This window comes from Trichosurus vulpecula, chromosome X (assembly GCF_011100635.1).
Source record: "Trichosurus vulpecula isolate mTriVul1 chromosome X, mTriVul1.pri, whole genome shotgun sequence".
Lineage (NCBI taxonomy): Eukaryota > Metazoa > Chordata > Mammalia > Diprotodontia > Phalangeridae > Trichosurus > Trichosurus vulpecula.
In genome coordinates, this window is record NC_050582.1 from 59,769,533 (window position 1) to 59,841,621 (window position 72,089).

Below are 72,089 nucleotides of genomic sequence, written 5' to 3' on the forward strand. Positions count from 1 at the left end.
CTGAAGGTAGCTGAGATCGCTGGAACAGCCAAGAAAAGCTACCCATGGGGGGAACATGGGCTACAGGAAAAACAGAGAATCTGGGCTAAGAGAAATAGTCACAACTCTGTGACCTGAACCTCTTTCAGTCTAGGTTTCCTTGTAATATAAAATGGGAGTAATGCTGGCATTCTCTACCTTACAGAGGTCTGTTGTGGGGAAAGCCCTTCATCCACCTCAGAGCGTTACAGAAATACAAGTTGTTCTATCATTATTACTGTCATCCCAAAGGATCTCCATCCTGGAAATAGGAAAGAAAGGAGAGGGAGGCAACTAAGAGGAAGCCTGTTTAAGGATCAGGAATGGCTGAAAAGTAAGTACCCCAAGTACAGCAAATACCAGGGAACACTAGGTATGAGGGGAGACTAAGCCCTGGGAAAGACGGCTTTCCAGTGAGATGACAAAGGAAGCCTGGTGTCCGGGCCAGCAGGAAAGGGGCAGGGGCAGGTGGGAATGGGAGCAGGAGAGGCGAGGAAGCATTTTGCATACCTCTCCTAGGAGGGTAGCCAGAGAGCAAGTATGTGGAGAAAAAAGCCTGCCCCAACCACATACGGGAGACCCTGATGCTGCCTCAAGGCCCCTGGGGACACAGAGCCTGCAGACATTAAACAAATGATGTCTTTCTAGGGAGAAAAAGGCAGAAAAGAGATCTGGCAAATAGGAGATCCTGAAGATGTTACAGAAAAGGCCCCATGGGTAGCAGAAAGCCCTCCTGGGAAAAATCTCTGGGGCTTGGCACCAGGTCCTTGAAAGGTACTAGTGCATTTGCTATTGAAAGAGATGTTGCCAACTTTCTGGGAGAGAAGAATAAAGAAATGAAATGCCCCTCCCACCAACCCCATACAATTAGTGCCAAAGCAGACAGTTCATAGGAGCCTCAAATCTCAGACCTAGAAAGGTTAGAAAGTCCTCCTCTCATTTCTCACCTGAAACACAATGAATTTATTTCCTCCTAGCTTTAGTCTTGTTCACATACAATGCTCATCATTCACATTTATGAGGTTAAGATGTAAATTGCAGGTGGAACCCAATACAATATCTCTGTTTGGGCTCACTTCCTACAGGAAATGGGCCCAAATTCCCCTTAGTGCTATAAGCTCCTTCCACCTCCCATTACCTTCCATTTTCTTGATATTTTCCATATGCTCTTTATGAAGATACACGTTCAGTTGACTCATTGGATATAAGTTCCTATAGAGAAGAAAGAGAGAGAAGACATTTATTGTTGCTTATTTGGTATAAGGCCATTTCCAGATTGCTTAGGACATCACTGCAATGGAGCAAGGAAAACTCGGCCCTCATGCTTTCTCAGTGACACAGGAGATGAGAGCCTTTCCCAGTAGAATCATTTGCTTCCTTTGATTTCCTCCTAGTCTTGCTCCAGTTCACGGACAAAATGAAGAGTTGACATAGTACAGATGTACGTTGTAGGTGGAAAACATCACAATTAGAGCTTCATCCTGTTGACAGATGATTTTTGTTAGGAGTAAGAGTTTAATAGGTCATAAGAAGGAGCAGTATTTAGTCTGAATTCCTGTTTTCATTGAGGAATTGATTGTTGCTTCCTTCCCAAAATTCCAGATTTCATTTAGCAGAACTGAGTTCTCAGATGTACTAAAATCTAGTGGCATGAGATGGAGTGCAATCTTAGGGGCAGGACAGGAAATGTCCAATGAACACTATTGTATTTAAATTGGTCATGATCGTCCCTAATGCTTTCCTTTCTGACTTATATGTCAGCATGGTGTAATGATATCCATTTTGGTCACAGGATGTCAAGGAAAACCATGAAAGGTGGAGAAGAAGTTCATACTAACTCCAGGGGGAATCAGGGCCTTCCTTCCTCATGTGGGTGGTAGCAATTAAGCTTAGCTTTGTAGGAAGGTCAGGGTTCTAAGAGGCACAGGAGAGAATGAAATGAATTCCTGGCATGGGATGAGAGGGGGTACCAGCTTTACCAAGGCAGAGCAATCAACTGTCATGAGGGAAGATCAGGTAGAAGGAACATTTACTTGAGCCTTAGAGTAAGTTCAGAGAAACCATGAATACAAGAGATATTGTACAGTTAGAAATGCCCAAGGAGGGAATTGTGGGAAGATAGCATTATAAGTCAGGAAATTACCTGCCTCTCCCAAATTCTCCCCTCAAATAAGTAGTTGTTTGTCCTCTGTTCTCAAAAAGGACCATGATACCAGGGAGGTGACACCATGACATGCAAGTGAATTGGATTTAAGTAAGGGAGGGGTGAGCCAAGTCACCAGCTTTACTTTCTCCTCTGGAGCCATCTGGATCCAGTGGCCAGATATAGATCAGGATAACTAGAGATGGCCCTGGATGCGGTGGGAGGCCTTGGCATTTTTAAGCTTAGGTCTTTGACAAGTCTCAGTTTGATTGAGGCAATGCCCATTCAGTGATTAAAGCGTAATAAAAAAATGAGGCAGAGAATGGCCTCTTTTACCCAGTCAAAAAAAATCAATCCGGGAGCAGAAGACTCTGAGAGTTTCTGGCCAAAACAGAAACAATTACTATGTACATTCACTCTGAGCCAATCAGGGCCCAAAGAATGATGAAATGGGGCTTGGCCTGGGGCCTATTGTTGGCCAGTCAATGAGAACCAGAGTAATTTGGGTTTAAGGGATGGTCCTTAAGTTAAAAAGAAAAATCTAGCCCGTAAACCTCAAGATTTCTTTCAAGGTTTCAGCAATGAAAATTTACATTCCTTTGGGCAGAGCACCTGTTAAAATGGCACCTCAAACTGAATTTTACAGCAGTAGAAATAATTAAGTTGAGGTAAAGTAGTCATCCAGCCTAAGAAAACTCAAGACATCCTTAGGAAAGAGGTGATGCCCAAGGGTGGTAGTCTGGCCTGAGCAAAGTACAAATATAACCAACAGATACCCTGGGGGCAGTTGTGTTGGAAACTTTTGCCCCACTGATGATGTGAAGGTTGTGTAGCTGATCAAGGCGAGATTTTTTGGGAAGAGTGTATATTCATAGTTTCAGCCCACTGAATATTTGTATAGGACAGTAAATGCTGCATTTCAAAGGCAGTGTTTGAAATAAAAATGACCTTACAGTAGTCATTTCTTTATCCAGCTAAGGCATACTAAGCAATGCTAACTGATTTCAGAACATCATTAAATATTGGTCCAGGTGAAAAATAAAGACTGAAAGGTTTGGGGCCTTTATTTTCTTTTAGCCTAAACTGATGCCTTCATTGGTATAGGGCAGGCCAGGTAAGTAAGCAGTAATAAATCATCAACTGGTCTGCAACCTCAGGGTCCCAGAGTGACCAGGGGGCACTGAGAGGTTTAAGGGCCTAGCCTAGGGTCACAGAGCCAGAATGGTCTGAGCAGGGTCTTGAACCCAAGTCTTCCTGGATTAAGGATGGAGCTGTGTCTCACTGCCTTCCTTGTGTCATATCAACTTTCAAATACTCAGGGTGAAAATGTGATTGATAAACTGTGGCTTTTGCTTTAGAATGGCTCCTGAATTCAGGAAGAGGAAGGTATAATTAATTCATTTTAATGTCCCTGTTAACAGGCAACTGAAAGGCAGCATGGAGTAGTGGAGAGAGAGCCAGCCTTGAAAGCATGAAGGTCTGATTCAGTCCTGCCCCTGCCCCATACTGGCTGTGTGAGCCCCTGCTCTGGGGGAAAGGGGCAGAGAAGGTGCCCACCTGTATTGGTAAAAGGGGTTTCCTGTGGCAATGGATTCCCTAGTTCACACCCCATTCACTAACATATAGTGACATCATCTAATACAACAAAATCACACTGAAATCATGCCTTTTGAAGATTCCCATGAATGGGAATAACCATGGTAACCAAGGATCTCTGAGGCTTTCCAAATTCTTTTGGGCTAGTTAGGTGATTCTAAAAAACACATTTTCACCTTCAGTTGTTCTAATTATAAGCTTTATTGAATGACATACAAACCACAATACAGAGGTGCTCCCAGGAAGTCCACTTTGTCCAGACGAGGCTGAGCCACCAGATGGCCCACAGGCATCAGTGGGAGTGGAGGTTTATACTGGGGTAGACAAAGGGAGCTGGAGCCTCTTACAACCAATATAAAATAAGAGGACCTCAGGTACCTTGGAATACTCCAATCATGAGGAGATGAGAGAAAGCTGAGGAAAGGCTGGGTGGAGGGAGCTCCTTTGGAGTGCCTGGCCCTCTGAGTGCTTCATAAGGGCTTTCTGAAACGAATGCAGAGTCACAGGCTGCAGGACAGGATAGTCAAACATCACTTTGGCTGCTTCTGTCTAAACATCCCCCTTCTTTTTCAAAGTGAGCAGGACCAATGGAGCCAGAGAGCAATGAATATACCTCAGAGAACAATAAAATACTTCAGAGATAAGATACTGAGGCTTTGGAAAGTTACACATTGGAGAAGATGACTATCTATCTATTCTCCCTTAAGAAGATATGAAAATGTTATAGATTTTAAAGATGACAAAGTTACTAGAGTTTGGGGAAGAGTTTTCCCCCCATTTATTTGCCAGTGGTGAAAATACTGTACTCAGTAGCTTTCACATGTAGCAGAGGCTGAGTTCTGGAGGTGTCCAAGAAGATAATGAGCACATGTGTTGCTGCATCTTTTACTTTGAAAAACCAGCTCAAGACCCTTCCCACACCCATTGGGCCAGGTGCCTAGCAGACCCCACAATCCTTTAGTGTTGTCTTTCCCTTTAGAGGTTTGAACAACCTGCATAATAATTTTCCAACTGTCTTTTAAGAGATGATGAGTGCTAGGAGATTGCCAGTACCAGATGGGGTTTATCGTAAATGCCCTCTGTTAAAAGCCACATTTGTAGCCAGAGAAGAAATGATCAGGGCACAGAAAAAACTATTTTTTTTCCAGCATAAGGAATCTACATAGACAGTAAACTTTTCTAAATGCTTCTCTCTGAGAACTGGCTGAGAGAAAATCACATAGCAGGATCTGCTAGTTCCACAAAACTCTTTTTCTTTAGGTTTTTCCGAAGCCATTTTACATATATAAAGCATATCCACAAAATAGCTACAAATGATATGCAGGTGTTACACAAAGAAGTAAACTATGAGCTGTGAGAACAAGGCAGTTTCATTCATTAATCAGTTTCTCTTTTTAGCTTTCTTATTTACTGAAAAAGGACCCCTTGCAACATAACTCCCAGGGCTCTCAGGGCCCCTAGTTCAGGAAATCCTGCCTTAGAGATAACCTAGTTCAATCTCTGTTTTTCCTCTACCTTTACACAGAAGCTTTACTGATGTCTTGAGATTGTACAGCAGTCGTTTCTGCATATAACCTCCTCATCCTCCACTGACAGATGAGCCCTCCCTTGAAACAAAGGATAATAGCAACACAAAACCAACTGACAAGGTGACCACAACATTCTATGTCATATTCTGCACCCTTAGGCCCAGCCCTCTGCCAAGAAGGAAGGGTGCTGAGGAGCTCATCTCTTTCCTAGGGCCAAGACTGGCTGTGACACAGGAATGCAGATTTAGAGTGGTAAAGGACTTAGAGGCTAACAAGTTCATTCCCTTAGTTTTACAGGTGAGGAAATGGGCACAAACAGTCAACAACTTGCTAAGTGTCACGTGGCCAGAATCTAAGGCAAACTTTGAACCCTGGTCTCCTTGACTTAACTTAAAAGTCTTCTTAAACAGAAGCAGAAGCTAATACTAGCAAGATTATACCAATATATCATAAAGACTATACACTATGACCAGATGGGATTTATACCAGGAATCTTGGGTCTAGCTCAATATAAAGAAAACTATTAACATAATTGATTATATCAATAATAAAAGTAACAAAAAATAATATGATTATGTTAATAGGTACAGAAAAAAACTTTTGACAAAATATACCATTCATTGTTACTAAACATAAGTATAAATAGATTTTTCCTTAAAATGATAAGAAGCATTTACCTAAAACCATCAGCAAGCATTATTTGTTACAGAGATGGGCTAGAAGCCTTTCCAATAACACCAAGAGTGAAACATTATCATTATCACCAGATATTATTCAATATTCTACTGGAAATATTAGTAATAGCAGTAAGCAAAGAAAAAGAAACCAAAGGAATCAGAATGGGCAATGAGGTAATAAAATTCTCTTCTTGCAGATGATATGATGGTATACCTGGAAAATCCTAGAGATTCAAGTAAAAAGCTAGATGAAACAATCATTTTAGCAAAGTAGCAGGATATTAAATAAACATAATAAATCTTCAGCATTTCTATATATCACCAATAAAGCTCTGCAAGAAGAGATAGTAAGAGATATTTCATTTAAAATAACTATAGAGAAAATAAAATACATAGGCATATATACCTGCCAAGACAAACCTAGGAACTATAGGAACATAATTATAAAACACTTTTTATACAAATAAATTCAGATTTAGAAATTGGAGAAATATTAATTGTTCATAGGTTAGCACAGCCAATATAAGAAAAAATGCCAAGTCTACCTAAACTAACCTATTTATTCAGTGCCATCCCAATTAAATTACCTGAAAAGTATTTTATTAAGCTAGAAAAAATAATAATAAGATTCCTCTGGAAGAACATAAGGTCAAGTATATCAAAGGAATTAGTGAAAAAAATGTAAAGGAAGAAGGTTTAGCAGTACCACATCTCAAACTGTATTGTAAGGTAGTAATTATCAAAACTATCTGGTAGTGGCTAAGAAATATAATGGTGGATAAGTGAAATAGAATAGATACAATGCACAGCAGGAATTCACCATAATAGCCTTGTGTTTGATAAATTTAAAGATTTAAGCTTTTGGAATAAGAATTCACTATTTGGTAAAAATTGTTGGGAAAACTGGAAAGCAGTCTGGGAGAAACTAGGTATAGGTTAATATCTTATATCATTTACCAAGATAAGGTCAATATGGATATATCATCTAGACATAAAAGGAGATATAAGTAAATCAGAAGAACATGGAACATATTACCTATTAGATTTATGAATAGAAGAACTCACGAGTAAACAAGAGAGTACTGAGATATAAAATGGATAATTTCAATTACATTAAATTAAAAAGGTTTTGTACAAATAAAACAAAAGTAGCCAAGATTAGAAGGAAAGCAGAAAATTGGGGGGGGGGAATTATAGTTTCTTAAATAAAGGCCTCATATCTCAAATATATAAAGAACTAAGTCAAATTTATAAGATGAAGAATCATTCTCCAATTGATAAATGGTCAAAAGATATGGACAGGCAGTTTTTGGAGGAAGACATCAAAGCTATATATACTTTATATATATACATATATATGTATGTGTGTATGTTTTATACTATATATATGAAAAAGTATTCTAAATCGTTATTGATTAGAGAAATGCAAATTAAGCCAACTTTGAGGTACTATCTCACATCTATTAGATTGACTAGAATTATGGAAGGGGGAAATGACAAATGTTGGAGGGGCTGTGGAAAAATTGGGATGCTAATACACTGCTGGGGTACTGTGAACTGATCCAACCATTTTGGAAAACAATCTGGAATTATGCCTAAAGACCTATAAAACTGTGTTTTTTCACCCAGAAATACCACTATTAGGTCTGTTTCCCAAGGTGATCAGGGAAAAAGGAAAATAACCTATATGTTCTAAAATATTTATAGCAGCTCTCTTTGTGGTGGCAAAGAACTGGAAATTGAGGGGATGCCCATCAATTGGGGAATGGCTAAACAAGTTGTGGCATATGATTGTGAGGGAATACTACTGTGCTGTAAGAAATGATGAGCAGGTTGATTTTAGAAAAACATGGGAAGACTTGCACAAAATAACAGAGTGAAAAGAGCAGACCCAAAAGACTGTTGTATAAAGTAACAGCAACATTGTTTGAAGAATAAATGTGAATGATTAAGCTATTATGAGTACTAGGAATATTCAAATCAACATCAAAGGACCTATAAAGGAAAATGCTATTCACCTCAGAGAAAGAACTAATATATGGAAGTATGTATTGTATGGTTTCAGACACACACACACACACACACACACATACATATATGTCAAATGTCGGCCTTCTCTAGTGTTGGGTTGGGAGGGAAGGAAATAGCTTGGAATTCAAAATCTAACCAAAAAAAGAAAAAAATGCCCAATCTGGGCAATTCACAGATTCAAGGACTCTTCCTTCTCATTTGAAGTTTTAAAAGAATTCCATGACAATTACATTTACCAGAAATGAGCTTTCAGGAAACCTAAAATGCCATCCAAGTAAAGTTTGGATTGAATAGCAGTGTAATCTTAATTGTGTGTGTATGTGAGGGGGTCGGGGGAGGCAGAAGAATTAGAAAACTGTGATACATCTAAGTTCATGTTAAAATGTGTTCTGGATTCTTTCCTTTTGAACTGAAATTTCATCATGGTGCAATATCCAATTTGGTCACAAGATGTCAGCTAAAGAACATGTTATCTTATTAGCCTTGCCAAAAAAATAAAGAACATATAATGTTCCTCCATGTGAAATAAATGGTCAACTGATGAGATGAAGGGATAAGTAGTATCTACCTTAAACCAAGAGCAAGCTTTATCTGTGATGGGAATAAGACAGAAGCTTTTCCAATAAAATCAAGGGACAATAATAGTTAACCTGGGGAATATTTTACAGGTGACCAAGAAGCAAATTCTTCCTGCACTGCCATTAAGTCTTCTTCAGGAATGGATAACTCTGGGCCAGAAGAAGAGTTGAAAAAGACATTTTAATGGGGCTCATTTCAAATGAATTCCCGGGTTATAGCCCTTCTCATTTGCAGGTTTAAATGCATTCTATTTGACTTATATTTATAATAAATGATGTTTCAGATAGCCTAAAAGGCAATCAAACTAGAATTTGATAGACTGAGAGTATAATTCTAGATGTGCATGAGTGTGGGAGATATGAGATGTCCAAGGAAGAGTATGTGATATTTCAGTTATGTTTAAAATGAATTCTGAAGACTTCTGGGTCATGTGAGCTACCAAAATGGAGGACTAAACATCTGATTCCCATGACCCCTCAGACCTCTCCAAAACAGAAATTATGTGATAAAGATCTCAAAGCAACTTCATGGTCTAGGACATCCAGATTCCAAACGAAAGTTTAAAAACAAAACGCACAACCTAATGCTTAATGACCCAGGATTCACTGTTACCCCATGCTACTGAAAGGGAGGCCAGAGTAGCAGACCCAAAGACATGAATTAGGCTTACAACAAAACCCATACAGCGGTCCCTGAGCCTTTCTCGAGTACCATAGAAAGCCTAGCTCCAGGCTATATGAGTTTGCTTGGGCCTCAACAGACAGCTTTGTTGAGAGAGAGAGAGAGAGAGAGAGAGAGAGAGAAAGAGAAAGAGAAAGAACTGGGGCCAGTTCTTACCACAGAAAAGTCACTTGGGGCACAGACCTAGGCTGGTGAACCATGAATTGCTCTGCATGGCAGGAGGCTGAGATGCTTTGACATCCAGGCTGCAAGGAAACCACAATCACAGGGGAGGTAATCAGAAAGTGGGTGTGAGGAAAATAAAAGGGAAAGAGAATGAGGGAGAAAGAATGAAATTACCAAAGATTTAAGGAAGAAAAAACTCAAGGACCTTGAATATAAGCAGATAAATCAATAGGAAAAAATGGTAAAAACAGAATTTATCAATCCATCAAACAATAAACATTTATTGTTAGGAATGGAGGATACAAAAAAGAGGCAAAAAACAGTCCCTGCCCTCAAGGAACTTACAATCTAATGATGCAAACCACAAACAAACATAGACAAAGTAAACTATATACAGGATAATTAGGAAATAATTAGCAGAGGGAAGGCACTAGGATTAAGGGGCAAGCTTCCTTTAGAACAGACCTGCACGACTTGTAAACTTCTTTGGGCCAAAGATAGGTTAGACTAGAGACAGACTAGAGCTGAACAATGTTCATGGGACAACCAGGAGGTCAGTGTTGCTAGATCAAAGGGTACCTGTTAGAGCACAAGGTGTAAGAAGACTGGAAAGGTAAGAGAGTTCTAGGTTTTGGAGGGCTTTGAATGCCCAACAGAATATTTTGTATTTGTTTCTAAAGTCAATAGGAAGGCACTGGAGTTTGTTGAATGGGGCAGGGTGAGACATGATCAGAACTGCATTTTAGGAAAATCACTTTGGTGGCTGAATGGAAAATGGATTGCAGTGGGGAGAGACTTGAGGCAGGCGGACCTGTTTTTGTGACATTTTGCAAAGTTGAAACTGACAAGAATCAATAACAGCTTGGATATGAAGTGTAAGAGATAGTGGGGAATCTAAGATGAAGCCTAGGGTGCAAGCCTGAGGGACTGAGTATGGTGTTACCCTCTACAGTAACAGGGAAGGGAGAGTTTAGGGGAAAAGAAAATGAGTTATGTTTAGGATATAATGAGTTTAAGATGTTTATTGGACATCCAGTTCAGAAGTCTGAAAGGCAGTTAGAGATTTCAGATTGGAGGTCAGCAGAAGAGATTGGGGCAGGAAAGATGGATTTGAGAAGCTTCAGCAAAGAGATGGTAATTAAATCCTTGGGAGCTTATGAGATCACCAAGAGAAGTAGTACAGAGGGAGAAGAGAAGAAGGCCCAGGACAGAACCCTGAGGGAGGACTATGGTTAGAGGACATGATCTGAAAGACACCCAACAAAAGAGACTGTCATATAGGTAAGAAAAGAATAAGGAGAGAGAGGTGTCCTTAAAACCTAGAGAGAAGAGAGTACCAAGGAGGAGAGGGTGGCCAGTGGTGTCAAAGACTGCAGAGGTCAGGGAGAATGAGGAATGAGAAAAGACATTTGGTGATTAAGAGATTATTAGTAACTTTGAAAAGAGCAGTTTTAGTGGAAGGTTGGAACCCGGACTGGAGGGAGTTAAGGAGAGTGAGAGAGAAAGTGGAAGCACTTCTTGTAGACAGCCTACTCAAGGAGGAGTTTAACTACAAAAGGCAGAAGAGATATGGGAAGATAGCAGGAGTGAAAGAATCAACTGAGGGTTTTTTTCAGGATAGGGCATTCTTGGAGGCAATAGGAAATGAGCCAGTTAAGAAGGAGAATAAGTGGAAATAAGTGAAAGAGTGGGAATGACAGAGAGAGGCGGCAACATGTTGGAGGAGAGGGGATGGAATGGAATTGCCTGAACAAGTAGAGAGGTTAGCCTTCGTAAGGATTAAGGACACCTCCTCATGTGACACAGGAGTACAGGAGAGATCAGCAGAAGGCATATGAGTGATAGGAGATGAGAAAGAAAAGAGAAGTGGGAATCCAATGTGAATGGTCTCAATTTTTTTGAGCCAAGAGAGTGGTGAACCATGAGAGGTTTGAGGGGGGTGAAAAAGTTTAGAAGAGTTATGGGGGAAAATGTGATAGTGAGTGGATAAGGGACGTATAGTAGATTGCCTAGCTGTAATGAGGGCCCAGTTGAGGTTATGTAACATGAATTTGAAGTGGACCCAGTCAGAACATTCAGCACCGTCTAGAAAATAGAAGAAAATGGCATGTGTGTGAAAGAATACAGGATACAGCCCAATGTGACCTATCTTGCAAATTCAAGCTCAACTATAAAGAAAAAATGATAAATTTTAATAACAAATAAGAGCTTAAGACTTTTTTTAGAAAGATCAACACCTGAAGAGATTATTTGTTTTTCAAACATCTCAAACAACAGAAATACAGGAAGAGTGAATAAATGCAGCAGGCAAGATCAGCAACAGCAACAGGGTGACAGCAGAGAGACCAGTAAAAAAATTTCTTTGAAAATTTACAGAAGGAGGCAGGAGTGAAGGCAGAAATCTAATGGAGGTAACAGTGAAGAGGTGGATAGGAGGCAGTATGGATAGAACCTGGTGACACTTGCCTATAGGTGAATCAATGCTTTTTTGGTAGGACTGCATTACAATATGAGAAGGTGCATAAAAGTAGAGGAGGAGAAGCAGGAAGATAGAGTGTGTGATGTGCCTGAGTCAAATCAAGGGCTAGTAATGAGGTAAAGATGACCTTTGTGGTCTCAGAAAGAGAAGAGGCTATGTGTGAGAAGGAGGAGGGGGTTAAGATTGAAAAAGGAGGGGAAAAGGAAAGAGGCATTACTTAGGGTTTTTGTTTGTTTTGTTTTTTAGCTAACTTTTTTGGTAAATTTTTTTATTCATTTTAAACTTAAATACAAAACAAGATCCAAAAAGAAGAAAAAAAACATTTTCATGTACACAGAAGAACACAATATATTCATTAAACATTCAATGCAAAACGATAAATTTCCATTTCAAGAAAACCTATATAATAAACATTACACATTATTTTCAAAGCAACCCAGCTTTTCTTTGCTTCTTTCTAGGTTTTCTTTTTTTCTGCTGTGCAATTTTTACTTTATTACCTTATTTTTTATTTCTTCCTCCCTCCCCCTGTGCCCTAAAGAAGGCTACAACTAAACTCATGTGTGTGTTTGTATGTGTGTGTGTATATATATATATATATATGTGTGTGTGTGCGCGTGTGTGTGTATGTATGTGTGTATGTATATATGTGTGTGTATGTGTGTATGTATATGTATACACACCAAGATATCTATAAATATACACATATGCAGTCATACACATATATATAAGACCATACTATGCATATTTCCACTTTTCATCTCTTTCTCTGGAGGTGGATAGCATCTTCCTTCATTGGTCCAAGTCTTTCCATGTTTTTCTAAATCATCCATCTCATCATTTCCTACACCACAGCAGCATTCCAACACGACCACATCCTATCTGAGAGATTACCTATTAAAGTTCCTCCCCCTGCCAATTTTCTGGATTCCTTCTCTATTCTTGGCTACATTGGTTTTATTTATACAAGAAAATTTTACTTTAAAATAATTGAAATTATACATTTTACACTTCAACAATGCTCTTGTCTTATAGTATAAGGTCTGATGCTGCTGAATCTTCTTTCTTTAAATATCTTTCCCTAGTTTCTGTATAATTCCTTACCTTTTGTTCTTCCAAATGGACTTTGGTATTATTTTTTCTAACTCAGTAAAATAAAATTTAGTAATTTAATTGGGATGGCATTGAATAAATAGATTAGTTAGGTAAAATTCTCATTCTCAAACAAGTATGCTTCAATCTGTATTCAGACACCATCAGTTCTTTCTCTGGGAATAGCTAACATTTTTTTTCATCATAAGTCCTTCAGAGTTGTCTTGCTGAGGATAGCTAAGTCATTCACAGCTGATTATCTTGCAATATTGCTGTTACTTTATACACAGTCCTTTTCACTTTACATCAGCTCATGTAAGTCTTTCCAGGTTTTCCTGAGAGCATCCTGCTCATCATTTCTTATAGTATAATAGTATTCCATAATAATTACATACTGCAATTTGTTCAGCTATTCCCCAATTGATGGGCATCCCTCAGTCTCTAATTCTTTGCCCCCAGAAAAGAGCTGCTATAAATATTTTTGTACATATAGGTTCTTTTTCTTTTTTTTTAAATCTCTTTTGGGATATAGACCTAGTAGTGGTATTGCTAGGTCCAAAGGTATGCATGGTTTTCTAGCCCTTTGGGCATAGTTCCAAATTACTCTACAGAATGGTTGAATCAATTCACAACTCCACCAACAATGCATTAATGTCTCATTTTTCCTACATCCTCTCCAACATTAGTCATTTACCTTTTCTGTCTTATTATCCAATCTAATAGGTGTGGGGTAATACCTCAGAATTGTTTTAATTTGCATTTCTGCAATTCTGAGTTAGAATATTTTTTGATATGCTATAGATAGCTTTGATTATTTTATCTGAAAACATCGTATCTTTTGATCATTTATCAATTGGGGAATGGCTGTTATTTTTATAAATTTGACTCAGTTCTCTATATGTTTGGGAAATGAGACATTTATCAGAGAAACTTGCTTCAAAATTTTTTTCACAGTTCAAATTGCTAACTGTATTTCGCTCCATCCTACTCCCCCACCCCATTAATTCTATCCTCTTTCTTTCCTCAAAAGTGTTTTGCTTCTGACTACCCCCTCTGCCAATCTGCCCTCCCTTCTATCACCCCTCCCCCCCTCTCTTATCCCCTTCCCCTCCCACTTTCCTGTAGGGTAAGATAGATTTCTATAGCCAATTGAGTGTTTTTATTCCCTCTTTGAGCCAATTCTGATGACAGTAAGGGTACACTCACTCCCCCTCAACTCCTCCCTCTTCCCCTCTACTGGAAAACCTTGTTCTTGCCTCTTTTATGTAAGACAATTTATCCTATTCTACCTCTCCCTTTCTCTTTCTTCCAGTACATTCTTCTCTCACCCCATAATTTTATTTTTTAGATATCATCCCTTCCTATTCAACTCACACCTGTGCCCTCTATCATCTATCTATCTATCCATCTATCCATCTATCTATCTATCTATCTATCTACTTCCAACTACCCTAATAATGAGAAAGGTCTTATGAGTTATAAATATCATCTTCTCATGTAGGAATGTAAACAGTTTAACCTTATTAAGTCCCTTATGATTTCCCTTTCCTGCTTACCTTTTTATGCTTCTCTTGAGTCTAGTATTTAAAAGTCAAATCTTCTATTCAGCTTCCATCTTTTCAATAGGAATGCTTGAAAGTCCTCTATCTCACAGAATATCCATTTTTTCCCTTGAAGGATTATACTCAGTTTTGAAAATCAAATAAGAGAAGTAGAGGAAAAGAAATGAGAGTGATGCAAGCTAATAATGAAAAAAGAGTCAATAGTTTGGGAAAGGAGGCACAAAAAATACTGAAGAGAATAATACTTTAAAAACTGAACAGGCCAAATTGTAAAAGAGGAACAGAAATCCACAGAAGGGAAGAACTCTTTAAAAAGCAGATTGACAAAATTGAAAAAGATGTACACAAATTCACTGAAGAGAAGAGCTCCTTAAAAGTACAATTGGCCACATGGAAAAGAAGGTACAACAGCTGACTGAAGAAAATAATTTTTTAAAAATTAGAATTGGACAAGTGGAAGCTATTAATTCCACAAGACATTAAGAAACAGTAAAACAAAATAAAAAGGAATGAAAAAATAGAGGGAAAATGTGAAATATTTCATTGGAAAAACAACTGACGCGGAAAATAGAGGAGAGAGAATTTTAAAATTATTGGCCTACCTGAAAGCCATGATAAAAAGAAAGAGCCTAGACATCATTTTTCAAGAATTCATCAAGGAAAACTGTCCTGCCATTCTAGAACCAGAGGGTAAAAAAAGATATTGAAAGAATCCCCCAATCGTCTTCCAAAAGAGATCTTAAAATGAAAACTCTGAGGAATATGGTAGCTAATTTAGCTCCCAAGTCAAGGAGAAAATATTACAAGCAGCCAGAAAGAAACAGTGAAAAAATCATGGAGGTACACTCAAGATCACACAAAATTTAGCAAATTCCATGTTAAAGGAGTGGAGGAATTGGAATGTGATATTCCAGAGGAAAAGGAGCTAGGATTAAAATCAAGAATCACCTACCCAGAAAAATTCACTATAATCCTTGAGGGGGGGAATAGAAATTTAACAAAACAGGGGACTTTTAAAAGAGTTCCTGATTAAAAGATCAAAGGTGAATAGAAAATCGGACTTTCAAATACGAGACTCAAGAGAAGCATAAAAAGGTAAACAGGAAACAGAAATCATAAGGGATTCAATAAGGTTAAATTGTTTACATTCCTATAGGGGGAGATGATACTTGTAACTCCTAAGAACTTCATCATTAAATGGCCATCAGAAGGAATATATATAGATAGATAGATAGATAGATAGATAGATAGATAGACAGACAGATAGAGGGCATCAGTATGAATAGATTTTGATGAGATAATATCCCAAAAAATAAAATTAAGGGGTGAGAAAGAGGGATGCACTGGGTGAAAGGGGAATAGAGAAGTAGAATGGGGCAAATTATCTCACATAAAAGAGGAACAAAAGAGCTTTTATAGTGGAAGGGGAAATGGTGTGGAGAGGGGTGGCAGGCAATGTTTGAATCTTATTTTCCTTGGAATTGGCTCAAAGACAGAATAACATACACACACAGTTGAGAAATCTATCTTACCATGCAGTAAAGTAGGAGGGGAGGAGGAGAAGAAAATACAAAGGTAGGGTGGTGGTAGAAGGGAGGGCAGATTGGGGGAAGCAATGGTTGGAAGCAAAACACTTCTGAGGAAGAACAGGGTGAAAGGAGAAAGAAAGAGAAGGATAAACAGGGGGAAATAGGATGGAGAGAAATGCAGAGTTAGTAATCATAACTGTGAATGTGTCTGGGGCGAACTCACCAATAAAATAGAAGCAGATAGCAGAGCAGATTAAAAACCAGACTCTACAATGTATTGTTCACAAGAAACACACTTGAAAAAAAAAGACACACACAGAAGAAAAGTAAAGGGCTGGAACAGAATTTATTTTATGCTTCAGCTGAAGTTAAAAAAAATGTAGGGGCAGAAATCATGATCTCAGACAAAGCAAAAGGAAAAATGGATCTAATTAAAAGAAATAAGCCAGGAAACTACATTTTGCTAAAAGGTACCATACACAATGAAGTAATATCAATACTAAACATATATGTACCAAATGGTATAGCACACAAATTCTTAAAGAAAAGTTAAATGAGTTGCAGGAGGAAATAGACAGTAAAACTATACTGGTGGGCAATGTCAACTTTACCCTCTCAGAACTAGATAAATCTAACCAAAAAATAAACAGGAAAGAAATAAAGGAGATGAATAGAATTTTAGACCTTTAGAGAAAATTGAATGGGAAGAGAAAGGAATATAACTTTTTCTCAGCAACACATGGCACCTACACAAAAACTGATCACGTATTAAGGCACAAAAACCTCACAACCAAATCCCGAAAAGCAGAAATACTAAATTAATCCTTTTTCATATCATAAAACATTAAAAATTATATTCAATAAAGGGCCATGGACATATAGATAAATAATTAATTGGAAATGAAATAATCTAATCCTAAATAATGAGTGGGTCAAAGAACATATAGAAATGATAAATAATTTCTTAAAATTATGACAATAATGTGACAACATACCATCATTTATGGGATGCACACAAAGCAGTACTCAGAAAAAATTTATATCTCCAGACACATCAATAAAATGGAGAAAGAGCATATTAGTGAATTGGGCATGCATTTAAAAAATAAAATAGAAATAAGACAAATTAAAAATCCCCAATGAAACACTAATGTGGAAATCCTGAAAATCAAAGGAGAGATTCATAAAACTGAAAGTAAGAAAACCATTGAACAAATAAAACTAAAAGCTGGTTTTATAAAAAAAACCAACAATAAAAATAAATAGATCATTGGCTAAATTTGATTTAAAAAAGAAAATAACAAAATAAACAAACTGAAAATAAGCACAAAACATATAGGGTAGTGAAAAAAGATGTACCTTTCCTCCACTACAATTGGACATACTTTTGGAAATGATTATAATAGCAATAAAACAAGAAAAAGAAATTATAAGAATAAAGATAGGCAAAGAAGAAATGAAATGATCCCTGTATGCTAATGATATGGTTTACTTTTAAAATCCCAGAGAATTGGTAAAGATTCTAATTGAGACAATTTTTTTCAGCAAGGTTGCAGGCTATGATATAAATCCTCAGAAATTACCAGAATTTCTATATAATAATAACAAAATATAAGAAGCAATAACAGAAAAGGAAATTCTATTTGAAATAACTACAAAATGCATGAAATATTTGAGGATCAATCTTCCAAAACATAGAAAAGTTTCTATAGATTCAATTACAAAGTGTTCCTTAAAGAAATCAAGAACTTAAAGAACTGGAAGAATATACAGTGCTTATCACTAAACTATGCCAACATAATAAAAATGATAATACTACAAAAATTAATTCATATTCTTAATGCTATACTAATCAAACTATCAAGGTGGTACTTTACAGAACTTCATAAAACAATAACAAAATTCATTTGGAAAAACAAAAGATCTAGAATATCACAGAAAATGATGAAAAGAATTAAGGACAAATGAGGAACAGAACTTCTAGACCTTAAACTATATTACAAAGTATTTGTCATCAAAACCACTTGGTACTAGTTAAAGAATAGATAGATCAATGGAACACACTTATACAAGTAAGATTCAGAAACAACAGAATTCAATTTCCCAGTGTTTGATAAAGTGAAAAACCAAATTATCTAGGTAAAACTCCCTATTTAATAAAAGTTTCTGGGAAAACTGGAAAGTAGTCAGGAGGAAATTGGGCTTAGACCAATTTTTCATAATACATGCTAAATGGATATGTGATCTTAGTATTAAAGATCTAAAAAGATTCTATAAAAAAGATCTATAAAAGATTCTAAAAAATTAGAGGAGAAATACATCATATACTTTTCATAGCTATGGCTAGGAGATATATTCTTAACCAAAAGAGATAGAGGCAATTACAAAATATAAAATTGATAATTTTGATTACCTGAAACTAAAAAGCTTCTATAATGGAAAACATTAATTAATGCATCTAGGATAAGAAGGGAAGTCGTTGAAGGGGGGGATTCTTTGTACTAAATTTCTCAGTTAAGTGTTTGGTATCTGAGATTTATAACAATTACTATATATTTATAAGAATAAAAGCCATTTTCCAAGAGATAAATGTTCAAAAGATATGAACAAACAGTTCTCAAAAGAACTGAGAACAATTTATAATGACATTAAAAATTTTTCCAAATCACTAATAAGAGAATAAAAAGTGAAATGCCCCAATCAGTAAAAATAACAAAAATGCCAACAGTTAATGTTGGAGGGGTTCTGCAAAGATAAGCACACTAATACATTGTTGATGGAACAGTGAAATGGTACAACCATTTTGGAAAGCAATTTTGAATTATGTGAATAAAGTGACTAAAATGCCTTTACCTTTTGAAAGAGACTCCATTACTAAACTTCTACTCGAAAGAAGCCAGTGATAAGAAAAAAATCTCCATATGCACTAAAACATTTATAGCAGCACTATTTGTGATAGTTAAGAATTGGAAACCAAGTAGCTGCCCATCAATTGGGGAATAGCTAAACAAATTGTGGTACCTTAATTTAATGGAATAATACAGTGCTGTAAGAAATTATGTGTGTGATAAATGCAAAGCAGTTTGGAAAGATCTATTATATGAACTGAAGTCAGCAGAGCCAAGAAAAAAAAATATACTTAGTAACTTCAACAATGTGAGTGGAAAGAATGACAGACCAAAAAATCAAAAGTAAATGTAACAGAAGTATCAAAGCACAAACAGGACTCAGAACGAAGAGAAATAAGAGGATACCCCCAACCGAAGCTTTCAAGGAGGTGGAAGGTACACAGGTGTTACATATTGCATGTGTAATCAGTATTTTTCAATATTATTGACCAGTTGTTTCTTTTTTTCCTCTCTTAAGAAAAAATGCTATTTGTAATATGGAATGGCTCTCTCAGAGGGGAGGGAAAGAGACAGGGGGAGATACATGGAATACTAGGGTGAAGAAACAGAAAATGTCAATAAAAGGGTATTTTTTCCAATGAGTTCTGGATTCTTTCCTTTTGAATTCAAATTTCAGTATGGTCTAATAATCATTTTGGTCAGAAGATGTCAGCAAATGAACACAGTATGTTCCTCTTTATGAAATAAATATTCGATCTCCATTGATTGAGGATCTGTCCATTTCTACCTTGTCCTAGCTGCTGGGGATGCCTCCCTTCACCAAAATAAAACAGCTCCTGCCCTGGGGGAAAGAATTACCTCCATCAACTTGTGCAAACTATCAAGAGAATGCCAAGTAATTTCAGGAATGAGGTAAAGTAGTGGCAGGGTGAGGGTCACTGGAGAGGGAGTTGACACTATCACCAGAGGGATTAAGAACCTTCCTCATGTAGGACAACTTTGCAGAACAGTCAGGTTTCTAAGAGGCACAGGTGAAATGGAACATATTCATGGCATGGGGAAGAGGAGCCCAGAGATCTGCAAAGGCAGAGAAATGAAACAAGGTAAGGGAAAATCAGGTAGAAGGCCAATTTGCTTGAGCCTTAGCATAAGTGTGGGGAAATCATGGATGTTCCACAAATATATGTATATCAAATATGGGGCTGGGAGGGAGGGAAACACTCAAAACTCTAAATGTAACAAAAATAAATACAATAAATATATATTTTTTAAAAATAGAAGAAAAAAAAATCATGGATACAAGGAACGCAATATTGTAGACTTAAAATGTCTCAACCTGGTAATTGATAATGTTTGGAGTTCTCTCTTCTCATTAAGATGGATTTCATGTCAATCATATTGACCAAAAATGAACATCTGGATACCCTAAAATGCAATCAAAGCAGAGTCTGGATTGAGTGGGAACATGATCCTAAACTTGGAGGTGGGAGATGAAGGTCACATAAGATATGAAGTGATGTTAAAATGGATTCTGGATTTATTCCTTTTGAACTCAGCTTCAGCATGGTGCAATATCCAATTTGGTCACTAGACAGGAAAGGACCATGTTATATTCCTTTGTGTGAAATAAGTGTTCAAGCTCCATTCAATAATGATCTGCATGTCCTGGGGGATATGAAAACAAAAATTAATTAGGTGCTTATCTTGACTGGGTGGCAAATATCCCTTCATACCTCAAGGTTTACAAAATATGAAAAACATGCCAGATAACTGGGGGAATGTGGCATGGGAAGAGGTATGGAGGGAGAGAGAATAGACATTAACACTGGGGAGAATCAGGACCTGCCTCATGTAGGAGGTGGCATCTAAGCTGAGATTTGCAGGATACTCAGGGTTCTAACAGGTACAAGTGAGAATGGAATGTATTCTTCAAATGGAGTGGAGGTATTCATATATTTGCAAAGGCAGAGAAAGGAAGTGTCACAAGAGAAGACCTGGCAGAAGGCCGATTTAGTTGAGCCTTAAGGATACATGCAGGGAAATCATGGGTGCAAGAGATAATGTGGAATTAGTGCCATCCAACCAATTGGATATTCCAATCCAGTATACACAATTTGGGGGTTCTTCCTTCTCATGTGTGAATTAAAATGAATCCCAAGCATATGGTGCTTACACAAAACAAGTTTTCAGATAACCTAAAATCCAATCAAACTAGAATTTGGACTGAGTGGGAGTGTAAACATAGATTAGGAAGGAAGGAATATGAAATGTCCTAGGAAAAGTGAGTGATATATCTGAGTCTATTTTAATGAGTTCTATATTATTTTCCTTTTGACCCGAAATTTCAGCATGGGGCAATATCCATTTTGATCACAAGATGTAAGCAAAAGAACATGCTATGTTGCTTCATGCAAAATAAATGTTTGAGCCCAATTCTTTAAAGACCTCAGCATTCTTCCTAATACCCTAGGTGCTGGGGATATCAGAAAAAAAAGAAACTTGAAGCTTGTTTCATATGGGTGGAGAATACTTCTCCACACTGCAACATGTGCAAAATATCAAGAATACATCAAGTAATTAAGGTGTCTGGAGAGAGGGCAAAGAGTCTAGAGCAAGTTCACAATAACATCAAGGGGAATTGAAGTTTTGATCTTGTGGGATGTAGGATTTGAGCTTAGATTTGCAGGACACTTTGGGATTCTAGGAGGCAAAGGTTAGAATGGAATGTATTCATGGCATGGGTTAGAGGAGTCCATAGATTTATAAAGGCAAAGAAATGAAGTATGGTGGGGGAAGATCAGGCCAATTTCCTTGAGCCTTAGATTAAGTGTGTGGAAATCATGGATGCAAAAGATACTGTGGACTTAGAAATGTACAAATCTGCCAATTGATAAGAGTTGGGGACTCTCTTCTCTGCATGTTAAAATGTATTTCATGCTGATCACTTTTACCAGAAATTAATATTCAGCTTTTTAAAATGCTATCAATCTGAAGTTTGGCTTGAGTGGGAATATAATCCTAGAAGTAGAGGTAGGGGTGGAGAATACATGAGATGTCAGAGGAAAACTGTGATATATCTCAGTCTCTGTTGAAATAAGTTCTGAATTCTTTCCTTCTGACCCCAAATTTCAGTATGGCACAATAACCATTTTGGTCACAATGTTATGTTCCTCCATACGAAATATTCAATCCCCATTGATTAAGGAAGATCAGATAAGAAAGCCAATTTGTTTGAGCCTTCAATTAAGTGCAGAGAAATCATGGATGAAAGAGATAATGTGGAGTTAGAAATATCCAAACTTGCGAAGTGCTATGTTATCCCGTCCCAAGGCCCACTGGTATGAGACCCTCTCCTCACTGGTGGAGAGGAATGCTCTGTCCCAGAGCAGAGTTGCCTAGAGTGGGAGAGCTCCAGCCTCCTTCAAGCTTTGAGTCATTTTGGGTCCTGTTGCCCTCCAGCCCTGGAAAGGAAAATGGATGAGGCCAAAGCCACTTCAGGTTACTGAAGGCAAAGACTCTAAGGAGACACAGACATGAGAAGAACTGGCTTTCTCCATCATGTCCATATGCCCAGGTTGTTACCCTGGAGGCTTTCAGGAGTTTCCTCTTGGGGGAGATTTAGGAATCTCTTTCTTGGTTGAGCACTCCCAATGGGAGATACAAGTGTATATTTCTGTTTTGCCATGATTTGGATAAATGTGTTCTATTTTTTGTGCCTTTTCATTATGGAACTGGTATTTGGTGGGAAGGGAGTCAAATCTTGGATATAAGCTTCGGGTCTTCCTTCCCAATGATGACACAACGATCAGAAGTAAGATTGAACCTTAAAACTTCATTCCCTAGGCTATTTAATGGAGCTGCCTTTCTCTCTGAGTGTGGTAGTCTCCTGTGTCAACCTCCTGCTTCAACTCCCAGGAGGAATGAGTCTCCCTTGGAGAAGGGTGGGGGGAGAAGGGGCTAGAGATGTTCTTCTACCTCCTGTCGAGCAGTACAATGACACCCCAACGTTGAAGGTGAGAAGCACCACATGTGGGAACTCTCCTTTTAGAAATAGAATCTCTCAATGTTTATTTTGCTACAATTTTATGGGCTACTCTTCTAAAGCTGGGACAATTTTCCTTCTGTCCTCTGGTTTTTTAGTATTTTTTTTTCTCAAGAAAATGGGCCTACCTGACTACATTGCCCAAATCACCTCAAGCTTTTATTGAATGGCCAATAAAAGCCCCAGACAAACCCAATGGCCTTTCCTCAATGCTTATTCTTCTTGACCTCTCTGCAGACTTTCCTGTGCTTAAGCAAAATAAAACCTAGACTTTTACTCCTATAATTTCTGCTTAGTGGCAGATTTTGGAACAGTAACCTGACACAAGACCTCAAAAAGAAGGTATTTCTCCCATAACAAACTTGGTCATCCAGAAAGGTACAGGACCTTGGAAAGACTGGGGCATCCACTTCAGAAACTCTATTATGCACACACATTCATACTTACTTCGAAGATTCTGAAGACGAAAACCCAACTGACAACAGACTGATTTCCCTAATCCCAGAAAGGAAGGCAAGTCTTCTTTGTGTCTTATATACTAAAAAACCTGTCATTGCATTGTTTGAACCCAGCCCTGTGTGGCTGAGGAACCAAACCTATTGCTTAAGAGACCAAATTTGTTTAATGCCTATAAACTCACATCTTAGGTTATGCTGACCTTAAATCTAGTCAAAACCCAGGACTGATATAAGGAACGTGAGGTGCTTCCTCCCATTATACATCTCTAGCAACCCATGTTTTATTTAAAATGCCTCTGCACTGTCCAATGAGAGACTGTTTCATTGTTCCTTTACTGGAATCTTCCAGAATGTGTTACTTACAGACACCTGGAGAGTGAGCCACTGTTTTTTTCCCACTCTCACTCCCCTCCTCTGTAGGGCAACTTAAGAAATTGTTTTCTAAAATATTTCAAATCTGGGCCATGTCAGTACTTCTACATATTGTTCTGTATTTTTCTTTTATTTCTTGTATTTGAATAATCTGTCTGTTGAAATTATCTATGCCCATAAGTTTGTGAACACCTGTTGGAGAAAATATTCTATCAAGTTACATAAAACCTTCATCAAATACAAAGCGGAGAAATAAATTTGGATCATAAAATTATTTGATTTGAACATACTAAAAATTGTCCTTGAAGGACCATTAGAGGGTTGTGTTCCAGTCTTTTATTATCCTTATGTTTATAATTTCCAAATTTTAGGAGACACTCATGAGCCCCCAAAAAGGAAGATGAGAATGGAAGGCTGTCAGCATAAATCTTTGGAAGTAAAGGTAACTGAAATCAGCAGGTCTCATAATTTCAAGTGCTAGAAGTAAATAGGCCTTGGAAAAATTGAGAATTGAAATGATACCATTTGCAATTGTTAACCCAGAGTTGAGTTTGACCTAAAACAAAATTATAACATGCTCTCACTTAAAGTGAAACATGTTCTATTTAAGATAACTGTGATGTTTGGCCTATCACTGGATCAGATCTTCATGCAAAAAAGCATTTGATATTTGAAATTTAAGTGATGTTCTTACAAGCAAGAATTAAGTGTTAATTGCTTCAAAATTACTCCATACTGGTTTTTGAATGCACTTAGTATAGAAGGCCAAATAGATGAAGCAATTCTCTGTGCAAGATTATTTGAGAAATGAATTCAATTGTATTGATGTCATTCATCTGGCAATGTCTTGTTTTATTTTTTTAAATCTATAATGCTTTTAGGCTTCTAATTATTCCTGAATAGCAATTTTTGAAACATCATTGTATAAGAATTTTTGTGAATTTGAAAAACTGATAGAAAGTGATGTAACTGTATCCTTAGAAAATTAACTTCTCTTTTAATCTGGATGCTGTTAGATTATGAATTGAGCAGTTAAAAGAAAGTGGTCACAATGTCTTAAAACTGTCAAGTATTTAATTGGGCCAATTTTCCTTTAAAATGAGTAATAGCAATAACTTACTCTTTGAAAAAAATACAACAGACCTCTGTCCTTAACTGTGAAGTTCCCTGAGCACTTACCAGGTTCTTTGGGTCCTTCTGTTTGGGCAAGATCAACAAATCTTAGTAGACTTCCTAAAAGCATGATGTGAAATTCTAGAGTAATAAAACAGTTTAATGAGAAACTAGGACTTCTCACAACTGAAGGGGGCTTATTACAAGTTTGTCTTATTCTGATGTCTCTACTTTTTCTTTAATAGCAAATTTTGGTAACCAGGGCAGGTGAAACGTAAATTTGTTGTTTTCATATGAATCCATTTTCCATTCTGAATCTGTGCTCTCTACTTGTTTCGACTTCCAAATCTAAGCAACTAGGTAAATAAATTCTAAGGCTTGTAATCCACTCCCTTGGTTAATGATTATCCATTTCTGCATCACTGGGTTGCTATACTACTCCCTCTCTTCTAGATATTATTAAATGTGTATAAATACATACACATATAAATCTTCAAAAAGGGGATAGAAGATGTGATGTGATAAAGATGTAAAAGTTTTAAATTTTAATGAAAAAACTTCACTTTAAAAAATACAAGACTATATATATGTAATATATATATATACAAACACATACATATATGCACATATACATATATGATTGGTTTGATGTAAAAAGGATAAGTAAACATATGTTCCTGGATGATTTTTAAATATTTTCTTTCTGATTTTGAAAGTTAACACTGATGAAAAAACAAAACAAAGTACTATAGACCCTTCAGGTTCAACTGAATATATGTAGATGAATGCTTTTGTAAATAAAAAAAAAATCTTTTTTTCTCCCTGGAATATGCAGGCTTTGATTATGTTTCAGTAATAAATTCTCCAAATTGAATTAGACTTCACAAATGAAATTGCATTAAAAATTGCAAAGATAATTATGCTTTGTTTTTCCCTGTTTTGAAGTCTGATAATTTTAAGAGACAGTATGGCTTAATCTACAAATCAGGCCCTCATGGTCCCTTTGAATATTCTTCTTTCAGTCTCTAGATAGCATCTATATGAGGTACAGGGCTGAGGTAAAGATGGAAAGGGTAAGTAGTATGTGAAAACTGAAATTCTCTGCACTTTCAGGTGAATTAAGGCTTCCTAATTGTTAATAAGGTTACCTCCACAAGATCTGAACTGGTTTTCACCATATTAACTTGTTACTGGAAGACTAAATTTGAAAGGTTGTCTTAGGCCAGGAGTAGGGAACCTACGGCCTCAAGGCCACATGTGGCCCTCTAGGTCCTCAAGTGCCACCCTTTTACTGAATCCAAACTTCACAGAACAAATCCCCTTAATAAAAGGATTTGTTCTATTAAAATTTGGACTCAAGTCAAAAGGCCGCATCGAAGGATCTAGAAGACCACATGTGGCCTCAAGGCTGCAGGTACCTGTCTTAGGCCTTACTAAATCGCATTAAGTCTCAGCACTAGCAGATTTTAGCAGCCTAACCTAGGGAACCTCTGCAACTGAACTAGAACAAAGGAAGCAGATGTCCTAGTAGCAAGACCTCTCCAGAACTGCCCTGGAAATGATACCTATTCCAGAACCTCCAAGGGAAAATGTTTCCTAGGATCAGACATTTACAAGGGACAGGTAAGATCTGAGATGAAATAAGCTGATTAAATGAACATTGGGAATGGGTTATCAGGAACAAGCTGGATCAAAGAGAACTCATTGATGATCATTAATGTATTATTCTTGCTTTAATATTTCTTGATGCTTATGTTTGCCTACAGAGGTGCATGTCCAAATTTTAATATAGGAATGCCGATTTTTAAATGAGTTATCAAAAAGGGCCACTACAGACCTACTACCAAAATGGAGGACTGTGAACATTTTTTGTCTTTGATTTAATTTGATTAATTTTTATTATCGGAGTCAGGGCCATTTCTCCTACTTAGGACACTACTGGGCTTACTCAAACCTTTCCTGTCAGAGGTGAAAATTTATGTCAGGTCTCAAACACTCCTAAGAAGCCAAAAAAAGGAATGAAGTCTTTCCAAGTAATTTGACATGAGGAAGGCTTCATCTGATGCCAACTTTGTTGGTATGCAAGTCTCCCCTCTCAATCAGCCCATTGTGAACACTCTAAATGTAGTTTAAGCTGTGACCTGACTTAGTTTACCTAAAGAGTCTGTTTAAGTACTTTTTTCCCCTTATGGGATATATGAGATGATGACAATCCTTAACTAAGTTTGTTTGATAATTATGACATTGAAAGAAACAAGGCACTATGTCTTTTTAAACTTCCATAGACTCAACAAATTTACAAGATTGCGATATGCAACAGAATTTATTTCTCTTATAATTTTCTCTATAAAAGCATCCTACAAATTCTTTTGAGAAATTCAGGATTATTTTTCTATCTCCTGAACCTGTGCTCAAGCATAATTAAACCAAGGCTAATTTTGTGTAGAGATCGATGAAGGGTAAGAGACCTGGGCCTTCACAGGAGGCAAGTCTTTGGTAAATCTGAGGGCCATATGGTTGCCTCCTAACAAGCCTTCCCTTTTTCAAGCTAAACATCCCTGGTTATTTTAATAGAAGCTCCATACAGTCCTCTGGACACTCTCAAGATCTTTTGGAAGATAATACCTCAGGTGAGTTCTGACTAGGGAAGAGCACTGGCTGCTATCACCTTTGTATTCCTGGAAACCATGATTCTCAAGGAAGAACATAATCACAACAGGGTTTTTGTTTGCCACTAGGTGCTGCTGCTTCATAGGGAGATTGCAACCCACTCAGACCCCCAGATGTATTTCAGATCTTTTTCATTCCTCTGAATGGAATGAAGTACAGGGGAAGAAGGGGTCCAGGAGATGTGGGTAGTCATTAGGCTTAAGGCTGTTCTTTAGAAACACAAAAGCTAATGCTGTCTGATTTGTTTTGAAAAAGAGAAACAGCTGATGGAAGCTTCATTAGTTCTTACAAAAACAAGGATAAGAATGCCTGCCCTACTGACCCCCTGATGGGGATACTGTATTGGGAATTCCTATTTTCTGTAACAATCAGTGGCTTCCAGGTCCTTTCCCACTGGGAGATCTCAGCTTTTATAATTACTAGCTGTGTGACCATGGGCAAGTTACTTCAATCCATCAATCACAATCCACAAATATTCATTAAGCATTGACTATATGCTGAACACTGCACTGATAAATCAGCAGAAAAAAAGAAACTGATGATGACCTCAAAGGGCTTACACAGTAATCAAGGGAGAAGTACACATATAAATAAAACAGACTGGCCAAGCCTAGCCTTTATGTACATAACATAGCACTCTCCCAGATCCTGCACACAACCCCTGTCTGGGGCTTAAGCTCCAAGACTTTAAACCCTAAAGTTTTGAATCCTCAGGTTTTGGTTTGAAGTCTCTACTGGAACTACAGCCCCATTAGCCCCAGCAAGCAGGCTTTCCGCATTTCAAAACCCCTTCAGAATCCTTAACTGAAGTCTTGAAATGCAAACAGCACAATTCATACTCTCCTTTGTATTACTCAGTAACACACACACACACACACACACACATACTTAGACTCACACAGTAACACACCTGCAGTTCACACATTCAAAGTGCTGCAACCCATTGTCAGTCTTCTCAATCACAACCACTCAGGAGGAAGCTCACCACACACCTATTCCACTAATGGTGAAGGTCAGTTATCATGAAAAGGTGGGCGAATCCTTTATAAGTTGGGGGGAAGGTGCATGTGTATGGAGAAATCAAGGATAATTGTTCATACACTGCCTGGCTGAGAAATGCCTTGTCACAGGCTCTTGTGATGCCACGGCTATCAGCAGGAGTTGGGAAACTTACCTTTTCACCGAAGTGAGAACACTTCTACTACTTGCCTCACCTGCTGGGAGGGAAAAGTTAGTGAAAGAAAGCAGAAATATCTCTAACAAACTCATCACCTGTTGAGTTGAATAAAGTAAGGATTTTTGCTAATTTCTTTTTATCACAATCTTCAATAGCCCCTGCCACAGATATCAACAACTCACATTTATTAAACACTGACTATGCAGATAGCCCCTACTGTGTGCCAGGCACTGTACAGGCTAAGCGCTTTACAAACATCCCATGTGATCCGGACAACAATCCTAGGATGCAGGTGCTGTTCTGCAAAATGAAGCAAATGAGGCAAAATGAAGTTAGATGACTTGCCCAGGGTCACAAGCTAGCAAGCATCTGATGCCCCTCAATCAATCTGGTATGTGCCAGGCAATGAGAAAAGTGATGAGATTACAAAGTCAAAAAAGGAAACCAACCCTGCCCTTCAGGAGCTTACACTGTAACTGGGGAAGTCATGTATATATTTATCAGTTTAACAGGTATGAACCAAACCTGGAGTTTATGAAGGTGTTCACTGTATTCTCCCTGATACAACACATAACCCCTGGCTAGGGTTCAAGCTCCAAACAGAGATTTCAAGGTACTGTGACCCTACCTTTGTGAGGTAATATTGAACACTAGCTTTTTCACTGTCATTCCATGAGGAGTTTCTGAGGAGGCAGAGTTTAATTGTCATTCTGGAGACACTGTTAGCTGTAATGGCTGAGGAGAGGCAAAGAAAAATGATTAAGAAATTATTTCCTAAGAGAACTGGGTTCAACATTAATCTTACAAAGAAAGACAAAGAGAATTCTTGAGAAAAGAGTTTAATTGGGATCCCAAGAGAAAGGAATGTGTCCAGAATTGACAAAGTCTGAAGTTGTAATGACAGTTAAAATGACTTTGACTATATTTCTCACAGCTTATATTTTGTAAATAATGATTTCTACCTTTGTTTTACTGCTCGACACACTCCTAGGAAAAGGTAAAAAATAACACCACCAACAAGAACCTCAGTGTTTATTTAGGTTTAGTAAATCAGCAAGCTTGAAAAAAACCTTTATGGAAAAAGATCTTTCTCAAATTTAGTAAATAAGAATATTTAATGAGTATGGGTAGGGATGCAGAGCTAAATGTTTAATTGATAGGGAAAATGCTACAATTTTAGTAATTAATTTGAAAACATCAGAACATAGCCCTTTGTTACTTTAACAGGTATGGAGAGAATGATCACCTCACCTAGTCAGTGATGTTCTGGTAAAGGTTTAACAACCAACTCTCCAGGAACCAAACACACTTTGAAGTTTAACCTGTATTGATTAACAGTTGACCTTAAATTCCTGGGTCTATACAACCAACAAAACGACAAATCAAGCCCTGATTTGTAGTATTTCCTAATTCCCAAGGGGTAAATGCTCACACTGAAAATTGACAGTCAGGTGACTGAAGAGGTACCTGCAGCACATCTATGCTCAGCATATACATCAATACATCTTCAGCCTCTATTGTATCTCTTTCCCCTAATGCATGCCCTTCTACCCCATGCCTTCCCTCCTCACTCACATAGCTCAGCATCATAAGCCCAGCAGAATTCTGAGCCCTCAAAATGCCTTCGGTTGTTTTCATTTCCTGAATAAGAGCCAATTCAGCCATTTAAGCAGAGCAAGCATTGTCTTTAAGGGAAGAAAACTAACCCTGATAAAAGATAAAAAGCCACATGGGCCTGAAGATAAATGTCTAGCCTTCACCATCTCTGCTTCTACACCATAGTGCTCTCGCAATACAGATCACCACCGAGACTCCCACAGCATTTTGCATTTTGCAATTTCCTCACCATCCATTTTCTGGTGCACTTCCTTGCAGTCCAGTGCTACCTTTTGTCTCAAGGCAACAGATTACTGAAGGAGGACACTTTCCCCACCGTGTTGCCGGGGCATTTTCTTTTCCTTTCCAGGCCAGGTGAGTTTGTTCCCGTGACGGGGCATTGACGGCCTAGCCATCCAGAGGCCCCGTCATCACATCTGCAGCGGACAGAGGCAGAGGAATGGACAGTCTGCTTCCGGAAGGTCAGTCTGGCAGCCCTAGCTCCCGTCAGCCTCTTGGCTCTCTTTTCTAGGCCGCTGCGGTCAGGTAGCTTTCCAAAGCAGGCCTGGGGTGTTGGGGAGGGGAAGATGAAGGGGAAGAGGAAGGGCAGGGAAAGGACAGGAGCAGGGAAAGGGGCAGAGCTGGTGCGAGAACCTCGGGCCCCTCGGCTGTGCAAGCAGCTTGCGGGGCAGGAGGGAGCCGGCCTTCCCTATCCTCCCCCGGGCCGAAGGCTGAGTGAGGCCCTGCCCCTCCTTCTCCCCCTCCACCCGCAGCTGCTCCTCCTTCCTTTCCAACTCAAAGGCAGCTCCAGGAAATGCTTTACCTTTCCAGCCACCAGGTTCCTCCACCAGGCCCACAGCCTAATGGCGAAACGGCAAGTCAGGAGGCCTGAGAAACACGCAGGAAACGGAAGCGACTCCAGCCAGAAACAGGATGTGAGGAGACAGAAGTACATGACCAGAAACGGAAGTGGGCGGAGGCCCTCAGTGACGAAATGGAAATGGGGTTTGCTACAGGAAATCGGAAATGGGGTGGTTGGGGAGGTGGTCTGGGGGTGGGGCTGAGGTCCACAGCAATAGGATAAGTAGGGCTTGCTCTTGGGTCTAGAGTTTTGAAAGGGAGGACCTTACCCTCCGTAGGATAGGACAGGCTGACTCGAGCTGGTCTGGGTAGGTGAAGGCAGGGGGAGAATTGAGGAAACCGTCCTGAAGCCTGTGGGTGAAGTCGGAAGAGGTGTAGTGGATAGATTCATCTTTCAATCCATATCTGGCCTCTGACATTTACTGTCTTTGTGACCCTGGATAAGCCACTTATCCGTGTTTGCCTCACTTTCCTTATCTGTAAAATGAAGCAGAGCAGATAGCCTCAAAGGTTCCTTCCACATGGAGCATTGCCTGACAGTTGATCAGTAAAATATTCCTATGGAAAACTCATTGTTCTGTTCGTCACTTTTGTTGTCCAGTTCAGACTCTCAGTGACCCCATTTGGGGTTTTCTTGCCATTTCCTTCTCCAGCTCATTTTACAGATGAGGAAACTGAAGCAAACAGTGTGAAGTGACTTGCTCAGGATCACTTAGCTAGCAAGTGTCTGAGGCAGGATTTGACTTAGTTCTTCCTGACTCCAGGCCTCCACTCACTATAGGGTAACCTATCCTTAGTTGGTCACTAACTCAAACTATTTTAAAGTTAAATCTGAAGAGAAATTTCATGCTTGAGGAAAAGGTAGCAAAGCAATCTGGAATTGGGAATAGATTTAGGCTTTGTTAAGATTCGAATAATAAGGACAGGCAGTAGGCTTGCTCCTTTTGTTTCATAGTAGATTGAAAGGATAAAGGAACACCATTCACAAGCTTTGGATTTCACATTCTTGGTGCTTCTCTGTTAGAATGACCAGGTAGCTGCTCAGCAGAGTTGCAAAATCGCAGCCTTTGTTCCCCTAGAGGCCTCTTTTAATGAGTTTTTATTTTGTGCTACCTTATATGTTTCTCTTCTGATTGTATTATGCTATGAGTGTGAAATAAGAAGCAGAGACTAGTTCTTCAGCCATATCTCTTAAGATTTTTCTTCTTAAATTATTATGGAAAAGTGTAAAGAAAAATAATTTTAGCTCTGAATTCAAATCCTGCCTCAAAGTTGTGACTTTGGGGGGCAGCTAGGTGGTGCAGTATGTGGAGCACAGGCCCTGCAGTCAGGAGGACCTGAGTTCAAATTCAGCCTCAGACACTTGACATACTAGATGGGTGACCTTGGGCAAGTCACTTAACCCCAGTTGCCCTGCCTTCCCCCTTCCAAAAAAGAAAAAAACACATGTGACTTTGAGCAAGTCATTAACCCCTTCCTCAGTTTCCCCAGCTAGAAAACAGGGCAAATAACAGTACCTACCTCCTGGAGTTTTGAAACTCACATGAGATTTTAAATATACATACACTTACCTACCCCACACACTCCATTTCCGTATCTTAAAGGTATATATAATTTTTTTGCTATTGTCATTATTACATCTGGTAAACTAGGAATACAGTGCTGAAAAGGAAAGGTGTGAAGTGTCTAGGCTGACGTAGCATTTATTTCTAAAGTGCTCAATCACCAAAATGAATTATAGGGAACTTATAAAAACAACATATCCTTTGAAGATATAGTAGTACTCTACAACACTGGCACTAGGTCCTAGTGATTAGGATATAGAAGATATGTACTAATGAATTGACTCCATTATGATAGGTTTTTGTATTATAAAGTTTTTCAGGGAATGTAAGATGGTGGGATTTAGAGCAGTAATGAATTTTTGGAGGATGACCAAGCACCTTTGCTTTATAGAAAACAGGGACCCACAGAGTATAGGTGATTTCCATAATTTGTGAGTAGCAGAATCAGGATTTGAACTATTATCCTCTAATTCCAAATCCAGGGGTTCTTTTTGTGCTATTATTTATCATTCAGTAGTATTGTTTGAACCTAACTTTATGTGATCAAAGACTTTTAACTCAGAATGTCATCCTGACCACAATAACTCTCCAGTAATCCAGGAGATAGGTACAAGGTTCCTCCAGATCCTGGATCCACTCAAGACATTTTTTGGGGTCCCCTCTTTCAGGTCTTATTTTGGGTCCACCCAAGCTTGTGTCTTGGGTTTCCTTTGTGTTTTGGCTTCACCCACACTTCATTGAATGCTTATATTTTCGAATATCCATTTCAATCTACCTTGTTTTCAAGTTGTCCTCTCAGCAAAATTGATTAACTGTGTAAGTGTGATTTGTGTGCTGGTACCCTTATCTAAATCTTATGTAATATAAACCTTCCAGACCTTGGATGAGAAGAAGCCACACCTCTTTTCCAGCTCTCTCTCTCTCTCTCTCTCTCTCTCTCTCTCTCTTTCTCCCAAATGACCTGATAAATTTCTTTCTAAAACTATTTCAGATTTTGAGGAATGTTCTCATAAACACTTTCCATGTGATTTCATCTAGTGAATAGTTGAAAAAGCAATGTATGATAAGGCATATGTGATAATATAATGTAGCTGGTTTTTTGACATAGTAATTAAGAGTGAAATTGGAAGAGTTGAAAACTTCCTTAAAAGCATAGGTTTACAGAAATTTCTTTTTTTGCTTTTTAGAGGGAAGCTATGGCTTATTTAGATGTTCAAGGAGGATTTCAAAGACAGGAGCTTATTAAATTCATACCTTTACTGCCTGAACAGCATCATACGTTTATTTAAGACTTTGTGAGGAAGCACAAACCCTAAAATATAGGTTGGCATTTCATAGTTCTCAATATATACAAATGTCTAGAAAAGACTTTCTTCTGACATATTCCAAAAATCAGTGGATGGTAGTGGGAACCAAACAAACTAGCCTTATATTTAACGGAATGCTGGGAGATTTTTTTCTGTCATATATCTCTAGGGCCTAGCACAGGGCTTTACACATAGCATATATAGAAAGGTTTAAGTAGAGTTGAATGTGTTCTGGTTCCAATATCTTTAAAGAGTTTAGCCAAAATTTAATGATCTTGATATTTCTGTCTTCAGAGAGCGCTCTTAAGTTGGTACTCTAATTTATCTAAGTTGAGCATCACTCAACATAAATACAAGTAGACAGTGGCATTTAGGATAGCTCCAGGCATCTCATAGGTATTACTTGTATGAGGTTAGGGCCTATTTTACTTCATGAAATTTATACTAAAATCCCATTTACTTACCCTTTTAGTGGAAACAGCTTCATTCATAACAAATAGGACTTGTAATAGGTCCTTTAAAATAAGATTTGTATCTTCAGGTCTGTGTGTGCACTAGACAAAATTGTGACTTGGGCAGAGTGACATACTAGCCTCTCTTTCCCGTTTCTTTGCACCGATTCCTCTCTCCCTCACTCAGGACCATTTTGTCTTTATAAACCATTGGCCAATTTGATTAAAAAGAGGAGGGCAGAAAATCAAGAAAACTACCATTGAGCAAGGTGAAATCTCCATAAAACCAGAAAAAATATAAAGAACAATCAGAACCTATTACACAGTTATAAGTTAACAAAACTGAAAATACAAAAGAAAAAGAGAAATACCTTAAGAAATGTAAAATTCCTATTCTAACACAAGACCATATAGAGATCTTAATTAAGCCAATCCCAGAAAAAAATAAATAGACCTAGCTTTGTAAAGCAATTACCAAAAAAGAAGAATAAGAAGAAAAAGGAGGAGGTGGAGAAGAAGAAATAAAGAAAATCCTGGTCCTGATGAGAATTCTGTCAGACTTTTAAGGGACAATTATTACCCATACTACAGAAATTATTTTCAGCAGTTGTGAAAGAAACCACCCTACCAAAATCCTTTTACAAGACAAGTATAGTCCTAATACCTAAAGCAGGGAAAGACAAAACACAGAAGGAAAACAACATACCAATATCATTAACAAATATCAATAAAAACTTAAGTAAAATCCTGTTAAACAGATTACAGGGTTTTATCCAGGATTCCATCATTTCCCACTAGGCTGTACTTTCTCTGGGTTTCTCCATCATGCTCCAGAAACCTAATCATGCTGGAAGACGACTTTACTCCTGGAATTTACACCTTAAAGTATCTTCTGTATTCAGAACCTCCCTTTAAGGAGGATACATAGGCTAGCCATCTCTTGAATTTTTCACCAGGTTGTATTCCTCTGGACTTCATCATGCCCCTCCACCCCTACCCCAATCCTTTTTAGCTTCCTTTCAAAAAGTGTTGTTGTTAAAAAGAAATTTCTTTGTTTCGGCTTTTGCCCTGATTAATGAGGCAAAACTCAGGAAAAAGAGAATTAAAAGAAGTTTAATTTAAAAATATGTTGTTGTTTGTCCATTCTCGAAAAAGACCAATGACATCTGACTGTGATGTATTGACTGGTGCCCAAATTGGATTTGATTGAGGCAGAGACTCCTTCAGAGTCTATTAGTGATGGGGTGGTGGGACCTAGACACTCCCTCCCAAAAAAGCCCTAAGACCATGTCTCTGAAAGCACCCCAGCCCACATGAAAGCCATGATCAAATAAAAAGCCTGGACAGCATCTTTCAAGAAATTATAAAGTAAAACTTCCCTGATAGCCTAGAAACAGAGGGCAAAATAGTAATTGAAAGAATCCACCGATCACCTCCTGAAATACAACCCAAAATGAAAACTCCAAGGAATATTATACCCAAATTTCAAAACTGTCAGGTTAAGGAGAAAATACTGCAAGCAGCCAGAAGGAAACAATTCAAATACCAAGGAGCCACGATCAGGATTGCACAGGACTTATCAGTTCCTACAGTAAAGGATCTGAGGGCTTGGAATATTGATGGGGTTTAGACTGTGGAAACCATCTTGATCTCCACCCTGAATCTTCCCACTAGATCTGGTTTTTCATGCCCCAATAGCCTAGTCTAGGCTTCCATTGTCTAGTTACCTCTAGATTGCATTCTGGCCATTTCCCACCCTTGATCCTATCAAAAAATCTATATCCAAGTCTGTTACCCTAGCCCTCTATTGTCTGTCATCTCTAGGTAGCCTTCAGCTATTTCCCACCCTTAATCCCACTCCTGGAGTCTGACCTCACCCCAGTCACCCCAGTCCTCCCTAAACCCCTCCTACCATCACCCCAGCACCACCCCTAGATCCCTCCCACAGTCTTTCCATATATAAGATCTATCTTGCCTCCATGAAGATGCTCAGATTCAATGAATCTGGCCCACTTGTCAGACAAGTGAGATTTCTTAAGACTCTACCCAATATGGGGAATCTTTAATAAACTTTGTCTTTCTCTTTGGCTGAAAGAAGGCTTGAGTCAAATTCATTTGAGCAGGACTTGAGGGATTGGTATTTTGAGGTCTCAAACACCCCTAAACCTCAATATATAGTTTCCTAAACCTCATCATTTTGGTTCCCTGAGACCGGGAAAAACTGCTAATCTCAAGTTCTTCTCCAGCCAAGACTGGAAGGTATGTAAGCCTCCCCCTATCTCCTTCTGGCCCTACAGTTGGGGTCACTCTCCAAGTACCTTGGAGGTACTTTTTTGGGGGGGACCCTGACCTCTCAGATCCCAGTAGGTCAGACAGCTAGGAGGCTGTCTGGTACTCCCCCTGACACTCTCAGGTTGTTGGTCCAGTGGTTATGTTGGAGGCCATTGACCTGGACACATGTTCTGAAGCATGGAAGACAAGGACATGATGGGGTGCTTGTGCTTGGACCCCAATTCTAACATCACATTTCCCCTTAGCCTCTGCCTGGGTGCCTGTGCCTGTGGCAGAATTCCAATTTCAGAACATATCTAGTTCTCAAATGTATTCTTTCCCAGGCAGCCTCTCTAGCTAAAGGGCAGTGTACCCCAAAATTATCTCTGCTTCTTCCTCAGTAAGCAGCTATGCCCAATTATAGATTGATTCAGGATGCTGATAACTGACCATACACTGAGTCTAACATGTATCCTAGACATAGTCAAATGTATACTCCCTTACATTAATCTTGTCTAACAAGACACGTGATGGAATCCACCCAGATATTCCCAGTCAGCGGTGAACTTTTGGTGACTTCCTGATGTTTCACAGGCAAAACCACACCCCCAAGTAACCCCCCTTTGGGCTATTTCCCAGTGAACTCTGGGTAACATACCTGCTCAGTAGATACAAAAAGTACATGTTCCCTTTGTTACATTGCTGGTGGAGTTGTGAGATGATCCAGCCATTTTGGAGAGTAATTTGGAACTATGCCCAAAGGGCCATAGGAATGTTCATACCCTTTGACCCAGCAATACCACTTCTAGGGTTGTATCCCAAAGAAATCACACAAGAGGGAAAGGGACCCATATAGTCAAAGATATTTGTAGGGGCTCTCTTTGTGGTAGCCAAGAATTGGAAATCAAAGGGATGCCCATCAATTGGGGAATGGCTGAACAAGCTGTGGTATATGAAGGTGATGGAATACTATTGTGCCATAAGAAATGGGGATGATGCAGACTTCATAACAACCTGGAAAAACCTACACGACATAATGCTGAGTGAGCGGAGCAGAGCCAGGAGAACACTGTACACAACCACAGATATATGGATTCCATGAGGACCAACCCTGACAGACTTCGCTCTTCTCAGCAATGCAAGGTGCAAAGGCAACACCAGGGGACTCACAATGGAGAATGCTATCTTCATCCAGAGAAAGAACTGTGAAGTTTGAATGCAGATTGAGGCACACTACATGATCGCCTTTTTTCTTGTCTTTTGTTTTTGGGGTTTTTTTTTTGGTTCTGTTTCTTCTTTCTCATGATTCATTCCATTGGTCATAATTCTTCTCCACAACTTGACTAGTGTATAAATTAATTCAATGCGAAGTTATACATGGTAGTTATATGAGATTCCATGCCGTCTTGGGGAGGGAGGGGGGAGGCAGGGGAGAAAATCTGGAACTCAAAATTATGTAGAACCGTGTATGGTAAACTAAAAATAAAAAAAAAAGTACATGTTCCCTTAAGAACTGACGAACCCTCAATCACACCCTGACCACTCCCTAATCCCACCTCAACACACCTAATTGACAGGTTTCATCCCTAAATCTTGTACTTAAACTTTCCCTTGTAGCCCTGTATGGTTGCAGCTTCCTAAGAACTCTTGCCCCTTTATTTATGTAAGGTGAGAACTTGCCGGAGGCAGAGCCAAGATGGCCACATGAAAACAGAGTCTTACCAGAGCTCTCTCACAAGTTCTGTCAGATTCCTAAAAAAAAAAAAAAGTGAATTTGAGCAGATTTGAGAGAGTTAGAAACCGCGAGCGGGGCAAATTTCAAAGCCAGGAGAGTCTGAAAGCCCGAAGGAACGAATCTGTAGGCTTAGAGAGCGCTCGGCGTGCAGAGCTGCCCCAGACAGCACCAAAGTGGAAGTGGCCAAGAAAACCCACATGGGAGACAGGCTGGGAGAAAGCTGGGCGCCCGAAAAACGGCGGAGAATCCCAGGCCTCCAACACAGGACAGAAGTCTGTGGAAGCGACAAGAGGCAGCGCAATGCCACCAGCTGTGAGATATTAACTCCTGAGGCTTGCAGCCCAAAGGTATGAAACGTAGCTTCTTGAACTTCTGGGAAACATAATGTCCAGGTAAACGGCTCTTATCCCTCCCTTCCCCACCCACAGAATTTCTCAGAAAAAAAACACTGGAATAGAGGAGACAGAAGTGGGGCTTCAGTGGCCGAGTAATGGGAGTTCCTGAGTCCCAGAGGGACAGAGCCAGCAGGGGTCAACACCCGGAGCCCAGACGCACTCTTGCTCCCCCAGGGGAAGTGCCAGACACCAGCTCAAACAACAAAGAGCTGACACCGTTGCTGAAGAGCAACAGTGCTGGAGAGCAACCCTAGGCAAACAGACCTCAGGCAGCCAGACCCCTCCCCCACACCTCAGGAAACTGAAGGCTATAATTCACAAAGCCAATAACTAGACTCACAATCCTCAGAATAAGAAAGCTGGGACAGAGAGCACTAAGCCCCAAAAAAAGAAATTTATTGTAAAGCCAGGAAAAGGCTAACCAACATGAAGAACACAAAAAAACCAAGGGCCATTGATTCTTTTTATGGAAACAGGCATGATCAAAATACCAAATTGGAAGAGGATAGCAATAACACTATACCCACAGCTGATACCTCAAAAGGTAATGTGAACTGGTCTCAAGCCCAAAAAGCATTACTGGAAGAGCTAAAGGAGGATTTTAAAAACCAAATTAGGGAGGTAAAAGAAAAAATGGAAAAAAAAGAAAAAAAATCCACTGATGAAATCAAGTCTCTGAAGAATAAGATTGGCAAAATGGCTACGGAGATTCAGAATCTAAACAGAGAAAATGATACCCTGAGAGGTAAAATCAACCAATTGGAAAAGGAGTCTCAAAAGCAAAATGAAGACAGTAACTCAATAAAAATTAGAGGTGAGCAAGTGGAAGCTAATGACTCTATGAGGCATCAAGAAGTAGTAAAACAAAATGTAAAGAATGAAAAAATAGAAAAAATGTATTTACATAAGGCTTAATAAATCTTTACCTCCTTGACTTAAAGAATACTTGGGTCCCCGAATTCATTCCAGGCAGCCTTGCCTTGGGAATTTTGGCTTAGGATTTCTACATCCCTAGGTTCATTTCTCCCTCTACACCCCTACTTCTGGACTCCGCCAGGACACCCGAGAATGGGGAAGGGGAGGGGCGACCCAACAAGGTCTCTCGGCGGGGTCCCTCAACCATACCCAGGCCTGCTCAGGGCAGCCGACCAAGGGAATGGGAGGGAGAGGAGAGGCTGAGCAGCCCAGGGATAAAGTGGGGTACTGGGAGAGGGGGGTGTGAGGACTTCCGGCAGCAGCCCTAAGCGGCCCAATGAACTGAACCCGCACCTCCTTAGCTGGGCAGCGATTCGACAAAGCCTGCTCTGAAGTCACATCCGGAGGCGGGGCTTACCTCAGCAATGGAACACAAGCACTAACCATGGTGAGGTGGGGCTAACCAAAGGATGCTGGACAGGGAGGGCCCTGTGGCCTTAGGTGGGGAGTAGGGCTCACCCTCTGAGCCTTAGCTGGGCCAGAGAGGGTCAAGGCCCTGCTGCCCTGAGCCCTCAGGATACGACCTAGGGTCAGTGAGGCAGAGGAGAGGCCCTAATTTCTCTCCACCCCGAGAGGGTCCTGGGTGAGAAGGGGGTGGAAGACAGGCCCAGTGATGCAACATGCCCCGGAAACACATCCTGGTGACTCCAGCAGGTGCAGTATGGGAAGATGGGAGCACCTGTAAATTAGGATACGGAGGCGGAGCTCCAGAGCTCCAGAGCGGCTGCGCCTCAATCTGTCCGCCCCCAGGAGGCAGGTCCAGGATGACAGAAGGGCGTGGGCGGGGCGGGGCCAGGCCCCCCCAGAGGGAGAGGGGGGAGGGGCCAAGGAGTCCACAACAGGAACCTCATGGTAGGTAGACTGCCCCTTGTCTTTGTAAACACCTTCATCAGTAAAAGACAGGGAGGAAAGCGCAGGAATAACCGTGGCAGGCAGGCGGCCACAAAACGGTACTGGGAAAGAAGCCGTTGGAAAAAATGAGACATTCTCATAATCAGCATAGAGTCCAAGGTGAAATGGTGAAAGTGGGAGGCTGCTTCAAAAAAGAAAACCTAGTTGAATAACTGCGTCATTGGCTGATTTGGTCATGTTTTAAGCAGGAAAATCATACGCCAGAATCACCAATGAAAGAGGACAAAATGGAGGTAAGGATTAGAAACAAGTTTGTCCAAGTATATGCCAAGGGAGCAGGTAAAGGGTTAAATATCTGCAAAAATATAAAACACCAGATGAAGAGAACAAAAATAAGGAATTAAAATAGCCCGATCATACTAAAAGAAATGGCATAAGTGACAAATGAACTCCTTAATGCAGGGAAGCCAAGGAATAGATGCATTTACAAATGAATTCTGATCCAAATTTCTTGTGGAAAGTGAGATTCCAACAGGGACCTGAAAGAAGTCAGGGAAGCCAGGAGGAAGAGCATTGCAGGGAGGGAGGACAGCCCATGAAAATGGCCAGTTGGGAGATGGAGTGTCTTGGGCAAAGACCTGCAAGGAGGAGGGTGTCACTGGATCACAGACTATCTGGAGGGAGAGCATAGGGTGTAGGAAGAATGCTGAGATGGGGGTTAGGTTGTGATGGGCCTTGAATGCCAAGCAGAGGATTCTATATTTGAACCCTGAGGTGATGGGGAGCCACTGGAACATCTTGAGTGGCCGTGGTGGTGACTTCGTCAGACCCGTGTGTTAGGAAGATGTTTCAACAATCCAGCTAGCAGCTGCTGTGAGGGTTTCAAGCCAACAACAACCAGCTCACAGAACACTGCAAGCCCAGGTCCTTTTCATCTGCTTTATTAAGGAAAGCAATGTTAAGGTGTTAACAATCTCAGTTTAATCCAGCATACAAATAACATCCACCTAGTTCAGGGGGAAAAGCCAGCACCCTGAATTACAGAGCAAATACAATTCGTATTTATCAACATCTGGGTGTACAGGCGGGGAGCTCATTAGAACAGCTGGCCCAGCGTCATAGGCCACTCCTGCTTTGGCTCAGAGCTCATAGGGAGAACACTAACCTTTGTGCTTATATCCTGTTCAGGGCCAGAGGGCCCCAACCTTACCCAGGCTGGGGGTAGAAAAATTCCCCACCCCCGATGTCACATCAAACACAAATCAATGGCTCCCAATTGTCTCAGTGCTGAGAAATACAAAAACATCCCACTTTATATGCACCATTCAAACAAAAGCCAGAATCATTAAAGGTCAACAGCAAAAAGTCCCACATTAATTACTAGTACAGAAGATCACTTTGGCAGCACAGGGGAGGATGGACTACAGTGGGCAGAGACAGACATGTGGCAGGAAGACCAAGCAGCAGCTATTGTATAGTCCAGGCATGAGGTGAAGGGGGATGTCTGCCCTGAGGCTTGTCCACAAAAATCACCTGCAGTTTCTTGAGAGGTATATAGGGCAGGTCATTGTCAAACGGACTAGACAGAGGTCAGGAATCAGAATAATGGGTGGATCTTGCAAAAAGAGAGATTTAGACTTGATGTCAGAAACACCCACCCCAGACTGATTAGAACAATCCCAAAGGACATTGAAGCCTGGGCTGCCTCTTGTCCCTCCCTCAGGTTGCTTTGTTTCTTCAGCTAGTCTGGCTTGCCTGCCCTGTGAGTGGCAAGGCGTTGGCAGTTTAGTGGCAATGGCTGGCCCGTGCTCTGCAGGAGTTGCTTCCCCAACTGATGGTTGTGAGAGATGGGCAGGAAGCAGGCTGGCTGTTCTGGAGAATGCTGCCACTCCAAGGCCTCTTTTGTGTTTTTGTGTGTATTGGCAATATTTGGTCAGCTGCTGGTAGTGAGGTGGAAGGTGGGCCCTGTATTTCCAATGATTTCTTCCCTCCATGATGTTGTGGGAGCTGAGCTGGTGACTTGGAGAGACTGTTTTTCCAAGGCTCTGGGGTTTGGGGCATGAGTCTGTCTCCATCTGGGTCTGTGGAGAGATGCTGGTGGTGATGTGTTGACTTGTCTGGCACATGCTGCCTCCCATCTCTCCCTCAATTGCCTTGGAAAGGCTATTGGCACCACTGTCTAAAACAGTTAACAGACCTCCTCAAGCAGAGCTCGTCCTGGAGGAAAATGACCACACGCTATTCCTGTGATCTGCAAAAGAGTCTGGGGGAGAGTTCCCATGGTAATTCCATCTTCTCAAGTTCTCATCCCAATTGCATTATTATGATGTTTTTGACATTGCCCTTAGACATTTTCCAGAGAAAATTTGGTGGAGGCTATTGATTCCTTAACAGCCTCAAACCCATCATCTATTCAAGGAGGGCTCTTTACTGCCAGCCACCAATGAATTAGCATTTGTTAAGCACTTAGTGTTCTCAACAGACTGTCCTCAATCAGGACTGAAGCCATGATCATTTCCCTCAGGTTGAAGTCAATCATTCTCTAACCAATTTTCCAACTGAAGATAGATTTTGAATACCATTAGGCTTATTTCTTGTAGCAAAGCACTTGGTGCTGATTCTATTCCGAGTGAGATTTACAAGGTGGCAAGTGTTAAACCTCAAAGTTTGGTTAAAGGAGGCAAACAAGCTAGGTGATAGAAAAAATTCATATTGCTTATTTCTTTATTCATTCCCTTTAAACTTAGCAGATACATGCATGCACCGAGTCAGACCTGAATCTGACTGCCTGAACAAAGGAATGAGAAAACTTATATACATTATATACATTGTTTTTAGCAGATTCAGCAAGCCTGTGTTACCTCACTTTTTTTTTTAACACCAAAATTTTTTATTGTATTAGGTCACTATAGGGGGTGTGGGGCCTTAGGCCCTTACTGCACAGCTTGCTCACTGGTGCCACTTCCAGAGTCTTGAGGCTTCATGACATCTGGCAGTTCTGGAGGGCTGGAGAAAGACTCGATGCCCAAGGTTTCAAATACATCATCGGCTCGAAAGGCTAGCCCCACAGTGGCTGGTGCTTGAGGCCTGGCTGTCTGACTTGTGAAGCCATACTCGCCCAGGGTCTTACTGTCATCCTTGTAGAGCCGCTGCTCATCCGGGGCCTCTTGAGGATGCCTTCCACGATGCGCTTCAGCTCAAACACTGTGCTCGACTCCTTCGCGTCTGTGAAGATTGTGGTCTTGTGGCGCCGATCATCAGGAACACGTCCATCTCGGCGTCTAGCTTCCCTCCCCCCCAATCAACTGCCCGGCGCAATCTCCGTTACCTCACTTTTATGATCCGCACCCTCTCCCCAACTACCTTCTCTTAGTACTCAGGAGGATGTGTGTAAGAGTGAGTGGTAGGTTCTGGGAGTATCTATACCTTTGTTTATGCCTGTGTTGTATATGTAGGTAGGATCATCTCTCTCTCTCGCGCTCTCTCTCTCTCTCTCTCTCTCTCTCTCTCTTTGTGTGTGTGTATGTCTATGTGTACGTGAGTGTGTGTGTGTGTGTGTGTGTGTGTGAGAGAGAGAGAGAGAGAGAGAGAGAGAGAGAGGGTCTATGTGGATATATGGGTATAGGTGTTCAGGGGGTGAATCTCTGTGTGCCTGCTACTCCTGTCTGGGGCTTCCTGCCTGCCCAGGCCTTTGTGTAGGCTGAGAGAAAGGTTTGGGAGTTGTCAGGTGGGGTGGGTTTGGTGGAGGCCAGCAGGGAGAAGCCTTTGGGGACACTCCTTCCCCTCCTTGAGTGGAAGTTTCCATCTTTTCTCCTGCCCTTGCTCCCATTCTTGTCTTGGCTTTGAGGTTGGGGAGAGAGAAGAAGGAATCTAGAAAGTCTTCCTCTCCCCTTCTCCCTATCATCTAGTTCTTTTGGCATCATTTAATTTAATAGCATATTTATTTTTTGTTCTGGTGTCAACCAACACCAGGCAAAAGGGGTGTTTCCAGATACCTTGTTGTGGTACAGAAAGTGGGGCCTGTCCCTGAACCTGTGAGTCTCTGTGATTTACAAACTGAAAGAAAAAGAGTTGTTTCAATGTGCACGTCTGTCATTGTGAGGGATTGGAGCATTTTGTCATAGGGCTATTGGAAGCTTGGATTTCTTCCTTTGAAATCTTCCTGTTCATATCCTTTGACCTATTGGAGAATGGCACTTAATCTTAGAAACTGGAATCAGTTCCTTCTATGTCTTGCATAAGCAACAGTCCTTAGAGAACTTTACTGCAAAGATGTTTTCCCTCACTTAACTGTTACCCTTCTCATTTTAACTTCATTCGATCTGTTTGTGCAAAAACATTTCAACTTTCAAGAAGCAGAATCATCCATTTTATTTTCTGTGATTCTCTCTGTTCCTTGTTCTGTCATAGCCTCTTCCCCTGTCCATCGATGTGAAAAGTGATTTCGTCCTTGAAGGGTTTAATTTGCTTATGATCCCCTTTTATATGTAATTGGTGTATCCCTGTGTAGTTTAATTTGATAGGTGGTATGACATGTTGATGACCTATCAAATTTCTGGCAAACGCCTTTTTCCCTTATTCCATCTGTTTCTTTTTTTATCAGTACGTCCTTGCCACCCCCTCCCCCAACTGCTATCCTTGGATTTATTAAACGCTTTTATTTGTTTCCTTCTATACATTGCATACCTAATCTTTTCCATTGATCTCCCTTTCAATTTTGAACAAGTTGAAATTGTTTTCTGTGCAGCTAGATATTCTATGGGGCCTGAAGTCAGGAAGAATCATCTTCTTGTATTAAAAATCTGGCCTCAGTCACTTAGTAGCTGTGTGACCTTCAGCATGTCCCTTCACCCTGTTTGCCTCAGTTCCTCAGCTGTCAAATGGGCTGCAGAAGAAAGTGGCAAACCACTCCAGTATCTTTGCCAAGAAATCCCCTAATGGGGTGAAGAAAAGTCAGACAGGACTGTTTCAACAATCCGGTTATCAGCTTCTGTCGGGGTGTAAGATCCACCAACAACTAGCACCCAGAAAGCTGCCAACATGCTGCAAAAGCACAGGTTCTTTTGATCTGCTTTAGTAAGGAAAGCAACGTTAAGGGGTTGACAAGCTTACTTTAATTCAGCATACAAATATCATTCACCTAGTTCAGGGGAAAAAACCAGCACCCTGAACTTCAGAGCAAAATACAAACAAAGTACAAACATCGACAGACAGACCTTGTCTGATTCAAATTCCAATACATAGTTACCAGAGTTTAACAAAGTCTCAGCATCTGGGTTTACAAGCTGGAGGGCTTCTTAGGTACAGCTGCCCAGAGTCTCTGCATCAGCACCACTGGGAGTGAGAGCCCTAAACAAATTACAAACATCGACAGACAGACCAAATGCAGATTCATAGTTACCAACATCTACGTTCAGCCTGGGAGCTCATAACGTGCACTGGCCCAGAGTCACTCGCGCCACCACTGCTGTGGGTAAGAGCTCCAAAGAAGAGAAAGGCAACCCCTGGTTTTATATCTTTTTCAGGGTCCAGGGTGAGTCACACATGCAACTCACCCACATGACCTAGAATCCTCACAAAGAGGCAACTTAAACCCACGTGGTCTAAAAGCCTCTGATGTCCCAAACATGTCACTCAAACTCATGTGTAAACTAAGCCCTCCCCTTAGGCAAGGAGGTCACCAAGGACTCCCAAATCCAATCAAGGAAGCAAAGGCCAAACTCTTCAAGGGCTAAGCACTTGAACTAAGTACTAAGAGCCCATTTTGCTTACCAATTACAGGGACTAAACAACACAATTGTTTTCCTAATCACTGATTTGTAGCATAGTTTGAGATCTGCTACTGATAAGTTCTAACCCCAAACCCCTTTTTTCCTCCCCGCCCATTATTACCCTTGAGGTACTTGGCCTCTTTTGAAACATTTTTAATCATGTTTTCTGTTTCTTACATCTCCAGGGTATCCCATGTATCCCTCCCTCTCCCTATCCTTGAGAGCCATGCCATGTGACAAATAGTATTTTTGTTTTAGGCAGGAAAAGGAAAGCCAGCACAATGGATTGATGCATTTGGGAAAATTGTGCAGTGTGTAACACCTGTGGACCTCTCACCCCCTGGATGGGGTAGGGTGATGGTTGTCTTCTCATGTTTCTTTTTCAGCCCCACCTGATCTTTGACATTTTGTTACAGGTACTTTTAATTTTGTGTGTCATTCTTTCTCTTTATATTGTTGTAGTTACTGTGTATATATACTGTTTTCTTGGCTCTACTTAATTCACTTTACATCAATTCACAAAGATCTTTCCATACTTCTCTGTGCTCAGACACATCATTTCTTACTGCATGGTAGCAGTATTCCATGCCTTTCATGTTCCATGTCTTGTTTGCCATTGCCCAGTTGATGAGCATCTACTTTGTTTCCAATTTAGAGCTGTCAGAAAAAGTGCTGCTATAAGGGTTTGAAAGTATATAGGGACTATTTTTCTTATTAATGGCTTCATCGGGATATAATGGAGTCTTTGGTTTGAAGGCTTTGGACATTTTTCTTATCTTCTTTGCGTAATTCCAAATTACATTCCAAAATCGATGTGTCATTTCACAGCTCCACCAACAATGTTTTAGTGTGTGTATATCCTTACAGTGTTGTTTAAGTTTTGAAAACATATTAGTGCCATAAAAGGAATTTGATAGGACTCCTTCCTTACCTGCTGTTTCAAAAAGCTTATATTGTATTGGGATGAAATGTTCTTTAAATGTTTAGTAGAATTCCTTGTGAAATCTGTCTGGTCCTGGGAATTTTTTCCTAAAAACCTCATTCATGCCTTGTTCAGTATTTTTTTACGATATGGTTATTTAAGTATTCTGTTTCCTCTTCTGTTAACATGGGAAATTTACATTTTCATAAATATTCATCTATTTCACAAAGACTGTCCATTTTGCTGGCATATGATTGAGCAAAATAACTCCTAAGCATTGCATTCACCCTTTCCATTTTAAGGCTGGTAATGTAGTTTTCTTCTTTCTTTCTATTAATCAAGTCACCTAGTGGTTTATCTGTTTCTATTAGTATTTTCATGAAAGCAATACCTGCTTTTATGTTTTAATTTGATTTTTAAAAAATGTTCTTAATCTCACCTTTGTTTAAAGGATTTCAATTTTGATGTTTAATTGCAGATTTTTCATTTGTTCTTTTTCTACTTCTGTACATTTCATAGACAGTTCCTGGAGCTGTTTCTTCTCTGTTTTATGGATATAAGCATTTAGAGAGAGAAATGTGCCCCTAAGCACTGCTTTAGCTGCATGCCACAAATTTTGGCATGTTGCCTCATTGTTATAAATCTCCGTAATGAAATTATCGATTAATGCTATGTTTTCTTCTTTGACACACTCATTCTTTAGGATTGGATATTTTACTTTCCAATTAATTTTTAATCTATGTTTCCACATCTCTGTAATTTATGTTGCATTGTGGTCTGTAAAAGGTGCATTTAATCTTTCTGTTTTTCTCCATTTATTTACAAGGTTTTTGTGCCCTAATATATGTTTATTCTTGTGAAGGTGCTATATACAGCTGAGAAAAAGTTATGTTCCTTTCTATTTCAATTCAGTTTTCTCCAGAGTTCTATCATATCTAACATTTCTAATTTTCTTTTCCTCTCCTTAACTTCCTTTTTATTATTTTACACATAGATTTGCCTAATTATGAGATTGCAAAGTTGGAGTCACCCATTAGTATAGTTTTACTGTCTGTTTCCTTGTGTAAGTCATTTCACTTTTCATTTTAAGAAGTTGGATGCTCTAGCATTCGGTGCATCTTTAGGGAGTATTGATATTATATTATTATCTATGGTACCTATTAGTAAGATTTAGGTTCCCTGATTTCTACCCTTGCCTTTTATTTTTTTTAATTTTTTAATTTTTTTTTTTTTTGCTTTTTGGCAGGGCAGTTGGGGTTAAGTGACTTGCCCAAGGTCACACAGCTAGTACATGTGTCAGGTGTCTGAGGCCGGATTTGAACTCAGGTCCTCCTGACTCCAGGGCCGGTGCTCTACTGACTGCGCCACCTAGCTGCCCCTACCCTTGCCTTTTATACTGCAACTAGACCCTAAATGCATGTTTCTGTGTGTGTGTGTGTGTGTGTGTGTGTGTGTGTATGTGTCTGTGTGTGTGTCTGTGTGTGTGTCTGTGTGTCTGTGTGTGTCTTTGGCAGGGAATTGTCTGAAGCTTCAGGTCTGTTAACCCTGCTGTTTGCAGAACTAGCCTGGGGGTTTGAAAGTGTTTGGTGGTTCCAAAGTGATGTGATTTGAGGAGAGGTTTGGTCAATGTTTTCCTGGCCTGTACTCTGGACCTTACCCAGGAAGAACCTCTGATCCCTTGAGACTGCACTCAATACTGCTCCACAGGGTTCCTGCTCCCTTTTGACCAGAAGTGACCCTGCCCCTCAGTAGCCTTGTGCACATTGGAATTGCAAATGATACTCCTCCTCAGGGTCCCTGCTTCTTCTTGCAGGAAAGTGCTCTTCTCTGCCCTTGAACTGTGATCCAGGAGTCTATCCAGGCAATGGAGTGTCTAAGCAGCTTCCAAAATTTCCCAAGAGATTGTTGAATCTTTTCTTGCTGTTTACGTTAAAGGTAGTTTACATTGTCTATGGGATTATAGGTCCTGCTCCCAGACCCTTGCACCCACTATACCCAAAGCTACTTGGGAAGTGCCTAGCTTAGGTAGAGCAACTAGAGTTTTTGCTCAGGGCGGGTGGGTGGTGAATTTCAAACGGACTGAGCATCTGTAGAACTTCCTTGCACAGAGAGTGAGCTCCTTTCCTATCCTTCCCTGGCCTCAATGCAGCCTCCTGTACAGTGGCTTGGCAACAGTCTTGTGGGATCTCTGAATCCCTCCTTCTAGGTGGTTCAGTGGTTAGAGCGCTGGGCCTGGAGTTAGGAAGATCTGAGTTCAAATCTAGGCTCAGGCATTTACTAGTTATGTGATCTTGGGTAAGGGCAAATCAGAGTGTACCTAGTCAAGCACTCTTTCATCTTTCTGCCTCCTCAGCAAGATTGACAACCCATCTGAATGTGTCTGTGATCTCACAGAGTGGTCTGGGGCACTGAGAGGTTAGGTGACTTGACTGTGGTCATGCTGGTGGCTTGGATCTGAGGCAGGACTTGTCCTCTGAGCCTTGCTGACTCCGAGGCTGGCCCTTTATCCTCGGGCCTCAGAGCATCCCTCTTTTCCATCCAGACACAGTTCAAACATCACCTATTCCATGAAGCCTTTCTTGATTCCAACTGCTAGTGCCCTCACTCTCAGACTGCCTCACACTTTGCCTTTATTTGCATTGATTCTCTCTATACTTTTATGGATTTTCTGTCTCATTAGAACATCAGCTTTTAGTGGTTAGGGACTGTGTCTTCAATAGTGTTTGCATCTCAGGAAGCTAGCACTGTGCCTGTTATGGGGGAGGTACTTAAGAAAGGCGTGTTGATTGCTTAATTAGGCCACCTATTTCTCTGTGTGCCCAGCACATGGGAGAAGGTTAATTTATAGCTATAGAATGAATAAATTAGTGAGTTGTAGGTCTAAGCTAGAGTAATTATTAATGATTATATTTATATCTCTTATGTATAATTGTCATCAGTTATCCCTTCATTATGTTATCTATTATGTCTACTTCATGTTGATTTCCTATCAAATTGCTGCCAAATTGCTTTTCACTCATGCCATCTTTTGGTCACCTACATACAGTTCTTGTTTTGAGTAAGTGGACCGTTGGGCAAACCTCTAAGGAGAATCATTTTGAAGTGATTTTTCCCACAGACCTGGGTATAAGGGAGGGAAGGAGGGAGGGAGTCAGGAAGGAAAGGCTCACATGCCTGTGAAAGGAGGGGCCCAGGAGACGGTTCAAGGACACACGGGGGCTGGGTACAGAGAAGCCAGAGCACGAGGAGGATCAGGCGGTGTCAGGGCCAGCCTTTTCATGGCCTGGCCAGAACTGAGAGGAAGAACACATCGGGGACAGACACATGGAGGCCCGACATGGCCACACACAGAAGAGGACTGGCTGTTACACATGGACAGAAGAAAGACACATGGTACCCAAGCATGAATGGAGAGAAGATAGGCAGATGCCATCCATGCAGATAAATGGGCAGAGAGGCCAAAAGTCTCCTGTCTCAGCGCTGGAGGTCTCAAGCCAAACCCTGATGCTGAGGCTACAGCAGTGGAAGGAATCACTGTACAAGTCAAAAACTCCTTTCTTTCCCCTTCCCACCTCTCCATCAATACCCTTTAGATGCTTGACCTCACTTAAAAACTTTATTGATATTTTCTGTATCTTACGTCATGGTATCCCATGTATCCCCGCTTTCCCTCTCCTCCTCCCTGAGAGCCATGCCATGTGACAAATAGTGTTTTTTGTTTTAGGAGGGAAAAACCATCAACACAACTGTATAACACACAGAGGAAAAGATAATGGTGGCAGGAGACAGTCTTTCTGGGAACATTCTGGTTACTACTACAGGCTTACTCTCTGTGAAAACACATCTACTCTCTGAACACTCAGAGGAAAAGATAGTTGTGGCAGAAGATAGTCTCTCTGATAACATTCCAGTTACTACAGGCTTACTCTCTGGGGAAGCACATCTAGGCTCAGAATACGCAGTGGATGAGATGCTGATGGGTGGAGATACACTCTTTGAGAACATTCTACTTACTATCGGTTTGCTTTCTGGGGAAACACATCTACTCTCTGAACACTCAGAGGAAAAGATAGTTGTGGAAGAAGATAGTCTCTCTGACAACATTCCAGTTACTACAGGCTTACTTTCTGGGGAAATGCATCTAGCACATCTAGCCTCTGAACACTCAGCAGACAACACACCTGGGGCTGAAGACACTGTCTCTGACAACATTTCACTTACTACGGGCTTGCTTTCTGGGGGGACACATACAAAGAAAAAACATACACAGAAAAAAATGAAGCATGCCTGATGAAAAGACCAGAGCTGAAGAGAAAATGTCACCTTCAAATACAAGACTCAAAAGCAGCATTAAAAGGTAAATATGAAAGAGAAATCATAAGCGACTCAATAAGGTTAAACTGTGTACTTTTCTATAAGGGAAGATGATATGCATATCTTCTAAGAATTTTATCAGTATTAGAGCAGGTAAAAGGATTCTACATTGAAAGAGGGTTAGGAAGTGAGCCAGTAGGGTTGAGATGATGTAAAATAAATGGATACAGGACAATTATGGATGCCCTGGGAGAAGGCAGAAGGGAGAGAAAGAGTGGGGGAAGGGATCTCACATAAAATAGGTGTGAGAGGAAAAGCTTTTACCCTGGAGTGGAAAATGGTGGGGGGAGGTGGCCAATGCTTGAACCTCAGTCACCTCTAAATTGTTTCAAAAAGGGAAAATATCTATATCTATGTTTATATCTATATATACTTACTCGATTGGCCATAAAAATCTACCTTACGATAGAGGTAAGTAAAAGAATGGGAAAAGAGAAGGAAAAAAGTGGTGATAAAAGGGTGAGCTGCTAAAAGAATACAGTGGTCATATGCCAAACAGAAATTGGAGGAGAGGTGAGAGAGAAAGAGACAGAGAAAGAGAGAGAGAGGAAGAGAGAGAGAGGAAGCGACAGAGAGGGAGAGAGAAAGAGAGAAGGAGAAACAGAAGAAACATAGGATGGAGGGAAAAGCATAGTTAGTAATCCTAACTGTGGGAATGGGATGAACTCACTCATAAAATGGAAGCAGGTGGCAAAATGGTTTAGAAACCAGCATCGAACAATATGGTTTTGTTTTAACCAGAAATGTACTTGAAACCAAGAGAGAACCAGAGTCAAAATAAGGGACTGGAGCAGAAACTGTTATACATCAACTGAAGTTAAAAATGGAGGGGTCGCAGCCATGATCTCAGACAAAGCAAAAGCACAAATGGCCCTTTTAAAAGGGGAAGCAGGGAAACTACCTCTTGTTCAAAGGAATGACAGACTATGAAGTAATATCAATAATAAACATGTATTTGGGACGTGACATAGAATTGAGGTTCTTAAAGGAAAAATTAAATGAATTACAGGAAGAAATAGACATTAAAATATAGTAGTGGGGGATCTTAACTTTTCCCTCTGAGAGCTAGATAAACCTAACCATAAAATGATTAAGAAAGAAGTTCAGAAGAGTCATAGAATTTTCGAAAACTTAGGTATGAAAAACTTCTGGAAAAAAACCGAATGGCACTAGAAAGAAGTACAGAGAGATGTGGCTTTATGTAAATTCACATTGTACAAATTGGATTTTATGTAAGGAAGAAATCTGCATTCCCAAAAAACCACCTGTGTAAACTTTACCATACTGTACTGGGATCTCTTTCTGCTCCTGCCCCTCAACTTGATGCTCTGTGGCTTCCTACCATCCACCACCACCCCCTAAAGAAAATAAAGCTAAAAAATTCCTCTAATTGAAAGTGGAAGAGACCTGCAGAGAGACAGCCACCACCACTGCTGGATCACGGCCTGGCTTGAGACCTCCAGTGCTGAGAGAGGAGACCTTGCTTTCAGTCTGCCCACCTGCCGAAGAATTTGGTCGCCCCTTTGTGGTGCTTTGTCCATGCACATTGGGGTACCGTGTGTCTGTCCCTGGTTCCTGCCACATGTGGCATGTCATCTCTTGAATGTTTGCATGTCCGGCCCCCATATGTCTCCCTGCCGGCATGTTCTTCCTTTCAGTTGTAGCCAGGCCCTTGTGTGGCTGGCCCCTCCAGCTATGTGTTCCTCGTCCTGCTCTAGCTTCTCTATGCCCAACCCCCACGTGTCCTTGAACCAAGTGCCAGCCCCTCCTCCATCTGGGTGCATTCCCCTTCCTGCATCATGAATGTCATTTTTTACTTCATAAACTCCTACCTCTTTGGCTGACAAAGAGCTTCCCACTAGAGGTAAAAGAAGTGTCAATTCTGACATTTTCTTGTAGTTTATGTGTATTTGCAATATGGATATTATCTTCAACCCATGCTTTCTTTGTAGGAGTTTTTTAAAGCCATTTGTGTACTTTGTAAGGATCACCTTAGTTAAAGCTAGATGATATAAACTGTAAGTCCACTTAACAAGCCATATGTAAGTTGTAATATTTTGCACCACTATCAACTCCTTTGCATTGTGGAACACTCATATTTCCTTCAAAATATTTCATGTACTGTACATCAGAACTGTCAATGCATGGTCCAAATGTCCACAATACTTTGAAATGCAGCCCAAACCAAATCAAAATGTAACTGGGAACTATCTGACAAAAAATACAATAAAACATAGGTAATGCTAATTTGTGGTTTTCTGAATCACTATGCAGCATTCAAGCATTCTTATACATGGTTTAGTGGCCCCTGTTTCTAAAAACAGGGTTTACTGCGCTTGTACTTCCCTGATGGTCAATCTATAAAATTCTTATTAAACCACAATTTATCTGAAAAGTTTGCCCACCACAAATAGCTGTTTTTACCATTATAACTATAATGCCTTATATTTCTAGTGCTTTGCAGTTTACAGAATACTTTCGTTAATAACCCTTTGAGGTAAGCAATATATAGACTAGTATACCCACATTACAGATGAGACAAGGCTCAGAGAGTTGTTACTTGCCTGAATGACAAAGGATATATGTAAGTAGAACATGGTGTGACCCCACTGTCCAATCTATATCTGCTTGGATAAGGAAAACTTTTTTGTGTATGTGTTGTTTACCTACCCCAAATCTCCTTTCTCCTCCCCTACCAACACAACTAGGAAAATATCCTTAGGCAGGAATTGTTTCATATTTGGTGTCCGTGTCTGTGTCTGTGTCTAAGTGTTTGTGTGTGTGTGTGTGTGTGTGTGTGTGTGTGTGTGTGTGTGTAAAATTTCCAGTGCCAACACAATGCTTGGCAGCCAATACATCCTTAATAAATGTTTCTTAATTCTTATTCTCACTACAAACCAATATGGATTATTTCTAATGTCCTTGGAAATGAGTATTTCTCCAGCCAGTAAACTTAGAAGGACAAGGTTACCTCCTCACAGCACTGGCACATCTTCATCTTCATTGTTTGGCACCTCCAGAAATTTCCTTTTAGAATTGAAACCATTGGCTATGGTTCTGTGGAGCCCCAGGAGCAGCAGTGACCTGAGGGGAACCAGGTGAGTAGCAGTGACAGGAGCAATTTCCCAGGTGCCCAGAGCAAGGCCTCTGGGAGATAACCTTTCCTTCCCCCTCCCTAACCCACTAACCCTCCTGAGGAGACAGGTTGGAGCAGCAGCTGTGGGAGGAAAACAAACTTGTGGGAGGTGGGGATGGCCAGAACCAGAGCCAGGGCTCAGGTGGAGTAGCCCCACCCCAGACTGAAGTGTAATGTATTCAGAGCCCAGGCAGGAGCACCACCCCCTAGACCTTGAAAAACCTGGGGCTGAAGCAGTGTTAAGAAGCACCAGAAGCAGTGGAAGTGGAATGGAGTATTGGAGCAGGAGTGGAGGGCTGCCTGCATGCAGACCCTGGTCAGGTGACAGCAGGAGCAGAGAGCTGCCTGTGACAGGCCTCAGGCAGGAGCCAGGAGCAGCTTGCCCCTGTGGGAAGAGGAACCCTGGATCTTGGAAATCAGCCCTGGGGCAAGATAAAAAGTTTGAAGCAAGACAGGAGTGCTGAATGTGCTTTCCTGTTGCAACTTCCTGGGATGTTTTGGGACCCAGGAAGGAATGGAGTTGTCTGTGGTGGGCAGGGGGAAGTGCCATGGACCCCTGACAACCCACCCTGTTGACTTTGTCATCCAGCCTCCCCTCAGGACTTAGAAGTAGGGGCTGGAGCAGTTTGAAGACTGAGACTTGGCTCATTAGAGCATGCATGCACCTAAAAGTGCCAAGAGGAAGCCTGCAATGGCAGGGTGAGGGGAAGGACACACCTCCAAGAGGACTTTTACTTGGACAGTTTTGTTTGGGACTGAGGGATGAGGAGCTGGTTGCTCACTCCCCAAAGATTTTGACCCCCAAAGAATGTATAGGGTGGGGAGTATGTTATGTTATGTTATATACTTTTCTGGTTGTTTAAGGCCATGTGGCCACCCTGCCAATGAGTTGTTATGTTGCTATGTATTTTGCAAGTGTGAAGCTCATGATGTGTTTATTGTGTGGGAATTATGTTGCATTTACTTCTTAAGAGATATTAATGCCTATCCAGATACAAGTTGCCCCTAATGTTGTCTTTTGGTGACAGGATAAACCCATCAGAGACTCAAGTTTCCAGAGGACACAGGGACCAAGTCCTCAGCTGCATGGCAGATCAAGAGAGTGAGGTCTCCTGGAGGAAACAGGGTTGTAAGTGACTGAGACAACGACCATAGCTCTTCCATTGTGAGTGTGTGTGTGTGTTTGTGTCTGTTTGTCCAACACTGTATTCCTAGCTACATAGCTGCCTTAGCTGGAGTGATTTCAGGTTGAATTAATACAAGCTGGATATGGAACCAGGGGTGCACAATAGAGGGCCAGTCTTGGAGTCAGGAAGGCCTGGGTCCAAGTCCTACCTACTGTCTTGGCCATGTGACCATAAAGCAATCATTTTAACCCCTCTGTATCCCAGGCAGCTCCCTAATCCATGGCTAATTGACATGAGCAAGACTCCCCAAGCTGGAGTGCCCCCACACCAGTGAATCCCAAGGCTGGATAAAATCGTCATGCCAAGAATCAAAGCAACTCTCTGTGGTCCTGGTCAGACCACACCTAGGGTATCATGTTCACTTCTAGAATCCACATGTAGGAAGGACATGACAGACCCAGATCGTGAGGGGCCTGGCACACAGTAGGTGCTGAATAAATACGTCTGGGATTCATGGATTAATGGATTGATTACAAGGATGCAGGTTTTTCTTAACGTAATGAAAAATGGAACTTTCTAAAGGAATGACCTAGGTTGGGAGGTAGTGAGCTCCCCATTACTGAAGGACTCCAAACAGAGATTGGAAGGCCTCCTGTCAGGGATATCATAGAGAAGATTCACCGTGTGTCAGGTAGGAAATGAGAGGCTGACTCCCAGTCCTTACCAAGCCTATGACTTGAGGCTCCTGTGGGCTGTCTGCTTTGGCCCTTTGGGGTATCTGGGGAGGGGCTTCTCCATCCCTTTATCATCTCATTACTCTTCCCTCCTAGAAAGTTGGCAACCTCTTTTCAAGAGCAAATACGCTGGTGCCCATGCTCAGTTCTTCTCCATAGGGGACCTGGTGCTGGGTCCAAGAGATTGTTCCCAGGAGGGCTTTGTGCTACCCATGGAGCCTTTTCTGTACCATCTCATAGTCTCCTAATTGCCAGATCTCTTTTCTGCCTTTCTCTTCTTAGAGAGACATTGTTTATTTAAGGTCTGCACGCTCTGTGTCCCCAGGGGACTTAAGGCAGCAGCAGAGTCTCCCCTCTGGTTGGGGCAGGCTTTTTCTCCAAATCTTTGCTCTCTCTCTCCCTTCCTTTGAGTGGTATGCAAATTCTTCCTCACCTCTCCTGCTCCCATTCCCACCTGCCCCTGCCCCAATCTTGCTGCCCCAGACTCCAGGCTTCCTTTCCCACCTCACTTCCCAGGGCTGAGTCTCCCCTCATGCCTAGCGTTCTCTGCTATTTGCCGTACTTCGGGTATACACTTTTCAGCCATTCCTGGTCCTGGCACAAGCTTCTTCTTAGTTGCCTCCCCCTCCTTTCTCCCTTATTCCCAGGACAGAGATGGCTTGAGATAATAATAATGGTAGAACAACTCATATTTCTGTACAACTCAGAAAAAAACCCCAAAACTCCAAAACAATAACTCTGTGAGTATACAAAAGCAGAGAGTGAGGCTAAAGCTGTAATCATTATCCTTAGTAGTACAGCTGCAATTCCAATCCGGCTTTTCTACTTCCAAATATTGTCTTCTTGCTGAGAAAAGTGACTTTTTTATTATATTAATAACCAATTACTGAATTAGGATTTGGGCTTTTCCTCTCTATTTCCTCATTCAGGGACTTTGTAAGTCAGTCAGTCTCTGAAGGACATTGCTGATGAATGAGATTTCCAAATCCTCAGGGAACATGCTCTTTGAACTTGGGCAGGACTCCAACCAAGTAGAAGACCTTACTTGTGTTTAGAGTGTAAACAGAATGTAATCTAGGTGAAGTCCAGCCCCAAAGCATTAGGTCTATGCCCTTGAATGCCCCCATTATGGTTTAGGGTAAACCAATTCATGAAGGAGAAAGCCAGCCAGAGTAGTCTGGGAAGAAATGGATTGCTCTGTCCAGATTGCTGGAGGTGGCTGAGTCTTGTGATCAAGCCATGTTCTCAGCAGGAGAAGCTGAAGACTTTTAGCCCATCTCCTTATTACTACACCTACTCCCTCATTAATTGTTCCCAATCAGGGTTGATTTCCACCTGTCAGGGGCAACTCCTTTTCCAAAGTATTTATGCTTTCACTCATCTCCATGGTTTTGTCTTTGGTTGTGGAAAGAGACCACTGATCATCAATTTATTGATTATAAGCTAGCCTAATTAGTAAATTAATTATTAGTTATCCAGAAACTCTGTCTTTCAGGCTATTCATTCATCTCATCACCCCTAAAACATGTTCTCCATCCCTGTCCAACTGATACACTCCATTCTGAACAAAGCCCTCTTTCTCCATTCAGGCACTACCAACATTCTCGAAGGTATGGTGTATATCTATGCCATTAATTCTCTCTCTTCCCAATCATTCCTTTAAGGCCTGCAGTGGATCCACAGGATCATACGATTCCAGATCTAGAGATGGGAGGGACCTCAGAGAACATCTAATCCAATCCCCTCATGTTATAGACGTGATTTGCACAACCTCATGCACAAGATTTTAGATCAAGAGTTGCAAGGATATCAGAGGTTATCTATCCAACCTACTTAATTTATAGATGAGGAAACTGAGGCCCAGAGAGAAGTGACTTGCTTAAGGTCACACATAGGAATCTGGTGCGGAAAGGGATCTCAGAGGCTATGTGATGAAACCTTCTCATTTGACTGATCTGGGAATTGAAGCTCAGAGGCCTTAAGTGACTTGCTCAGGGTTACACACATCATCAGTGAGAAAGGAAGGATTTGAGCCCCGGCCTCTTTGACTCCAAATTCAAGCTCCTTACATTCTACCACAGAATGGCCCCATCGCCAACTCCTACTTCCTCTTTCTATGTCCAGGTAAGGAGTGTTGTTGTCAAAGACAATGTCTAATTGGGTAACTCCAAGGTGAGGGGAAATGGGAAGGAGAAAAATAGAAAAAACCCATTTACTTCTGGGAGGTACGTTGAGACAACGCTTTCCAGGGAGTGTTGTTCCCTTAACCCTCACCCTGTCTCATTCTCTATCTTCCCCTCTCCACCAAATGTAACCCTTTTTCTGGACAGGCAGTAAGGGCTCAACAAATCAGTTTTTCTAGAGTGAATTGACTTAAGAGCCAATGAACAAGGAACTGATAACTCAGCTTTTTGGGCACATCATCAACTCAGCACTTTCCCAAACTTTTTCAGCCTAAGCAGTCTTTGCTAATTGTCCCAACTCTTCCACATAGAGAAAGTTTTGAAGATTGTCCTCCCTCTTCTGTGCCCTGCGAGACCTTGGAATGGGAAGTTGACCAAAATACCCTCTTGAAATTCACATCAGCTTTTTTCTAACCACAGCAGACTCAGTGTCAATGACTCTGTAGTGTTTTGAACTTGGTCACCTGGCAGCAAAGAACAACTGGGCTCAAGTGTTCCATTATTCTGTTTCCTTAGTACAGTAGTTGTAGGAAGAAGGAGCTTTTCTGGGAAGCAATCACCCTGACTCAGGTTTTATACACAGTCAGCTTTTTGCTCTTTGATAAACCTACCTGATGCACTGATGCCTATGGTAACCCTCAGATATGTGGAGCTTAGAGAAAAGGAGATGATGCATTCCCATCTGACTCTGGGAGACACAATGCATTCCTGAGAACCACAGGGTGGTATAGCTACCATGTCACCATAGGCCCCCTCTGATGCATAAATGAGTATTATTGGATTCACTTCTTTCCATGATAGGATGCCTACAGGAGATTTTTATCATCTTTGGTGCTGAAATGATGATTTTTATATCTGTTACTATCTCATAACCTAAGCTGCTGTGTAAATACTTTCAAATCTCACATATCAGCAAGAGGGAAAGCTGGGATAAAGGAAGTGATGCCTTCAGGATAGAGTGTTGTGTAGACAGGAAGCCAGAGAATTCAGTTCAGGCCAATAAGGATCTACTGAGTGCTTAGTAGAGGGATCTTTCCATCTAGGGGAAGTTCTTTTTCCTTTAACATCAAAAACCCCAAACCCTTCCTTATACTTTTAGTCGTAGAACTTCTAGAGAGATGAGAGTAGCTTAGTGAGATGAGACAATAGAAGGCAGCAGGATCTAGGGGATACAGCATTGAATTTCAAATCCTGCTTCAGACACTTACTAGCTGTGTGTGTGTGCTCTCAGAGAAGTCACTTGATTTCTGTGGTTTTCAGTTTCCCTTTCTTAACACTAGGGGGATGGAACTAGACCTAAGGTGCTGTGATCCCATGGACTCATTGAAGGTCTTAAAGGAATGACTGGGCAGAGAGCAAACTGAGGCAACAGTTATACACTATATATGCCCGACATTCCCTGAGAGAGGAGACAGGAAGAGGGAGGAGGAGAGGAAGAGGGCAGAGGGGAGAGGGAGAGATGGCTTAGTTCAGATGGAGCTTAACAGTGGGAGAAGGATGATGCACATCATCCAGGATTTGCAAGTTGAGCTGGATTAGAATCCAAGCCTTACTACTGAAGACAATGTCTACAGCTGTAGCCTCACTTACTCTCTGACTTTGTATACTGCCAGGGTTATTGTTTTATTTTTACTAGCCTTGCACACCTGGGAATATTTACTTGCTGCCTGATTTCACAATGGTCACGTCTCAGTCACACTTTTGATATTTCTTTCACAAATTTCCTTCAAAACTAAAATCACCCATATTTTTATACGTATTTTTCTCAGAATATTGCTCTTGGGAGTCAGTGATATCAATGTCTTACCCGCTTAACTGGTACATTGAAGGCTGAAACCAACTCAGTGGTGTCTCTACTGCTATGAATTCTGATCCTATATCAGATGACCTGTGCTATAGTGAAGAGTTTCATAGGTAATTTTCATATTGATGATTTAGCCTGAAGTCCCATTTGCCCTGAAGGAATTCATTCCTCACTTTCTGTGAGAAATTCAGAACTTCATTTAGCTCCAATCTTTTCCCTTAACGAGCAGTAACCTGTCCCACAGGTTAAAATCCAAGAGAAGCAGGCTCTGGAATTCATCTGAGTGTAATATGAGGAGTTGGATGCAAGAAAGCAGCCTCAGAGTGACCACGAAATGACGGTACTGTTTGATGTCATCAAATGAGGACGTTTGAAGCATTTTTCCTTGTCCTAAACTTTTAAGTAAACTGCAGTATCCTGTACTAATACAAGATGTCAGTGAGAGACTGCTGTGTCTCTTAATTGCAATTAATTAATCAACAAGCTTTTATTATGCTCAACTTTCAATTCAATAAACATTTATTGATGACCTACTCTGTGCCAGGCAATTTGTGCCAGTCAGGGGGGACTTTTGGAAATGAAGGGTCATTTCTGAGGGACAACAAGCACGTAAATTATAGTAGTATATGCTAAGACAAATGCAGTAGGATATAACTAAAATGTGAAGGGCCTTCCCTTGGTTAATTCTTTCCCATGTATTCTGTACATAGCTTGATCATATGTATTGGTTTGCTGTCTTCCCCCCTTAGAGGTAGAACTCCGTGAGGGCAGGAATGGTCTTTCACTTCCATTACATTCCTATGCCACAACTTTTTCAGCTGTCCCCCAATTAATGGACATCCCCTCAATTTCCAGTTCTTTCTAGCACAGAAAGAGCTGCTACGAATATTTTTGTACCCTCAGGGCTTAGCACAAAGCACATAGGAAGTGCTTCACAAACGTTTATTGACTGATTGATTCAAATTTAAAACAGTAAGAATCAATCCCTAATAAATGGTCAAAGGATATGCACAAGCAATTTTCCTTTCATTTCTTTATTCATCTTTAATGTTCATTTAAAAAATTTTTCAATTCCAAATTCTCTGACTCCCACCAGCCTGTCCACCACCCATTCAGAAGGGAAGCGATATGATATCAATTATCCATGTGCAGTCACATAAAATACAGTTCCACATTAGCCATGCTGCAAAAAAGGCTAAAAAGCAAGGAACAAAAGGAAAGTGAAGAAAAGTATGCTTCAGTCTACACTCAGTGTTCATCAGTTCTCTCTCTGGAGGTAGATAGCATTTTTCATCATGGGTCCTTTAAAACTGTTTTGATCAATTGCTGTTACTGTTCACAATGTTCTCCTGTTTCTGCTCACTTCAATTTGCATCAGTGCATATAAATCTTCCCAGCTTTTTCAGAAACCATCCTGCGTATAGCACGACAACATTTCTTATGGCACAATAACATTCCATCACAATCATGTAGCACAACTTGTTCAGGGATTCTCTTATGGATGGGCATCCCCTCAATGTTCAATTCTTTTAATACGTTAGATTTCTTCCTTGAAATTTGCCTATCAAACTCCCTAGGATAAAACACTCCAGATTAATAATCAGGTTGTACCTCATAGCCCCCAGAATTGGGAAAACAAAAAAGGTCTGAGGAGTTATGAGAAAACAGGGATACAAATTCATTATTAATGGAGATGTGATGTGATGCAGAACTCCTGCAACTCTGGAAAGCAAGTTAGAACTATCACTCCAAAACACTAAAACGAGAATATATGTTAAACCAACAATACCAATACTAAGCCTGTGGCAAAAGGAGTCATCATATCTGCAAATTATTTAGAGCACCTCTTATCATAGTAGCCCCAAACTAGAAAATAAGGAGGTGGCCATCTAATGAAGAACATGTCACTGAATTGTGGCAAAAGAATGCAATGGAATATTATTTTTCCATAAGCTGTGGTGAAATGGACAGTTCCAGAAGAAAATGGGCAATTATATTGTGATGAACAGTGAAGGGAGCAGAACTAGAACAATTTACACAGCATTGAAGGAAAAAAGATTTTGAAAGCTTTTGGAATTCCAATTAATGCAATGATAAATCTTGCGTTCAGAGGGCTGAAGATGAAATCAGTCCAGCCACATGTCTCTTGTGATAGAGGATATAAATTAAAATCCAGAAAGACGCACATCTGGACTTGGTCAGTAGGGGAATTGGTATTTCTGGATGCTGAATACTTATTGTGAGGGTTCTATTACTATTGGGGTTATAAACTTTTAAATTGAATTTCCTAAATGTTTTTAAAAATCGGTCTGCAAGAGCCAGTTAAATGGGTTACAAGTCCGAGATGAGAACTGTCCCTTGTCCCTTTTCACTGGTCTAAGATGGGGGTGGTGCAGACCTGGCCCCATAGACGCATTCTTTTTGCATCCAGGTCCCTGAGAGAGGGGACAAAAAGGGAGAGGCAGCGATTCCTACAAGGGAAGGTTTTTGCCCCGTGGCCAGACTTCAGGACTGATCCTTGCAGGACCAATGAATGACCTGCACACAACTGGGACACAGGTGATGGACTCCATGTAGCAATAAGACAGAATGTTTTCAGACACAGCCAGTGTGGGAAGGGGAGGTCACCTCCTTGTTTAAACAAAGGTTTTGTTTTTCTGAGGGTGGAGGGTCTGGGCCCAGGGGAGATGGGAGTGGGGGAAGGGAAAATAAGGAAGAGAAGAGGGTGACTGAAACGGGCCCTTGTCGATCTGCCCGACTATGTACGTGGAAATAGAAATAAACGCACAATGACAAGTCAGGAAACAAAAGGGATGACTGCGGAGAGGGGCTCCTTTCTCCAATCCACGCTTTCCCCCCCAGGACCAGAGGGACCAAAAGAACCATTAAGCACCCACCCCACTTCTGTACCCAGCCCGGACACCTGAGAATAGGGGAGGGGGGACCCCACAAGGTCTCTCGGCGGGCTCCCCAAGCCATGCCCAGGCCTGTTCACGGAGCCGACCTACGGATTGAGGGGGAAAGGAGAGTCTGAACTGCACAGGGATAAAGTGGGGTACTGGGAGAAGGGCGGTGTGAGAACCTCCGGGAGCAACCCTAACGCACCCCTCTCAAATGAACCTGCGCCTCCTTAGCTGGGCAGGAATTTCCCTAACCCCGCTCTGAAGTCACATCCGGAGGCGGGGCTTACCTCAGCCAATGGAACACAAGCACCAACCATGGAGAGGCGGGGCTAACCAAAGGATGCTGGACAGAGAGGGCCCTGTGGCCTTAGGCGGGGACGGGGCTCGCCTTCTGAGCCCTGGCTGGGCCAGAGAGGGCCAAGGCCCTGCTGCCCTGAGCCCTGAGGATACGACGTAAGGTCACTGAGCCAACCGAGACGCCCTGATTTCTCACCACCTGGAGAGGGGCCTGGGTGAGAAGGGGGCGGAAGACAGGCCCAGTGACGCAACACGGCCCGGAAACAGACCCTGGTGACCCCAGCAGGTGCCGCGTGGGAAGATGGGAGCACCTGTAAATTAGGATAGGGAGGCGGAGCTCCAGAGCGGAGCTGGGCGGGGCTGTGCACCAGTCTGTCCCCAGGAGGCAGGTCCAGGATGAGAGAAGGGCGTGGGCGGGGCGTGGGCGGGCCCCCCCAGAGGGAGAGGGGGGAGGGGCCAGGGAGTCCACAACAGTAACCTCATGGTAGGTAGGCTGCCCCTTGTCTTTGTAAACACCTTCATCAGTAAAAGACAGGGAGGAAAGCGCAGGAATAAACGTGGCAGGCAGGCGGCCACAAAACGGTACTGGGAAAGAAGCCGTTGGAAAAAATGAGACATTCTCATAATCAGCGTAGAGTCCAAGGTGAAATGGTGAAAGTGGGAGGCTGCTTCAAAAAAGAAAACCTAGTTGAATACCTGCGTCATTGGCTGATTTGGTCATGTTTTACGCAGGAAAATCATACGCCAGAATCACCAATGAAAGAGGACAAAATGGAGGAAAGGATTAGAAACAAGTTTGTCCAAGTATATGCCAAGGGAGCAGGTAAAGGGTTAAATATCTGCAAAAATATAAAACACCAGATGAAAAGAACAAAAATAAGGAATTAAAATAGCCCGATCATACTAAAAGAAATGGCATAAGTGACAAATGAACTCCTCAGTGCAGGGAAGCCAAGGAATAGATGCATTTACAAATGAATTCTGATCCAGATTTCTTGTAGAAAGTGAGATTCCAACTGGGACCTGAAAGAAGTCAAGGAAGCCAGGAGCAAGAGCATTGCAGGGAGGGGGGACAGCCCATGAAAATGGCCAGTTGGGAGATGGAGTGTCTTGGGCAAAGACCAGCAAGGAGGAGGGTGTCACTGGATCACAGACTATCTGGAGGGAGAGCATAGGGTGTAGGAAGAATGCTGAGATGAGGGTTAGGTTGTGATGGGCCTTGAATGCCAAGCAGAGGATTCTATATTTGAACCCTGAGGTGATGAGGAGCCACTGGAACATCTTGAGTGGCCGTGGTGGTGACTTGGTCAGACCCATGTGTTAGGAAGATGTTTCAACAATCCAGCTAGCAGCTGCTGTGAGGGTGTAAAGCCAACAACAACCAGCTCACAGAACACTGCAAGCCCAGGTCCTTTTCATCTCCTTTATTAAGGAAAGCAATGTTAAGGGGTTAACAATCTTACTTTAATCCAGCATACAAATAACATCCACCTAGTTCAGGGGGAAAAGCCAGCACCCTGAATTACAGAGCAAATACAATTCGTATTTATCAACATCTGGGTGTACAGGTGGGGAGCTCATTAGAACAGCTGGCCCAGCGTCATAGGCCACTCCTGCTTTGGCTCAGAGCTCATAGGGAGAACACTAACCTTTGTGCTTATATATCCTGTTCAGGGCCAGAGGGCCCCAACCTCCCCCAGGCTGGGGGTGGAGAAGTTCCCCACCCCCAATATCACATCAGAGACAGATCAATGGAGGGGAGGATGGACTGCAGTGGGCAAAGACAGACATGTGGCAGGAAGACCAAGCAGCAGCTGTTGTTGTATACTCCAGGCATGAGGTGAAGGGGGATGTCTGCCCTGAGGCTTGTCCACAAAAATCACCTGCAGTTTCTTGAGAGGTATATAGGGCAGGTCATTGTCAAAGGGACTAGACAGAGGTGAGGAATCAGAATAATGGGTGGATCTTGCAAAAAGAGAGATTTAGACTTGATGTCAGAAACACCCACCAAAGACTAATTAGAACAACCCGAAAGCACGTTGAAACCTGGGCTGCCTCTTGTCCCTCCCTCAGGTTGCTTTGTTTCTTCAGCTAGTCTGGCTTGCCTGCCCTGTGAGTGGCAAGGCGTTGGCAGTTTAGTGGCAATGGCTGACCTGTGCTCTGCAGGAGTTGCTTCCCCAACTGATGGTTGTGAGAGATGGGCAGGAAGCAGGCTGGCTGTTCTGGAGAATGCTGCCACTCCAAGGCCTCTTGTGTGTTTTTGTGTGTATTGGCAATATTTGGTCAGCTGCTGGTAGTGAGGTGGAAGGTGGGCTCTGTATTTCCAATGATTTCTTGCCTCCATGATGTTGTGGGGGCTGAGCTGGTGACTTGGAGAGACTGTTTTTCCAAGGCTCTGGGGTTTGGGGCATGAGTCTGTCTCCATCTGGGTCTGTGGAGAGATGCTGGTGGTGATGTGTTGACTTGTCTGGCACATGCTGCCTCCCATCTCTCCCTCAATTGCCTTGGAAAGGCTATTGGCACCATTGTCTAAAACAGTTAACAGACCTCCTCAAGTAGAGCACATCTTGGAGGAAAATGAGCGCACACTATTCCTATGATCTGCAAAAGAGTCTGGGGGAGAGTTCCCATGGTAATTCCATCTTCTGAAGTTCTCATCCCAATTGCATTATTATGATGTTTTTGACATTGCCCTTAGATATTTTCCAGAGAAAATTTGGTGGAGGCTATTGATTCCTTAAGAGCCCCAAACCCACCATCTATTCAAGGAGGGCTCTTTACTGCCAGCCACCAATGAATTAGCATTTGTTAAGCACTTAGTGCTTAGTGTTCTCAACAGACTGTCCTCAATCAGGACTGAAGCCATGATCATTTCCCTCAGGTTGAAGTCAATCATTCTCTAACCAATTTTCCAACTGGAGAGAGATTTTGAATACCATTAGGCTCCTTTCTTGTAGCAAAGCACTTGGTGCTGATTCTGTTCCAGCTGAGATTTACAAGGTGGCAAGTGTTAAACCTGAAAGTTTGGTTAAAGGAGGCAAACAAGCTAGGTGATAGAAAAAATTCATATTGCTTATTTATTTATTCATTCCCTTTAAACCTAGCAGATACATGCATGCACCGAGTCAGACCTGAATCTGACTGCCTGAACAAAGGACTTCAAAAACTTATATACATTATTTTTAGCAGACTCAGCAAGCCTGTGTTACCTCACTTTTATGATCCCCATGTATGTTTAACCATGATACTGGAAAAGGATTTTCCTTAATGGAATAGGTTTGTAAAGACAAGAGTGTTGACAAAGGTCAGTTGAAACTACAACCCAGTATTTCTATGTTTCATTAACATTCCACAACATAGTATATACCCATAGAATATTAAGCAAGGTAGTCTCTCTCTGGGTTAGGGTCTCATCTTTTAATGGCTAACAGGTGAAAGAATGTCCTTAGATCAGTCTGATCTGCCCTCGTTGACAGAGAAAAGGGTATTTCCTGAGCAAACTTTAGAGAACAAAGAAGCCCAGGTCCAGGCTCTTCTCCCAGCTGATCATTAATTCAGGCCCTGGCCCTTGATTGAAATTATGAAAATGATATAAAATGGTATAAAATGTTTCACACAAGTCTATTGCTGATACAAAAGCTGACTGAAATTTTCTGAGCTATATGTCAAGAGGAGGTAATGCTCTAGGAGTTCAAGGATGCCTCCATTATCCATCTCTATAAAGGTACAGGAAATAGATATTCCTTTGACAATCGCATGGGGGGTCTCTCTTTTAGTACCTGGTAATATTCTTACCAGCATCCTCCTTGATGGGCTGATTCTCCACCTCGAACATGGTCATCTACCTGAGATCCATTGTGCCTTTACAAAGGACCAAGGAATGGTTGATATGATGTTTGCTGCCCAACAACTCCAGGAGAAATGACATGAACAGAACAGAAGTCTATACACAATGTTTGTGCACTCGATGGGGCCTCTGAAGCTGAGCTGCAAATTATAGATTGATTCTCTGCTGGTTGTGCTAATTTTGGCGTAACAGTTAACACCAAGAAAACACAGGTGCTCCATCAGTAACCACCACACCATACGTATGTGGAACCATTGGTTACAGGAAATGGAGAAGTTTTGAATGCTGTGGCTAAGTTCACTTACCTTGGTAGTGTACTTTCCAGGGATGTACACATTGATCATGAGGTTGATGCTTTGCCAAAACTAGCTCAGTGTTTAGGAGGCTCTGAAGGAAAGTGTGGGAGAGAAGACGTATTAGACTGCCTACCAAACTGAAGGTCCACAGAGCTGTTGTGTTGACCTCATTGTTGTATGCCTGTGAAACCTGGACAGTCTGCCAGCACAGTGCCAGGAAACTGAATCACTTCCATTTGAATTGTCTTATAAAGATTCTGAAGATCACCTGGCAGGATAAGGTACCAGGTGCTCAGGTCCTTTTTCAAAGTAAATTGCCAAGCATGCAAACTCTACTTCAGAGATCACAATTCAGATGGGCTGCTCAGGTTGTTCAAATGTAAAATGTATACTTGTCCAAAAGGCTATTTTATGGAGAACTCACACACGGCAAGTGTTCAAATGGTGGTCAGAAGAAGCAATACAAGGACACTCTGAAAGTCTCTCTTAAGAACTTTGTTTGGGGGAGTTGTTTTTTTTTTTGCGAGGGTAATTCAAGGTGATTTGGGGTTAAATGACTTGCCCAAGATCACACAGCAGTAAGTGTGTCAAGTATCTGAGGTCAGATTTGAACTCAGGTTTTCCTGAGTTCAAGGTCGGTGCTCTACTGACTGTGCCACCTAGCTGCCCCCTGTCTTAAGAACTTTTAAATTGATGAAAGTGTGTCTTGGGAGACACTGGCACAGGACCGCTCAGCATGGCATGCCCATATCAGAGAAGGTGCTGTTCTCTATGATCAGAGCAGAATTCTAGTAGCTGAAAAGAAATTCAAGATAGTTAAGGCCAATTACTCTGGCCCTACTAGCCCCTCCACCTATGGCGTCAGGGGCATTGAAAGGGAAATTAAGGGATGTCTCCAGACACAACCCCTCCCCTGCCTAATTGAGGATCTGTTGTTTGAACATTCCTTCCTTCTGCTCTCCTCTTGCCCAGCCCTTGTTGGGAAGGGACTGGATCGTGAAATTGGGGAGCCAGTTTTCTCTAGTTAAGTCTCTCATCTCCCTTTTCCTTCTGTTCACCAGACGTCCCCATGTTCCCCCAGAAGTTTGGGAGTCAGTTAATCCAATTGTTTGGGATCAGGGAATTCCTGGGCAAGCTACTTTTGCCACCCCAGCCATAGTTTGCCTCGGAGATCCTAACATGTTCCCCCATTGCCTTCAATATCCAATTAAGGCCAAGGCCTGGGAGGGACTACAGCCATTTATTTCTATTCAAGGCCCTGACTTACTCCCTCTAGAGTGGGGCCCCGACCAAGCTAAAGCTTTTGAGACTTTGAATACTAAGTTGACCACCACTCCAGCATTGGCTTTATCTCATCTAGAAAAACCTTTCACTCTGTATGTTCATGAAAGGAGAGGACAGGCTTTGGGAATCCTAACCCAGTCCTTAGGACCTGACATCAGGCCTTTTGCTAATTTTTCAAATTGAGGATGCTTCTAAACTTCTAGTTGACCATCCCCTGAAAGTTCTGACTCCCCATGGAGTTTAGAGCATCCTCTTAGATACCCCTGACCTAAATCTTCTGGGGTGCTACACAGTCCTGAATCCCGAAGCAGTGTGGTACACAGAACAAGTGGTTAGGAGAGCTAGGTACCAAACAGTTATCTTTAATTCCCCCCAGGGAAATTGTCCTTTCTCTATACTCCTATACTGATTGGTCCTTGTTTGCCCAACCTCCTTGCCAGGTTTGTCTCCTCCAGGCTGCAAGCCATCAACTTCCAGATGACTTCTCAAACTCTGTACCCCTTGAATTGGACCCATCGAGGAAGGGACAGCTCTACAACTCTTGCCAGAGAACTTCCCCCCTTACCGTAGAGGAATTTGAGTCCCATCTGTTTGAGGGGGGAATGATGGGGAACAGCCTGTGGGAACCCCCTTGAACTCTCCTTGAATCTTCCCATTTGATGAGGCGTTTGCCTGAGGCCATAAGCCTTTCATTATCCCTAGGCCCAAATCTCTAGGTTACTCTTAACCTAATCTAGTCTTCCATTGTCCAGCTACTTCCCACCCTTCCCACCTATCAAAATGTGTATGCCCAAACATGTTACCCTTAAGCTACTCTCACCCTACATTGTCTGTTATCTCTAGGTAGCCTTCAACTACTTCCCACCCTTAATCCCTTTCTCTTGGTTCCTTGAGTCTGACCTCACCCCAGTCCCTTCAAGATCCTCCTTAGATTCCTTCTACAGACCCTCCCTGATATTCGGTGATATTGGATGAAATAGGGGACTTTCAAACTTTCCTGGTGAAAAGACCAGCTGAACAGAAAATTTGATCTTCAAATACAAGAATCAAGAGACACATAAAAAAGATAAATAGGAAAGAAAAAAACATGTTATTCGATAAGATTAAACTGTTTAAAACCAGACAATGGGAAGATGATACTGATGGGTGTGTGAGGTAAATAAAAGGTGAAGACTTCACAGGGAAGATATGTATATATATATATATATATATATATATATATATATATATATATATATATATATATATATATATATATATATATATATATATATACTAAGAAATGTTTAAAAATCAAGAAATAGGGAAATAGGGAAGTGGAAAATTCTGAGGCTGTGAGTTTGATTACTCAGCCTCTGGGAAAGTTTCCCTGGAAACTTTTTGTTCTTTCTTCTGTTTCTGCTTTAAAGTTTTGCTCAGTAAGAATAGGGTCACTGTGACCTGCTTTCCTTTATTGTAAAAGTACTGTAAAAAAATGGAGAGGGTCTCCCCCTCCCCTTATCCTATTCTCCTTATTTAGATTTATAGATGTCACCTCAGAGGATGCCATATTCTCGAGAACTGAATAAAATTTATTTCTGTTCCTGCCCTGAGATGGCTGCTTATTATAAATTTAATTGGTGAGGATCTTTCATCCCACGCATGGGGGATAGGATTCACCCTGGACCCCTAAAAGGAAAAGACCATGTCTTCCCCAAAGCCCCTTAATATCTCTGGCCCTGGACTGAGCCTCCCAGCCTATCCTTGTCAATAATCCTTTTAACTGCCATTTCATTGTGGCCCTCCTCGTCTGCACCTGTCCACACCCCAGGCTGTTTCCCACCCTTAATCACATCTAGATCTTCCCTTTCTGTAAAAGTGTCCATTATGCCTCCCTTAAATTGTTCAGATTCTTAAAATGTGGCCCCTTTGTACTGGAATCACAAATAGTGCAGATTCTTAAAATCTTGCAGCTTGAATTGGCAACACAATAAACCTTGTCTTTGACCAAGAAGGCTTGAATAGATGAATTCTTGAGAAACAGACCTGTACCCTGTACCTGTTGAGGTTTAAGGGTCAGGCAACCAAATGTTGAGGGTTTTAGGGGTGCTCAGGACTGCAAAACACTGACAAGCCGGGTCCTGCCTGACCCAAGCCTTCCCTCAGCCCTTTGGCTGATGCCCTGCTTTGCTGGAGAGAAACTGCTAGGGAGAGATGTGATTTTAGAACTGGATGTGGTTTTGGAATTGGGGTCCAGGCACAGGCACCCAAGCAGAGGCTAAGGAGAAATGTTAGAATTAGGGTTCAAGCACAAGCACCCAAGCACCCCATCACACTTCACAAATTTCCCCCTCCTGGTTTTGATATATCTTGGGCAGGCATAAAAATTAAATGAGAATTTTGGGGGAGTTTTGTGGAAGGCGCAGATGACATGGAGCCTATGACCCAATACTTAACCGAAATTTTACAATAAAGTAAACACCCTATAAAAGAAAAAGAAAAAAATCAGACTTCTTTATTTTCTAGATGGGGAAAGTGAGGAAGGGGATAATGACTTGCCCAAAGTCACACATTTGAGGCAGGATTTGAATTCAGAGCTAAAATTACATTTCTTTACACTTTTCCATAATAATTTAAGAAGATAAATCTTAAGAGATATGG

The 72,089-nt window shown here is 41.2% G+C and overlaps 1 long non-coding RNA gene and 1 pseudogene across 2 annotated transcripts; both read right to left on the minus strand.

Moving 5' to 3' along the window:
* Positions 1-20,234: 20,234 nt before the first annotated feature.
* Positions 20,235-31,262, minus strand: LOC118832637. Of its 2 annotated transcripts, none has more exons than XR_005009223.1 (4): positions 31,182-31,262; positions 30,609-30,795; positions 29,391-29,497; positions 20,235-20,595 (listed from the first exon to the last, which is right to left on the minus strand). It is a non-coding gene; the product is annotated as an uncharacterized LOC118832637 (long non-coding RNA). The 2 variants fall into 2 exon arrangements; XR_005009222.1 differs by lacking the exon at positions 20,235-20,595 and adding an exon at positions 28,961-29,062.
* A 12,442-nt stretch (positions 31,263-43,704) lies between these two features.
* On the minus strand, positions 43,705-44,074 carry LOC118832634 (annotated as a pseudogene).
* Between the last annotated feature and the right edge of the window lie 28,015 nt (positions 44,075-72,089).